Source organism: Ascaphus truei, chromosome 5, assembly GCF_040206685.1.
Source record: "Ascaphus truei isolate aAscTru1 chromosome 5, aAscTru1.hap1, whole genome shotgun sequence".
Taxonomy (NCBI): domain Eukaryota; kingdom Metazoa; phylum Chordata; class Amphibia; order Anura; family Ascaphidae; genus Ascaphus; species Ascaphus truei.
This window is the reverse complement of record NC_134487.1, coordinates 154,699,897-154,771,985: the sequence shown is the minus strand read 5'-3', so window position 1 is coordinate 154,771,985 and position 72,089 is coordinate 154,699,897. Positions and strand designations below refer to the sequence as shown.

Sequence of the window (72,089 nt, the reverse complement as noted above, 5' to 3'; positions counted from 1 at the left end):
AGAACAGGTCGAGACGAAATAACATCAGGATAAGGAATGTCCCAGAGTCGGTAAGACCAGGCAATATCAGACCCGACCTACAAAGACTGTTCCAGAGTATAATTCCCGAAGCGACAACAGAAAGGCTAGAGATGGACAGAGTGCACAGAGCACTGACACATACTGCACAGACACACTTTATTCGAGCAAATACCTGGTATGTACCTGGCAGATACCTGGAATGCGCCACACCTCACCTCTGACAAGCCCCGTTGCGTTTGCCTTTCCAGCCTAGGTTCATGCCTGGCTGATGGGCGGCTGATCTGTTAAATGATAATGATTAGGATTTAATAGGCTGCAATGCTTCGCGTGTCTACCAGATGGCATAAATTCATGAATTGTAATGCAGTATATATATATATACTGTGCAGTATTGCAGCCAGCGGGAATAAAATGCTTCAATGCCTGCCTGGAAAATACCTCAATGCACTCGGGCAGAAAACAGTCACAAACCTCAATACACCCGGGTATACCCGAATTCGTGGGACTAGCCAAGCTCGAATAAAGTGTGTCGCCAGTGTAGAGACTACGAGGGAAGAGGCCCAAGGGAAATCATAACCAGACTCCACTATTTCTCAATGAAGGAAGAAATCCTCCACAAAACCCGGAATCTGAATACTATCTGCTTCGAAGCAGCAGACATCCAGATCTTCATGGACATCGCGCCAATAACTCTGGCAAAAAGGAGAGGACTGAGAGAAATTACAAGTCTACTCAGTCATGTATTTAGATACCGATGAGAATTCCCCTTCTACCTCCAAGCCACACACAATGGCAAACAGGCTACAATGCGTAGACCAGCTGAGGGCCCGGAATTAATCAAATCCCTGGGGATAGAAGTTACAGATGCAGCGGTTATTATTTTAAGGCATCACGGCGCCGTTTTCGTGTGCGCTGCTGTACTCCACGCTGCATGAACACGGCCAATCGCACCAGGCACACGTGTTTATCGCGGTTGCTTTGTTTGAATTTTATGGATTGTGTGCAATTAAATGTAATGAAATGAATGCATTGCAATGTGTACAGTACTGTGCTACTGTGTCAATTTCAGGTGTTTAAAAGACAGATCGCTAAAATGCCATTTTATGCACTCGCCTGCACTTGCGTCTTAAGGCGGTACGGTTGGAAGTAATCCTGCGCCATGACATGGGTTTTCCGATGTATACACTGCGTGATTTGTTAAAATAACGGCCGCTACACCCCAAGGCTCAGAAGGGATCAGAGACCCAACTAATCAATCCCCGACTCCCTCCCCCCCCCTCTTCTTCCCCGTGTCGTTCCCACCTATCCACCCGCCCCTTGTCTCTCCCCATCTTTTTGTGACAAAAAAAAAGGGAAAAAAAATGTTTATTGTGTATCTCAATCCGTACCGCAGTCATGTGCCTATGACTCTCTTTCATCTGCCCTGCTATGACTGTTGTTATCATGTGTATGTACCTTGCAAGATACCAATAAAGAAAAAAAGATTTAAAAAAATAAAAAAAATAACGGTTGCTGCATCTGTACCCCGGAAATGGCAAGGGTTCAAAACTTCAACAGCCACAGCCCCTCACAAGAAGGGAGGCTTGGAACAGAAAGGGGACAAAGCCAAGGAAGACAGCAGAAGAAGACCTGGACCCGAGAGCAACTGAGGAGGAGACTGCTACAGCGCGATGAGGAAGAGTCTCCAGCGAAAGAAAGGAAAGGAGCAGAAAAGACATTCTGCACAGGCAGGGAGAACCAAAAAGGTCGCCGCAAAGCTTGAAATGAGGAGCGCCATTCCCCTTTCTCAGGACTATCTTAGAGACACAGACCAAAATTGACTTGAGACAAGATAAGTAGATTAGTCCATTGTTTAAAGAGTATAGAAATGTTAGTAATAATGTTATAAAAGATTCAAATGTTTTCTTAGAAATTGTTTAAAATACGGCCTTCAGATTGGGAACCGAAGGGGCAAAAAAATAATTGTCCGCGACAAGAGGGAAAGCTGAAGGTTGTATAGGAGAAAAGGGTCAGCATAGAACCAATGAGGGGTACGGAAGCTCTTTCTGCACAAGGCCTCTCCTAAGCTAGGATCTAAAAGATCATAAGCTATGATATTTAGGCCAGTTCTCACATAGCAATTTTTCTTGAACTACGAGGTGAATCAAAGTTGGAGTTAACAATATGTGTGTTTTGTTCATTAAATACTTAAAAATAAAATGAAAAAGTGTTTTTCTAATTAGTAGTTTGGATTTAAAAAAAGACCCTTATTAGGGACCGCTCAGGTTGGGGCAGAATTGGCGATAAGGTGCATAAAACGAACGACGAATCTCAGGTGCCAAAGTCAACCCCACCCACATTTCCCGACCCTACACACCACAACTATCACCCAAAAGGTAGGGTCAAAAGACCACAATGTATATGGGCTCCATACAACCATGTTAAAAACCCTATGTTTTTCCCCCCAGTTTTCACCTAACCCTTCCTCCAACTTTTCCACCCACAACCAAACATTTCCACTACCACCACACCAGACCATATGAGGCTAATGCTATGCTCAAGTTATAGACCCACATCGCTGATCAACACAGATATAAAACTTTTTGCTAAAATACTAGCAACACGTCTAAATAAAGCACTGAACATACTGATCCACCCAGATCAGGTGGGGTCCACCAGGCCTCGGTCAATATTCGTATAATTATAAATATAATCCACAACAGTAACAGGAGCCAGAACCCGACCCTGATTCTGGGGCTAGACGCGGAGAAGGCCTTTGATAGGGTAACGTGGCCCTTCATGTTCCAGGTAATGAATAAAATGGGAATACACGAAAGCTTTATCAAGGGAGTACAAGCATTATACCTAAATCCAACAGCTACGTTGCGAACCTCAGGCTATACCCCAGCTCCATTCCAAATTCCAAATGGCACCCGACAAGGATGTCCCCTGTTCACACTGCTGTTTGCCCTGTGCATAGAGGCTCTGGCAGCCAAAATTAGGGGGAACCACACAATAGAGGGAGTAACAATAGGCGATAGAGAATACAAGGTTTCCCTGTTCGCAGACGATATTCTGTTATCACTCACAAACCGAAAAAGTCACTACGAAAATTATTCGACAAAGTGGAAGAATTTGGCATATACTCAAAGTTCAAAATAAACCACACCAAGTCAGAGGCCCTAAGCCTACATATCCTGGCTGAGGACAAGCTAACGATGAAAAAACAATTCCCCATAAAATGGAAGTCGGATAAGATCAAATATTTGGGAGTTTATATAACAGGGACATTCGATAGACCCTATGGGGCAAACTACTCTGAACTTTTTAAAGAGGTGAAAAAGGATTTAAGGACCTGGGACAGACATCAAATATCTTGGAGAGGCAGAATAGCATCGGTAAAAATGAACACACTACCCAGGATCCTGTATCTATTTCAGGTACTACTCGTTACAGTTCCACAAATAGATATTAAAGAGCTAGAAAAGGAAATAAAGTTTATATGGCAAGAACAAAGAAAAAAGTAATGGGGCTACAACAGTACTAGGGGGCATGTTTCAACCAGACTTAACGAAATATTATGAAGCAGTCAGGTTAAGTCCCCTGGAGTACTGGTCAATGGAGTAGGTAGCGAGACCATGGGTAGACATAGAAAGAGCAGAAGCCCAGAGGAAAGACATGGCGACACTACTATGGTTAAGGCGGGAGACGAGGCCAGAGTGCATCAAAACACAACCAGGGATCTCACACTCTCTAAAATTATGGGATAAACTCTGTAGAGCTAAATCTGTCTCATCTATTACCTCACCCCTAACCCCCATTCTATCCAACTGAGAATTCGTCCCGGCCCTACAATCAAAAGCATACAAAATATGGAGAGAAAAAGGCATGGGAAGACTCTGGGATGTGGTAAAATCAGACAGGATAAAAACGTTCCAAAGGAGGAGTTTGACCTACCAGTCATGCATGCGTTCAAATATTTTCAGATAAGACACTATGTCACTTCAATACAACCTGCACAGGATTTTTTAGGCCACTAACTATTTTCGAGAAACTATACTCAGCTAGTGTATATCATAAAGGAACTATAGCACAATTAGAGCAGATTCTGATCACACAGAGAAAGTCAAGCTACCAATTAAAAACAATCTAAACTGGGAAAATGATATTGGGCGAGCGCTGAGAGATGAGTGGACGGAAATGTATGAGAGATCAGCTAGATCCGAGGTGGGCAACACTGTCACTAATCACCACAAGTGGCGAATCGGCCATGAAAGTGTGGCAAATTTGAGTTTGCCAGCTCCCACAGTAAAATAAACTTTTTCCTGACGGCTGGTTTATGCTTTCTGAATGAGTCAACGAAGTGAATCAGTAAAAGGTGATAGTGCTGAGGTGAGTGAAGCAGACGAACAGTGTGTGGTGTTTTAAATGTTCGATTGAGCAACCTAATTTCTCAAATTTTAAATGGTGTGGCGATTTTCCCATCTCATTCACCAGACCTATGACTACATTGAAAAATAGGTTGCCCACCTCTGAGCTAGATCATCTAGGTGCTCGTCAGTCGAGTTATTAATCTTAAAATACTACATAGGTGGTATTACACCCCAGCTAAACTCCACTCGTTCTTCCCAGCTTCATCCCTCCTACGTTGGCGCAACTGTGGCCAATTAAGTTCATTCAAGCATATCTGGTGGACCTGCCTGAAGATAGCACTATTCTGGAGAAAAATTAAAAGACCTAATAAAGAGAATTACGGGACTGGACTACCCATGGAATTTTGAGAAAGTACTAATCCTAAAACCAATAGAGGACATAGAGAGGAACGTAGACAAACTAATGATACGTATTCTGTCCTCAGCTACGGCAGTTATAGCTAAAAACTGGAAGCAGAATGACCCACCGACAATAGCAGAGGTCAAAAACAAACTAAATTATATTATGATTGTAGCCAGGTCCCCTTACCTCCCGGTCTGGGGAGTGTGGGGGGAGGCTGCAGGGAGACACCTGGTGCCGCCGAAGTGCCAGGCGGACCCGGCACAGATGCAGGGAACACCTGAGTGGAGACTTTGGAGGGCAGTTGGTGCGCCGGAGCTCCGGTGATCCGTGTTGGCCCGAATATGCAGGGTGCCGCCATTTTGAGTAACTGCGCATGCCCACTAGACGTCTTGCGCGTGCGCAGAGGCTACAGAGTTGCATTGGCCATTAGATAGGCTCCGCAGAGGAGAACTAGGGACTACAAGTCACAGCAGCCTAAGGGGCTGCAGCAGCACATGGTCAGGCTTAGCCAATAGGGCCTCCTGATCCACGGAGCACCAGAAAGGATACTTTTGGCGCACTGAGGAGCACGCCAGTCGGGAGCCCGACAGAGAGGAGGAAGGTAATGGCCAGGGATCCGTGCTCCACTGGACTAGGCCAGAGTTCCCCCCAGGTTCAAGCTAGGCCCGATTCACTATAGGTTGTGGTTGCTGTAGGGAAGGCCCATAGGTAGGGACGCTTCCCCAGTAACTATATAGTATCATTGCACCGGTGACAGATGCCACGTGGTGAACTACGGCCTACGGTCTGGGACCAGACCGGGCCTATATTATCAGAGACACTTGAAAAGGGACACACTCTAATGGGAGCTCCCTCAGAGGTGGACCGGACGCCTGAGGATCCGCACGGCGTGGGACACGTTGCGGCCCAGCAAACCCTCAGCCAAGGCGGCCTAGTCTGGACTAAGACCAGTAAGGTATCGCGTCTACGTGCACCAACGGCCACACACACATCGTGGGTAGCGCTACTCAACACACTCTTTGGGTGGAGGGGGTAAGATGGTCCGTGGTTCACAGCAACTTCAGCAGCCAACGCATGGATGTCTAAAAAAACTTTATTGATCGCTAGCAGCAAACATCAGGCAACCACTCTAACATGTTTCGTCCAGGCTATGGACTTTTTCAAAGTCTTTGAAAAAGTCCATAGCCTGGACGAAACATGTTAGAGTGGTTGCCTGATGTTTGCTGCTAGCGATCAATAAAGTTTTTTTAGACATCCATGCGTTGGCTGCTGAAGTTGCTGTGAACCACGGACCATCTTACCCCCTTCTTCCTGTGTCATCATTTCCGGCGGAGCACGCTGACGCCAGCTACACCAGAGGAGGAAGCCGCTGCAGAATTCCCTGCACCAACAGGGACGGCTTTTTCGTGAGTACTCCTAACCTCCACGCGGTATTTCAGGGAGATTATTGAGGCGGTTAGTGCCGGGCTGTGATTTACTTGGGGGCGCCCCTTAGGGAGGTGTCCCCCTGTACCTCTATCCGGCTTACTATTACCCAACTCCCTGTTTTCAATACCGGAGGCTTATTGTTTCATTAATCATTGCTGGGTCTCTCTTCAATCAAGTTGCCATAAAGTGTGTGCACTACCTGTTAGCAGCCTCGGTATACTGGGTAATTCCATATTCTTTAGCACTCTTTGGGTGGGCCTGGTCTGTGGACACTAGTTGGTTAAGTGCCCAGGCACCTCAGTACTTTGGGGGTTCCACCGGGATGGTGTTATTGCAGGGACTGTATATTATATTACCGTGTTCGTATTCAGTAAAACCATTGTTATTGTCACGACGCGCGCGTACTCCGCGAACCCGCACATACCTCCTCTATGGCCCGACACCTGCTGGCAACCTTCCACGCTGTCATCCTCCGTCACGCGCCTCTCCCCGCAAGTGCAGTACGCTCCCCTCGGGAGCATCAGTCCCCGCTGACGCGCTGCACAGGCGCAGACACCGCACTGCGGGATTGGAGGGCAGAAACAAGACGCGTCACCGGCGTGTGACGCGCGGGCGACGCCCCCGAGCGACAAGTCAAGAGGAACTCATTAGTTCCAGTGCTGCCAGCTGTCTCTTCCCTTCCGACCTATCCCTCCTCTTCGCGAGAGTTACGTCCCCGCTCCACACCCTGGGGGGTATTGGTCCTTGCCTGCTACTTATGCTCAGCTGTGCCACTGGCACTTCGGCTAAGCATAGACTCTGTTACCTGGTGTTTACCTCTGCCTCCCTTGTCATCTTGTCCTAGTTCTGCTTACCCGTGTACCGACTCTGCCTGCCTTTGGAACCCTCGCTCTTTGGAACCCCGACCTTGGCTTGAACTTTGACCATCCGTATCTCTCGTGCCCTGACCCTTGGCTCTGGACTCCGACCATCCGCTCTTCTCCAGTTCTGACCTTGGCAATAGTACCTCGCTCGCTCTGGACCTCTCCCGCATCGGACTTGGCAAGTATACATTTACACTCACTTCTCCTGCACTAGACTCGGCCAGCAAGACTACTCTACATTCCGGACGGGGTCCCCGTGTCTGTGGCTGGTGGCTACTATCCCATCTCAGCACAGTGGTCTCATCTAGTTTGTGGCGAGCACAGCGTAACATTATGCTCAGCCCCACAAATATAGACCCCGCTGGGGTGAGTGATATGGTGGCATCTCATGCCGCTATGTTCTCCAAGCTGGAGAAGTATTTGGAACAATCCGACCTACGCATGGACGCCTTACAGAAGGACCTCCAGACCCTTTCTGTCCAAGTACAGCAGGCTAACCCTCCCACCTTTCCTCCACCTCTGCTGGCTCCCCTGGTTAACCCTTGCTCTTCTAACCCACGACTTCCTGCTCCCCATCAGTATTCCGGAGATCCCTTAGAATGTCGTGGGTTCCTCAATCAGTGTTTCATACAATTTGAGCTGACTCCCTCCAGGCTTCCTTCTTCCAGAACCAAGGTAGCCTACATTGTCTCGCTGCTTACAGGTGACACGTTGGCCTGGGCCTCTCCCATCTGGGAGCAGAGAACCGATCTTACACAGGACATTGGGCGGTTCACAAAGGAGTTCCGGCGCATCTTCGATACCCCGGGCCGGAGGATCACCGCAGCTTTATCTATTCTCCACATTTCCCAATGGGATCTTCCAGTGGCTAGGTATGCCCTGGAATTTCGGACAGTTGCTGCTGAGACGGCGCGGAACTACGAGGCCCTCTCTTCTGTTTTCTGGCAGGGCCTTTCTGAACAGCTGAAGGATGAACTCGCCGCACATGAACGCCCGAGTGACCTAGAGGGACTCATTGTGATCTGCATTCGAGTGGACCAACGACAACAAGAGAGGAAGTCCGAGCGTTCCCATCACCGTCAGGTAAAGCCCAGGACTTCTCTCATCCATTCCTCCTTTCCAGAGGTTCCCGCGACTGATGCTCTGGAGCCCATGCAACTTGGGGGAAACAAGCTGTCCACTTGCGAGAAACAGCGTCACCGTTCTGCTGGCCTCTGCTTATACTGCGGTAATTCTGGTCATTTCGTTCCTCAATGTCCCCTCAACCCGGCACCCAAGTCGGGAAACGCCAGCTCCCATTGAGATCCAGAGGAGTCTCCATGGGAACGCTCGCCATATTCTCTACCATCAAGGAACAACTACCTAGCAGAATTTTGATTCCTATCTCTCTTTCTGTCCCTGGCCTCTCGGTCGCTGCATCCGCCTTAATCAATTCCGGTTCCGGAGGGAACTTTATTGATCATGAGTTCGCTAGGAAGAATAATATTCCGCTTGAGAGAAAGAGGATTCCGGTAGTACTTGAGGCCATTGACGGTCGCCCCCTGCAGCCGGCATTTATCGTCCTACAGACCATCGAACTGTCCCTCCTGGTCGAGCAAAACCACAGAGAGGATTTCTTTGGATGTCATCCATTTGCCGTCGGCCGAAATCATTTTTGGGCCTACCATGGCTCCAGTGCCATAATCCACACATCGACTGGATTAAACCCAGACCCATATCCTGGAATCAACAGTGATCCACGACCTGCGGCACCTCCCGGCAGACCATCTGCAGTGTGACGAATTCAGAGGAAGAACAGTGTTCCCTACCCGACTGTCAAATACATCTCTGAAGGAAGAATAACAAAGTCAAATCCGAGGTCCTTCCCCTGCACTGACCCTTTGACTGTCCTATTGACCTCTTGCCTGGGTCTGTTCTTCCTAGAGGGCGATCATATCCCCTCTCTCTCCCAGAGACTAAAGCCATGTCGGACTACATCCGAGAGAATCTCAAGAAGGGGTTCATCAGAAAGTCTTCCTCCCCCGCGGAAGCGGGCTTCTTCTTCGTCAAAAAGAAAGATGGCACCCTTCGTCCTTGTATCGATTACCGTGGCTTAAACAAAATTACCATCAAAAACCAGTATCCCCTGCCTTTGATTTCTGAATTGTTCGATCGTCTTCAGGGGGCAACCATCTTTTCCAAATTGGATCTACACGGCGCATACAACCTGTTAAGGATTCGACAAGGCGACGAATGGAAAACAGCCTTTAATACCAGAGACGGTCATTACGAGTACCTTGTTATGCCATTTGGATTATGCAATGCCCCAGCGGTCTTCCAAGATTTCGTAAATGAAATTTTCAGGGATCTTCTCAATGTTTTTCTCATAGTATATCGCGACTATATTCTGTTTTTTCTAAGAGTCTCCCAGAACACATTGTACAGGTCAAACAGGTACTACTACGCCTTCATCAGAACCATCTCTATGCCAAGCTGGAGAAGTGTCACTTTCACCAATCCTCTACCACTTTCCTGGGGTACATCATCTCGAATTCCGGGTTCGCTATGGATCCTTCCAAGCTGCGATTAGTCTTGGACTGGCCACTTCCCACCTCCCTCAAGGGCATTCAAAGGTTTCTCTGTTTTGCGAACTATTACAGAAGATTTATTCGTAATTTCTCTTCCATTGTCGCACCCATCTCCGCCCTCACTAGGAAACGAGCCGATGTCTCCCCTTGGCCTTCCGCAGCTGTTCAAGCCTTTGACTTTCTGAAAAAATCTTTTGTCTCAGCACCAGTCTTGATCCATCCCGATCCCAAACTCCCATTCACACTGGAAGTAGACGCATCGGACGTTGGAGCCGGCGTCATCCTTTCTCAAAGAAAGTTACCTTATTCCGATTTACATCCCTGTGCATTTTTTTCAAAAAAAAATTCTCCAGCACAACAGAATTACGACGTGGGCAACAGGGAGTTATTAGCCATTAAACTCGCATTAGAAGAGTGGAGACATCTCTTGGAGGGCACGGAGAGTCCAATAACCATTCTAACGGACCACAAAAACCTCATGTATTTGGAGAGCGCTCGCCGGTTGGGAGCTCGTCAGGCCCATTGGTCTCTCTTCTTCTCCCATTTTAATGATATCATTTCGTTCATTCCTGGGTCCAAAAATCTAAAGGCACACGCACTCTCTCGTCAATTCCTAAGCGAGGACAAAACCGAGGCCAGAGCCGAGACCATACTTCCGTCCAAGTACATTATATCTGCCAACTCCTTTGATGTTTTGGATAAAATTCTTGTGGATCAGTCCAAGGTTCCGGAGGATCTGGAGGTTCTGGACGTTTGTCTCTTCGCTTCTTCCCAATACCGAAGGAAGATTCTGGAATGGGGTCACTTGTCGAAGACGGCGGGCCATCCTGGCACCAAGAGAACTACGGACCACATAGAACGGACCTTTGGTGGCCCAACACGTGCAGGGACATCAGCGACTTCGTCAAGGCTTGCACCATTTGCGCCCGGAACAAGGTTCCCCGCTGTAGACCTCAAGGATTTTTACACCCATTACCCATCCCTGACTGCCCCTGGAACCATTTAGCGATGGACTTTATTGTAGAGCTCCCTGGTTCCAAGGGCATGAATACCATATTGGTCATTATTGACCGCTTCTCCAAACAGGCACATTTCGTTCCGCTCTGTGGTCTTCCCGCCTCTCCTACCCTTGCGGACATCTTCACAAGAGAGGTCTTCCGTCTTCACGGACTCCCATTGACTATCATCTCTGACAGAGGCTCCCATTTCATCTCCATGTTCTGGCGGGCCTTCTCAAAGAGACTGGGCATATCCTTGCATTTCTCTTCTGGATACCACCCCCAGAAGAATAGGCAAACGGAGAGGACCAATCTGTCCCTAGAGCAGTACCTGTGCTGCTTTGTTTCTGAAACACAAGATGATTGGGTGGATCTGCTTCCATGGGCTGAATTCGCCCACAATTCCCTGCGGAATGAATCTACTCAACTCTCTCCTTTCTTCGCAAACTACGGGTTCCATCCAGCACGTCTGCCCATCACGCGCTCTTCTTCAGGGGTTCCGGCAGCAGATAACCGGGTCCAGACATTGCAGTCTTCCTGGACCAAGATTCAGGACAATTTAAAGAGAGCAGCATCCAGGCAGAAGGCCCAAGCAGATCGCCAAAGCCGGGAGATTCCGGAGTTCAAACTAGGAGACATGGTGTGGCTCTCTTCCAAAAACATACGTTTGAAGACTCCCACTCTCAAGCTTGCACCAAGGTTTTTGGGTCCTTTCCAAGTCCTGGAGAGAATAAACCCGGTGGCATATCGTCTAAAACTTCCAGCATCGATGAGAATACCGTCTGTTTTTCACGTTTCCTTGTTAAAACCTGCCTATCACAGCTCCCGGTTTCCAGATCGTGTTCCCACTCCACCTCCTCCTCGTCTTGTAAAGGGACAACAGGAGTACGAGATCCAGGCCATCATCGACTCCCGAATTTCCAGAAGGACTACTCAGTACCTCATCCATTGGAAGGGATATGGCCCAGAGGAGCGTTCATGGGTGTCGCACCACTAGATCCTTGCTCCTGAACTCATCAGGAAATTCCACCAGAGATACCCTCTGAAACCCTACTGGAATCGCGCGGAGGTCTCTCTTGAAGAGAGGGGTACTGTCACGACTCGCGCCCCCCCGCGCGTACTCCGCGCACCCGCACATACTTCCGCTCCGGTCCGACACCTGCTGGCAACCTTCCACGCTGTCCTCCTCCGTCACGCGCCTCTCCCCGCAAGCGCAGTGTGCTCCCCTCGGGAGCATCAGTCCCCGCTGATGCGCTGCGCAGGCGCAGACCCCGCACCGCGGGATTGGAGGGCAGAAGCGAGACGCGTCACCGGCGTGTGACGCGTCCGCCGCAACGCCCCCGAGCGACGAGTCAAGAGGAACTCATTAGTTCCAGTGCTGCCAGCTGTCTCTTTCCTTCCGACCTATCCCTCCTCCTCGCGAGGGTTACGCCCCCGCTCCACCCCCTGGGGTTATTGGTCCATGCCTGCTACTTATGCTCAGCTGTGCCACTGGCACTTCGGCTAAGCATAGACTCTGTTACCTGGTGTTTGCCTCTGCCTCCCTTGTCTTGTTATCTTGTCCTAGTTCTGCTTACCCGTGTACTGACTCTGCCTGCCTTTGGAACCCTCGCTCTCTGGAACCCCGACCTTCGCTTGAACTGTGACCATCCGTATCTCTCCTGCCCTGACCCTTGGCTCTGGACTCCGACCATCCGCTCTTCTCCAGTTCTGACCTTGGCAATAGTACCTCGCTCGCTCTGGACTTCTCCCGCATCGGACTCGGCAAGTATACATTTACTCACACTTCTCCTGCCCTAGACTCGGCCAGCAAGACTACTCTACATTCCGGACGGGGTCCCCGTGTCTGTGGCTGGTGGCTACTATCCCATCTCAGCACAGGGGTCTCGTCTAGTTTGTGGCTAAAACAGCGTAACAGTTATATACTGGTATGTGTATTGTGTATCTTGAGAGAGGTTATCCTACTGCATTAGGATCTTTTCCAGGTGGAGGCGCTGCATCAACGAGAACAACAGATCACCCCAGGCTCCCAGGGGCGGAGGCTCCGGCCTTCTGTGAGCCACAGGTAACGGCAGCACATGTAGTTCCCTTAGACACGGGGAAAGAGGGCTACATGATAATGGGAAAATGTACCAGTTTAATCCAGGATAGATATGAAGGATATCTGAAGATATGGGTACCATGGATGATCTACTGGGACGCTAATGTTTAAAAACTTTCATTTTCTATCTAGCCAGTAAATATGTGACTGTAATATGAACCAAGCCAAAATGCAAATGTATGTGTAATAAAGTATAAAGGAATGAATGTACTGGAAACAAAGTCAAGATGGAATGAATATGTAAATAGAAAGCACCATCGGCACTTGCCGGCTGCTTGTGCGCATGAGCGACCGGCAAATGCCATTTGAGTATGCGCAACCGACAAGTGCCAATCGCACATGCTCGGTCAGCAAGCGCTCTTCGTTACCAATCGATTATTACAGTATCACTGCTGTCATGTTTTACATTTTTATTTTTAAATCACTGCTGTCATGTTAACCCATTGGCTGCAGCACTGATTGATGCCTTCTTAAAAATGTAAAGTTTTCTACTTATGTTCTACACAGCAAGGACTCTAAAAACAGAGGGTGATGGGCGCCCCACATCATCAGTTATAATGTAATCAGATTAAAGGACTGACGTGGAAATAGGACAGAATGAGGGATCATAAAAGAAGAATTGGTAAGAGCAGAAATGTGTTTTTGAGGCTCTAATCGCCTTGTTTTAAACTAATAAACATACCACTGCCATGAATTCAGTTTGGTCCTAGATGGGACTGCAGCTTTAGCTGAATGTCAGACTCTGCTGATTCAGCTCCCTCCCCTATCCTCCATGTCACATGACCTGCAGTCACATGAATTACTGAGCTGAGATCCTGTGCAACTGCAAAACAAGAGCAACTTCCTACAGGACCTGGTGACTGCTGCATGCAGAGGGAACCTGAGTGTATAGTAAGTACAATGCATATAGGGGCGTCATAGTCTGCTGATTTAGATATAGTAGTACTGTATTTATCTATATTAGATAATAGCTGTGTATCATTGAATTGTGCAATAGAAGCATGCATTCATGGGCTGTGTGTCTTAATATGGGTAAATGGTGTATGTGTGTATGTGTATATATATATATATATATATATATATATATATATATATATATATATATATATATATATATATATAAAAAATTGTATATGTTACACAATCCCTGCAAGCTCTAACCCCAACACCATCATACAGTATATATTTGTGTTAAGGAGTGCTATTAGGTGTGACCAAATGTATACAACAAAAGACAAATATTCCCCATGCTACATCCAATATGACAAACAAATATATAGTTATCTGTTTGTCTTGTAAGTACAGTATGGGTTCTTTAGTTAAACTGTTTGGCCAAAGCATTATAAGGCTGCAGGTAACAGTTGTTTAGAGCAGCGCTGCGCAAACTTTTCAGCTGCGGCCCCCTTCCTGGGAGCCGCAGCGTTCGTGCTCCCCCTCCCCCGAAGGCATGGCTTCAAATGATGTTGCGGGTCACATCATGTGACCCCACCGCGTCATTTGATGCGCATTTCCACGGTGGTGCGTGACGTCGCATGACCCCGTGGCGTCATTTGACGCTGCTTTGCCATGGCGACGCGTCACAGAAGACCCGGCTGCCAGTAGGTAAGTGAGGTTACAGAGGCCTCAAGCCTCCCCCGGCATTAAATTAAATGCCTGGGGGAAGAGCGCAGGGCCTCTGTAACATCCTGCGCCCCCCCCCCTCCAAATTCTCCCTCCCCCCCTCCAAATTCTCCCTCCCCCCCCTACAAATTCTCCCTCCCCCCCTCCAAATTCTCCCTCCCCCCCCTCCAAATTCTCCCTCCCCCCCTCCAAATTCTCCCTCCCCCCCTCCAAATTCTCCCTCCCCCCCTCCAAATTCTCCCCCCCCTCCAAATTCTCTCCCCCTCCAAATTCTCCCTCCCCCCCCTCCAAATTCTCCCTCCCCCCCCTCCAAATTCTCCCTCCCCCCCCTCCAAATTCTCCCTCCCCCCCCTCCAAATTCTCCCTCCCCCCCCTCCAAATTCTCCCTCCCCCCCCTCCAAATTCTCCCTCCCCCCCCTCCAAATTCTCCCTCCCCCCCCTCCAAATTCTCCCTCCCCCCCAAATTCTCCCTCCCCCCCTCCAAATTCTCCCTCCCCCCCTCCAAATTCTCCCTCCCCCCCCTCCAAATTCTCCCTCCCCCCCCTCCAAATTCTCCCTCCCCCCCCTCCAAATTCTCCCTCCCCCCCCTCCAAATTCTCCCTCCCCCCCCTCCAAATTCTCCCTCCCCCCCCTCCAAATTCTCCCTCCCCCCCCTCCAAATTCTCCCTCCCCCCCCTCCAAATTCTCCCTCCCCCCCCTCCAAATTCTCCCTCCCCCCTCCAAATTCTCCCTCCCCCCTCCAAATTCTCCCTCCCCCCCTCCAAATTCTCCCTCCCCCCTCCAAATTCTCTCTCCCCCCCCTCCAAATTCTCTCTCCCCCCCCTCCAAATTCTCTCTCCCCCCCTCCAAATTCTCTCTCCCCCCCTCCAAATTCTCTCTCCCCCCCTCCAAATTCTCTCTCCCCCCCTCCAAATTCTCTCTCCCCCCCTCCAAATTCTCTCTCCCACCCTCCAAATTCTCCCTCCCCACCCTCCAAATTCTCCCTCCCCACCCTCCAAATTCTCCCTCCCCACCCTCCAAATTCTCCCTCCCCACCCTCCAAATTCTCCCTCCCCACCCTCTAAATTCTCCCTCCCCACCCTCCAAATTCTCCCTCCCCACCCTCCAAATTCTCCCTCCCCACCCTCCAAATTCTCCCTCCCCACCCTCCAAATTCTCCCTCCCCACCCTCCAAATTGTCCCTCCCCACCCTCCAAATTCTCCCTCCCCTCCCCTGGGGGCGTGCCCCCCAGTTTGCGCACCCCTGGTTTAGAAGTTAGTGACCCTCCTCCCTGAGTTGAAGCTCACTCTTCCCCACTTTTTAAGTAGCAGGTTTTTTCATGTACCTGTGCATGACTGGTCTATTGAGACATTTTCTCCCTCTATTTACAGAGGTAAATCATAGAGTTTAACTAAAGTGTGTTAATGTGTTCCTACTGTATATGAAGTGACTTTTATATTCGTTTATCATTAGAGTAGTAAGTATGTTGCCAACTATACTAGTGCTGCGATGATAAATGGAGCAAGAAAAAGAAAGAAATTCTCAGCTCTCAACATTGTGCCTTAACCCTAAATCACTCGGCGACTCTGTGCATCCTCTGACGTTATTAAAGCCTATGAATTGTACATAATGTGTATTCGTAAAAAAAAATATCTGTGATCGAATGTGTAATTGTTATGGATCCACATTGCCAAAATCATAACATTGTTTTGAGATATATACATGTCTGTGTATGATGGTGCTTAAAAAAAGTAGTCTGTTTAATGTCATGTTGCACATCCTTTAACCACTTCCTCTGGATGAGCTCAGTTTTATTGCCTTCCTGTAAATGATATATTATGTTCTTTATTGAGAATAAATGTATATCCTTCTGAATACTGTAATGCAGACATCCAATGTATGTTAGAGAGTGCATGTTAATATCATATCATGCCGGGAGATGTGTTGTCCTCTCCAAAAACCATTTTGAGAACCACAAGATTTTACAATATTCAGCACCCCAATTGCATTATGATATTTTAATTTTTTCGTATGTGTTAAATAATTTTGGAAGCATATCTTTGGACTGCTACATCAAGAAAGAAAGCGAAGTCTCTATAGATGGTTATTGTGTTGCATGCCTTTCTGGCAGTGCAGGGGTTAACATATGTGTCTATGTATCAGTCTCCCGAGTCCTAAACTGAGCCCAAAATAGCACCAGCATTATCAAATAATAAGTATCCTATTGAAATAAATGGACTTTTTTTTTTTTTTTTTTTAAAGAAATCATAGGATCTCAAAAGGCCCCTATTGCAGTGCTCTCTCAAAAATCTCACTCCGTTATCTGGGAAACCTTATGATTATTATATAAGCCAGTTTAACCAACCTCGCACTGATGGGACACCCAAGGTCGAAACAGTCTGTCTGTGAGTGGGTTTATTGGCTTTGCATCTCATCCCAAGCTGTGTTTTTAAAGCAGCATGCATTGGCTTAAGGGTTTTCCATGTAATGTGGGCTTGAGACAAGGTGGCACTGTGTGCTCATTTGCAAGTCATTTCCTAGAACCCCATGCTGCAGCGGAAGCACTGTATGCTAGGTGAAAAGCAGGGTTGCAGACGTGTGTTTGTGTGTATCTATATCTATCACTTTGAGGATTCTTTGTTTATTAATGTGTAGCGCTTTTTTTTTTTTTTCCCCCACTGCATTTACTCTGGGAAATCCCCACATTTCCATAATATTCAGTCTTTCCTCCCTTTTCTTCTCTCTGAGGAGGAGTTTAGGTCTGTTCGTGCTTTTTCCCCTTCCCTCTTTCATTTTGGTACAATCTCCATTTTGTGTATGTAGCCCTTTTTCTGACACTCCCAAAGAGACTACGGGTACTGCACAACATGTGGCTCCAGGAGATCTGAGCCTCCGCTAGCTGGGAGCCTGGGGTAACACTTATAGCGCAGCGCCTCCACTTACCCAGGATCCCCGTGATGTGAGATTCCCCTGGGCAAGAAACATATACACACACATATGCTTGTAACTGATTTTACTGTAATGCAATATAACCTTAGCACTCTATACTGGCATCAACACATAACATATACCTTATACTATAACGCTCATAACACTAGTGGCTCGGCCACTCTTATCAGAAGTAACGTCTCCGTCCCCTCACCGCGTGCCCCACCCACCGTGTCCATGTATGGTACTATATTTGTAAAGGCTCAGTCCTTTGGCCACTTCACTAGTGTCCCCAAAGAGTTATGCCTAAGGCGGGATCAGCGCCTGTTGACCGGTGTTGGTGCACTTGATGTAAATACCTTCCAGTCACGGCGGTGACCGGTAACAGCTTCGAAAAGGATCAGACGCATCCGACTCGAGGCCTCCAGATATCACGGTGTCCAGCCGTCTGGTCCCAGATGACTGCAACCACCGCAACCCTGTGCTTTGTCCCTAACCGGTACTCAGTAAGGGTGATGTTCCTATCACTATAGGGCTTCCCTGCAGCACTGCAACCTATGGTGACTTCAGGGATTCTCCTAGGGGCCTGCGGGAAAGAACTGTCCTATGGAGGCGGGTCATGGACCCCCTGCACTCACACTACCTCTTCCTTCACCCTCCGTACCCTTTCTCACTAGCTCCTCTCATTAACTGCTGCAGCTGCACTGCACTGCACTTAACCCTGTGTCTTCTTGTCAGCGCACACAGCACTGACAGCTGTGTCACTGACAAGACTCCACACCCACCCACACACCTAAGGGCAGGGTCCCTACCTTAGGGGCCTTCCCTCAGAACCTATCCACTAACCTAGTGGGGAGTGGGGCCTACCTGGGACCTGGGGATTACCTGACCTGGTGTACTTGCTCCCTACACCCTTCCTCCCCCTTCCTGCTCCCAGCTCCAACTGCCATTCCTAAGCCCGCGAAAAGTATCCCTTTCCCTGCTCTCGGGGATCCTGGCCTCTCATTGGCCACTCTGGAGCACCTGGGGTACTTGGCCCTAAGCCTCATGGGAACTGTAGTCCCGCGGAGGCTGCTGTAGCATTGGGGCCGTGTGCGCGCTTGTCCTGCGCATGCGCGACTCCCTAATGGCCGCCGCAACTCCTGCGTACCTTCTGCGCATGCGCGACCACTGTGCATGCGCGAGCCGACACAATGGCAGCCCCCGCTAGCCGGGTGCGCCGCAGAGCCTCGGAGCGCTCCCTGCTCCGGCCCCCAAATTCTCGGCTTGCCGGCGGGTCCGTCGCTGCCTCCGGCGGCACCCGCGACCGCTCGGCGCGCCGACCTGGGGGTCTCTGAGGCTGAAAATAGACCGGGGCTACATGTAGATTGGCATGTGATTCCCTAACATTTTGTGTGGAGGGTTTGTGAGCACTGCAATAGAGGCTTTTTGAGATCCCACTAGGCCTCTCTGTTTTTATCATATACATTTCACTTGGGTGCATCCAACCCCATCATTAACTATTCTTGTGCTCCTATAGGGTGGGGCAAGAAGCTATTTTGGGTTTAATTATTACCTTTTTTTTGTTTTGACAAATCTGCAGCTATTTTAGGCTCATGGTTTTTGGGGTTGTTATATGGGTGCTTGCTGCATTTCTATACTTTGTTGCCTTTTTTTGTAAGATAATAACTTCAATTTGATATTTCTAGTTAATTTGTGTACATTTAAAACGACAGTCATTTGTTGCTCATCTCTCCATCAGGACAGTTACCAGAGAGGATTCAACTTGAAGGGGCTTGTTCCCTAAACAGCAGCGTTTTTATTACCTGCCAAGTGCTGCTGTTGGAGTCGCATTGCTACAGTTTAGTGGGCAGCTCATTAACATCTCGTGGTAACCTTTTTTTTCTTTTTTCGTCAGATAAAATGAAACTCATCATTCTGGATGACTATGACCAGACCAGTGAGTGGGCCGCAAAATACATAAGAAATCGCATCATCCAGTTTAATCCTGATTCCGGCAAATACTTTACTTTGGGCCTTCCAACAGGTAAGTGCTGTGCAGCCCGTTGGTCAAAGCTCTAGTTGATGCACTGTACCCAGAATATACCCAGCAACCCTGAGGGGGTTTAGATCAGATCTAAAAGTGACCGGTGAGCATAAAATGAAATACGAAGGCTACTTGCTCTCTCTTGCCTTGTTCATTGAAAGGCAGATAATTCATGGTGCGTGAGGTCGACGTACCCAACATTAATCTACTCCCCGTTTTGTATGGCTTTTGTGTTAAATCCCCAATTCCAGTCCTCCTTTTAGTTTTTGGTATTGTACTGGCAATTATTACATTTGAAAATCTAAATTAGTGAATGAATATTGCAGTTGCCACATTGCAAAAGCCCAACAATATTATTGTAGATATTGATCACTTTTAGGGATGCTAAGGAAGCGCGCAGTGAGGTGAAGGGAACATGGGAAGGGGTTAAACTCGCCACAGAAAGGGCTCTCTGGGGTGTGCTAAGAGCGGCACTTGAATAGTTAAAACTGAAAAGAACTCACTGAATCCTTCAAGTCCATTGCAAAAATATCTTGCTTAATTCAAATGTTGCTTGAGGTTTACACCTGAAGAAGGGATTTCTTGTTGCATATACTCATCGTAGAAAATTGCATAATGAAGCAACGTTTCAGGGCCTCAGGCCCTTTCTTTAGGTTTAACTAATGTGTACACTAAGATACCCAGGAGATATCTCTGGGGTGCAGGGCCTCAGGTAGAATGATAGTCTCCACATTGCACCTGGAAATAACAGAATCCTTTGCAGGTTGAGCCAATGGTATTGCTGTATCTTGACATAAGCTGCATAGATCCCTTCTGCAGATGGCATCCTAATAGTTGGTTTCTCTGTTTAATCCTTAAGGAAGCACACCCTTGGGATGCTACAAAAAGCTGATCGAGTATCATAAAAATGGAGACCTCTCCTTCAAATATGTCAAAACCTTCAATATGGATGAGTATGTGGGTGAGTTTACATTGACAGGTGGCAGCTTTGGTCCAGGAGTTGCTTTTAATCCAATCAAGAAATCTTTTTACTGATGTGTTTACACCCTTTGGATGTAGCACAGAGTTTTAGCAGACATGGGTCCTAGAAATGTGTTAATCTATTGCAGTCTGATACCTACAGTATTTCTGTATCAGCACTAACGTTGTTCACGGATGTAGCATAGGATCAGAATTTAAAACCTTAGGGCTGTTCTATACAGCATGCGGCAGTGCGCCAGTGCGGCCGTGCGTTCCTATGCGAACGCGCGTGCACGTGCCGCATGCTTTTCATGTCTATAGAGCCGGGAGCTGCAGGTTAGTGTGTATGTGTGAGTATATGTGTGTGCATGGGTTGTGTGAGTGAAAGTAAGTCCTAGATGGATTATTTTTTAAAAATTTTTTAAAGAAAAAAAAAAAAAAGTTTCATATTTTTTTTGTTTGTTTTACAATCCTTGACCCCCCCCACACATCCACGCATACACACATCCACGCATACACACATCCACGCATACACACATCCACGCATACACACATCCACGCATACACACATCCACGCATACACACATCCACGCATACACACATCCACGCATACACACATCCACGCATACACACATCCACGCATACACACATCCACGCATACACACATCCACGCATACACTCATCCACGCATACACACATCCACGCATACACACATCCACGCATACACACATCCACGCATACACACATCCACGCATACACTCATCCACGCATACACACATCCACGCATACACACATCCACGCATACACACATCCACGCATACACTCATCCACGCATACACACATCCACGCATACACACATCCACGCATACACACATCCACGCATACACACATCCACGCATACACACATCCACGCATACACACATCCACGCATACACACATCCACGCATACACTCATCCACGCATACACACATCCACGCATACACACATCCACGCATACACACATCCACGCATACACACATCCACGCATACACACATCCACGCATACACACATCCACGCATACACACATCCACGCATACACTCATCCACGCATACACACATCCACGCATACACACATCCACGCATACACACATCCACGCATACACACATCCACGCATACACACATCCACGCATACACACATCCACGCATACACACATCCACGCATACACACATCCACGCATACACTCATCCACGCATACACACATCCACGCATACACACATCCACGCATACACACATCCACGCATACACACATCCACGCATACACTCATCCACGCATACACACATCCACGCATACACACATCCACGCATACACTCATCCACGCATACACACATCCACGCATACACACATCCACGCATACACACATCCACGCATACACTCATCCACGCATACACACATCCACGCATACACACATCCACGCATACACTCATCCACGCATACACACATCCACGCATACACACATCCACGCATACACACATCCACGCATACACACATCCACGCATACACACATCCACGCATACACACATCCACGCATACACACATCCACGCATACACACATCCACGCATACACACATCCACGCATACACACATCCACGCATACACACATCCACGCATACACACATCCACGCATACACACATCCACGCATACACACATCCACGCATACACACATCCACGCATACACACATCCACGCATACACTCATCCACGCATACACTCATCCACGCATACACACATCCACGCATACACACATCCACGCATACACACATCCACGCATACACACATCCACGCATACACACATCCACGCATACACACATCCACGCATACACACATCCACGCATACACACATCCACGCATACACACATCCACGCATACACACATCCACGCATACACACATCCACGCATACACTCATCCACGCATACACACATCCACGCATACACACATCCACGCATACACACATCCACGCATACACTCATCCACGCATACACACATCCACGCATACACACATCCACGCATACACACATCCACGCATACACTCATCCACGCATACACACATCCACGCATACACACATCCACGCATACACACATCCACGCATACACTCATCCACGCATACACACATCCACGCATACACACATCCACGCATACACACATCCACGCATACACACATCCACGCATACACACATCCACGCATACACACATCCACGCATACACACATCCACGCATACACACATCCACGCATACACACATCCACGCATACACACATCCACGCATACACACATCCACGCATACACTCATCCACGCATACACACATCCACGCATACACACATCCACGCATACACACATCCACGCATACACTCATCCACGCATACACTCATCCACGCATACACACATCCACGCATACACACATCCACGCATACACTCATCCACGCATACACTCATCCACGCATACACACATCCACGCATACACACATCCACGCATACACACATCCACGCATACACACATCCACGCATACACACATCCACGCATACACACATCCACGCATACACTCATCCACGCATACACTCATCCACGCATACACACATCCACGCATACACACATCCACGCATACACACATCCACGCATACACACATCCACGCATACACTCATCCACGCATACACTCATCCACGCATACACACATCCACGCATACACACATCCACGCATACACACATCCACGCATACACACATCCACGCATACACACATCCACGCATACACACATCCACGCATACACACATCCACGCATACACTCATCCACGCATACACACATCCACGCATACACACATCCACGCATACACACATCCACGCATACACACATCCACGCATACACACATCCACGCATACACACATCCACGCATACACACATCCACGCATACACACATCCACGCATACACACATATACACATACATATATACATACATTTGAGCGCAGGTAGCGGCGCGGAAAGATGAATTTCTTCATCTTCGCCGCTGCCTGTCGGCTCCCCTCTCCCTGCCGTGCGCGCGCGGCCCTTGTATAGCCTTGTATATATATATAACCTTCTGTTGAACGTGCCTTAGCCTACTGCACATCTCAGGTTGTTGGGGTCCAAATAGTTTCATGTATCCACTTGAAGTGTGTATATATAATGCATTGTAGGCACTTTTTTTTATTTTTTTATTTAAATGTTCCTTAAGGGTTAGCTAGTTCTGTGGTTTCCAGACCCTTTTTTTTTTGTTTTAGGAACCCTAAGTGAAATTCTGAGGAACCCCCAACCATCTCGAATAGCAACTCTGTGATCAGATGCATTGTAAATTCTTGTGCATTTGATACAATTTTCAAATGACTAAACAAAAGGGGACAGGGGAGAAAGGAATGATTAAATATCCTTTTTGTAGGGTGCACACCTAATTAACCCCAAACATACCGGTATCAAATGAAATACTTGTACTGATAGTAGCAATTGGTATTTCTCATACGGCAACAAAACCTTTTGCCAGAGATAACAAGATGATAGTGGGTTGAATGCTAAAGAACAAACACCTTGAGTGTTTGGTGGATCGCCCAAATATGTTTAAAATAAACTTTAATACATAATGTTGTAAATAAATACACTCATTGATAAAAACAATTAAAAAGAGAGAGTGCTTGATTTGAATGGATTATTGTATGTCTTTATATAGTGCCATTAATATACATAGCGCTTCACAGTAGTAATACATGTGGTAATCATATAAATAACAGATAATATAAATAACAGATCATGGGAATAAGTGCTTCAGACATAAAAGTAACATTAAGGAAGAGGAGACCCTGCCCCGAGGAGCTTACAGTCTATGTGGCTAGCTCACACACTCCTAATAGTGTATGTAAAGTATCTTGTGTTCCAAATTACACTGGTTAGACAGCAATGGGACTAAAATCCTTAGCTATATTGGCTTCAATGTACATCTAGATAAATATATTGCTATAGGCAGTAAATGGGTCATAGAGCTAAGTGCTCAATCAAAGAACCTTATCACCAGCTACAGATGCCAAAACAAATATGTACTGTATGGCCAATAGTTGATCTCTTTACATGTAAGTGGAAAACACATGGAGGCACATGTATTCTAATAGGGTGATCTGAGGGGATTATTACTATTATAGGCTAAATGTAGGCTTTTAAAAATTTTTTTGAAATTTTTCATCAAAAAGATACACTTGTCGTAATTGATTTTTATCAGCATAATCATCTACTTTTTTTTACTGCACGAGTTTATTAAAAGGAAATTGTACATACTCGCTGTGTATGTATGTATGTGTGTGTATATGTGTATATGTGTATATGTGTATATATATATATATATATATATATATATATATATATATATATATATATATATATATATATATATATATATATATATATATATATATATATATAGTTATACGTTACCGTTCCAAGGATTGGTAAACAAGAGACAGCACTCAGTGTTGAAAATCAAAGTGTATTAGTGAAAGCAAAAATACATCCAGAAATGTTTGCTTTCACTAATACACTTTGATTTTCAACACTGAGTGCTGTCTCTTGTTTACCAATCCTTGGAACGGTAACGTATAACTACATTCTCTATATGGGACGTGCACCTGTGGCTTACCAGCACCTATTGGAGTGCCAACTGCCTTATCTGACTATATATATATATATATATATATATATATATATATATATATATATATATATATATATATATATATATATATATATATATATATATCACTTATTCCCTCACCTGCTGTCTCTGTAAGTTTCCACACAAACCTCTTAGATTGTAAGCTCTTCGGGGCAGGGATTTCCTTTCCCATTGTCTGATTTTTGCTGCACTTATTGTATTTTTAAAATTCCCAGTACTGTATTCTTTGAAGCGCTGAGTACACTTTTGACGCTATATAAATAAAGACATACAATACTCACACACCAACAAAACACTCTGCACCCCTCCTCCACCCACAAAACACACACTGCAACCGCCCCTCTACACCAACAAAACACACACACACACACACCAATAAAACACTCTGCTGGCCCCCTTTACACCCACAAAACACACACAAACATTTCACCTCGCCCTCCTGTGCGGAGCTCTATGCAGGCAGGGTGGGGGAGGAGTCAGTGCCTTGCTGCCTCCTGTCCAATCACATTCCCTGTCTGAGAGCTGATCTCACTCTTTGTGAATGAGAACTGAAAGCTGATTGGCTGAAAACTTGGCAGGGTGCCAAAAATTCCGGCCCATTACTGATTGGTTAAAATTCCGGCCACTATCCAATCAGAGAGCAGGGACTTCAATAATACCCTGAATTTAACAGCTTTAGCCTATAATAAAAAGTAAAGCCATCCCTCCTGCTGCTTGGAATTCTGTTGGCTTTACCTGATGGACGCAGTGTGTGGTGGCTCATAGTGCAAGATTTGTTATCTTGGATTGACTGTTAGTCCTGGAACTAGGGTACGCTGCCAAATTACTCCATTTTACAACATTAAAACAAACATCGCCGCAGAATGAAGCCAAAGTTCATCGCAATTAAGTACATTAATTGGTACTGAAGGTCAGTTTGTAGAGATCAGTGTTTTCGTTTGTATCCTGTAAGTTCTTGGTACTGCCTACACTTTCCAATTAGTCAGTTTTAGTACTGTTACCTTTTGTTAACTGCATGTTCTATTCTTATTACATTTCCTTTTTAAATGCGCAGGACCACATACACGGGAATTAAGCTGATGACCGTCATATATAGTTTTTAATAGGTGAAAAACAAATTGTTTAATACTCCGTTACTTTGTAAATGTACTAACCTGGTGTATAGTGTGTTATCTGTCTATTGACCTATCTACTTTGCTAGTTGGATTTATCGTAGTGAGAGGGCGTGCTTGAATCTGCCTACGTTAGCCTCAGGGTACAGCAAATAACATTGCCAATAAACCTTCCATAAAGAGTCCCTATTGTTAACGTACATACAATTGATTACATTTTTTTTTTTTTTTACTTTTTATTGAAGTTTTCAACATTGGAATGTGAAAGGGTGTGGTACAAAGAAAAAAGGAGGGGGGAGGAGACAACCATCATAATTTTTTACACATATCAACAATCACATTCCATATCATACAACATTTTATACTTGGGTAGAAAAAAAATAAAAAGATATTCACTCTTAGGCCTCGGCCATGTTACGTGCTTGCTGGCGGAAGCGCGCTGAGGCGCGCTCCCGCTCAGCACTGAGCCCCTACAGCCGCAATTAGAGCGGCTTTAGTAGGGGCTCACCTGCGCTTCCGCGCGCTTGCGGAAGCGCAGGTCTTGGGGGAATTTAAAATTCCCCCGCTTGCCGGCGAGACAGGCCGGTCACGTGAGCGGTTCGCCAATGAGGGCAAACCAGCTCCGTGACATCACTGGCCCGCCCCCGGCCAGTGACGCGCCCGCCCCCGGACCGCCCCCTGACGGCTGCTGAGAGCGCTTGCGGTAAGCAACCGCAAGGCCAGGGAAAGCACCCGTTTTCCCTGCGCCTCAGCGCGCCTCAGCACGCCAGCAGGGACCGTGGACTCGGCCTTAGGCACACATCGCTCATCCTGGGGCCTTTCCCTTACATCCTACTTCTTGCACACCTATGGATGACTTCCCATTTCTCAACACTTTTTCACTCAGTCCAACCTCCCAAGGTTCCCATATCCTATAGAACTTCCTCGTAGTATGGCTCAGAAATGAGGGAAGTATCTCCATTAATAGAATTTCAGTTATTCTTCTAATAACCTCTCTTCTGGAGGCGGGCAGGGGGGGGGGGGGAAGTGTCTTTTTCCACGCCGCTAATATATGCAAAATTAATTTGAGTGTGCAGTGGTTCACATTTTCCATAGGCATGGCTAGGATTATTATGATTGGATCTAGCGGAATCGTAATACCCACAACATCCTTTGCCAATTTCAATATTTTCACCCAATAGATCTGCTTTGACGGCCAATACCACCAAATGTGGTAGATCTCCTGTCTGTCCACTACCCCTTCTGCAACTAGCTGAAGCCCCTGGAAACATCTGCTTTAATCTCTTGGGGATGTAACACCATTTTAGCATAATTTTATATACTGTATGTTTTCTTTTGATACTGTACAAATGGGAGTTTTACCCGCTTTCTCCCATATATCCTCCCAGTCTTATCTCATTGTTTCTGTCTGAAAGTCCAAAGCCCACAGTTCCATGTATTGACGAGCAGTGGTATCTTTTATTGGAATTAAACCTTGGTACAGGGATGATATTAACCCTTTTTGGTATTTTCTTGTTTTACATAGATCTTCGAATAGTGTGGGTCTGGGAAATTCTATACCTTGGAAGCCCTGCTTTACAAAGTGTCGGATCTGCATATATTTAAACAACTCTGATTGCGGTAGATTATACTTTTCCTTTAGTTCCTCAAAATAGAGGAATAACCAGCTGCATGAAAGTGATATATAGGTATTTCAAGAGATATATATATATATATATTATATACATATATATATATTATATACATATATATATATTATATACTTCATTCATTGTAACATCGCCGGAAGAAGAGATCCGTGTATCTCGGAAGCTCGCACAAATAAAAGCATTTCGTTAGCCACAGAACGGTATCATCTATTTATTTTTTGATTATTGAAGCTCGGCTAACACGGTACTGATACCTCTACATGTGTGTGTGTGTGTGTGTATATATATATATATATATATATATATATATATATATATATATATATATGTATATATATATATATATATGTATGTTCAGTGTTCGACAAACCTATACATTTGCTCGCCCCGGGCGAGTGGATTTAACCCCCGGGCGAGTAAATATTGGCCCAAGCAGCACACGTTTGGTACTAGGTGGCGAGTAGATTTTTTTGTGTGGCGAGTAGATTTTTTGGTGATTTGTAAACCACTGTATATGTATATGTGTGTGTGTGTGTGTATATATAGGTATTTCACTGTGTATTTTTGTGACTTTGGATGTTGCTCTGGACTTTGTTTAATGTTGCCAATTTGCAAGTTCTGCTCCCTTTTCTCCAGGTCATTCATGCTGTCTCTCATGGCTCTTACCTCCTTGTTGAGCCGCAGGACCTCATTGTCTGTATTTACTTGATTTTGTAAGGTGGCGACCATTTTGTTTGGGTCCTTTTAGCAAGTGAAGAGATTTCTGACTTAAACTCCAGCACTGCTTTTTCTAAAGCTGACTGGAATGCATCCTGCATCTCTTTAAACATACCCTTGAGGTTGTTTCGTTATTGCTCGGTCTCTCTTCCTCCTGCTCCGAGTCCGATGATACGCGCTCCCTTCGCCACCATCTTCTTTCCTCTCCGACATGGCGGGCTATTTGTGGCCAAATCAGGAGAGATCGTAAGTTTGGATCTTCTTCTTGTCTTTCTTTGCAGGCATGCCGAGGGCTTTCCCCACCTGTTGCAGTGCTTTTTGAGCGGAAATAAGGAGCCGTTCGGAGGCTATAGCGAACTTAAAGCAGCGGGGTGCACTGAGCTGCTTCAGCAGACGTGCATGCACTGTGATGTCACACGCACACGCCCCCATACAATTATTTTAAGTAATTCTCCCCCCCCTGCAATTACCAAGATTTAATCCACAGATCGTCCTTATCATAGGTGACTCTCTCAGCATACATAGGATTTTCCATTTACAAATTGCACCAGAGATCCAATCCCATTGTATTCTTTTCCTAGACACTTGAGTAAGAAGAAATCCTAATCATGTCTGTCTGTTTTGCTACTGCACCCGTAATGTTTGAGACCTGAATCCGCTAACAAGATATATTAATAAAGATAACAGTTGCTGAGCATCTTGTCGCATGAAGCGCTCTGTATAATTTTCATTGTTCGTGCTGTCCCATGAAATAACAACTGATCCATTGACTGTGATTTATTTAATGGGTTAAACCTAGGTATTTGAAATGTTTAAAAAATACTTATAAAACAAGTTTGATCGTTTTGCTTCATCTCGGTGCATTTCCTTTGTTTTGGACACTTGTAGTTTTTACTTCTATTGTGACTAGATTATCAGTATCAGATACAAGAAACAAGATTAACAAATTTCACACATCTTATGCTGGCACAATTTAATGTGAGAGAACTTGTATTGCGTCTAGGAGTTATTTGCATCTTGATACGCATCCTCTTTGATGCTACGTTTTGAAAAGTTGTTGCTTGTCTCGTTCTATAGAATGTAAAATGGGATTAATGAGTGCTGTTCTGATTTACAGGTCTTCCCAGGGATCACCCAGAGAGCTATCACTCGTTCATGTGGAACAACTTCTTCAAACACATTGACATCAGTGCAGAGAATGTACACATCCTGGATGGGAACGCGACAGACCTTCAGGCTGAATGCCAGTCCTTTGAGGACAAAATCCAAGCAGCTGGAGGGATTGAACTCTTTGTTGGAGGTGAGGACTTTTACTCCATTAATGGCAACATATCTCTTTGCGATTTGGGAGGCCTGTCCTGACACAAAGATTAGAAGAGAGTAAAGAAATAAATAAAATTATTTATAAAATATTTTACCAGGAAGTAATACATTGAGAGTTACCTCTCGTTTTCAAGTACAGCTGAACCCCGTTATAACGCGGTGCTCGGGGTCCACATAATGAGACTGCATTATAACCGGGATCATGGGGAAAATGGCCGCCGCGATCAGGGGTTCCACGTCTGCCGGAGGGGGAGAGCTGGGATAACTGTCCCAGACCACCATGTTGCCCCCATTAGTCCCCGCTCTCTCCTGCCCTTATACCGCCCCCCCCCCCCCCCCTGGTCTCCCTGCTGAAGCCTGTGGCCCGAGATCTCACCTGTGCCGGGCTGTCCTGCGCGGAGGCTCCCGTGGGAGGGAGAGACAGGAAGTGCCGGATCCTATAGACAGGTCGGGGGGTGTGTATGTCCTGCTGCAGGAGGGGTTATATTGGCAGCAGGCAGTGCTCTGATGAGGCAGTTTGCAGTTTTGTCCCTCGCTGCTGCCTGTAGTATGTACCAACAGATGCTGTGTTAACGCTGTGCAACAGGATTTAGGAGGAGGAGCCCGGGAGCAGGTAGGATCGGGACCGGAGGTGGGTGGCTGCGACTGGTGGGGTGGCAGGTACGGACAGAGGCTCAGTCTCTGTAAGGGTCAGTCTCTCACTGTAAGGGTTAGTGTCTCGCTGTAAGAGACTTGATTTGTATAGACAGTATCTGTACATGACAATATACAGTGCATAGTACAGACATTTTATCTCCACACACAAAAAGCCATTAACATCTATGGTTTCATTGCCAATGGTTTTTTTCTCGATGCTGGCCCTTGCATTTACCCGCAACTGATCAGGAAGCACTTATTACACTTAATGTGATTGAGTTCTGCCTTTGTGTCGAGAAAGCTATTGTTCCACTGAAAAACATAACTCGGAATAGAAATGAAGTGGAAGCAGGAAGCTACATGGGACTGGAGACCCTTTATTTGGTCAAGATCACATACAGTACTACAAGAAATATTGACAAAATTACTTTTGCAGCTGATCTGTTTGAAGTTATAAAAAAATGATACAGGTTTAAGAATGGCATTGAATGATTTAATGTTTGTGCTTTTATTGTGGCTCCGATATAGGTCTTGTATGACTGTGATGTTCCTGAGAACAGGGAAATAGGTGTTATCTGCACCCACTGTTGTACAGCACAGGTTATACTATTGAATGCTGCAGATAAAACGGTTGTCATAACCTCAGGGCACGAGTTTGTGTGTGTGTGTGTGTTTGTCTCTCTCCCCGTGTGTCTGTTGGCAATAAAGCATTGAATATTTGTATTAAAAAAAAAAACCTGCAGCTTAGCTTTTTAAAAATGGGAGCCACGCGCACACCGCTTTATAAGCGGTTTGAGCTGTATGTCCTGGGCATAGAGTTATGGATACATGATAGATGTGTCTCTTGGATAGGTAAGATAGAAATAAAATGGTGAACATAAACATAAATAAGACTTGTGCATGTGACAGCTGGGGTAGGCATGGAACCAGGGGTTAAATGTTAGCTTTGTGCTGAGTGAGAGTGAGCAGCCATTCTAAAGTTGAGACACTGTAAGCATGAACTAGCTAACATGGTCACAGTGGATCGATGTATCTTTTATCTAACAACACAGTGCTTGGAGTGCCTGACTATTAGTACTACAAAAAAGCAACAGTGTAGCTGTTCCCTGGTTCTGGCTATATACTGACATGCTGCCTGTTTTCAAATCTGTGCTACCCTTCCTTATATGACATCACGTCATGACAGCCTACATGTTTCGTCACGGGCCGAGCCTCATCAGGTGCGGAGAAACAGAATGTGAGGAGATCTCCCTTTAAATAACATCCAGTTGCCATGGTAATGGTCATGGGATGCAGGGCAACCAATGAAATGTCTCTTATTGCATGCTATGGAGTACAAGCAATTTCTGCAAGCTACAACTGTTGAAAAAAACTTGCATAAACCAGACTTTCAGTTTGTGGCTGATTCCTGATTACTAGCACCATGTCTTCTTGGGATGATTCAAGGTTAGAGCGGTGGTGGGATTCAGAAACTTTTGCAACTGGTTCTCTTTCACCTTACCGCCCTTTCATAGTGAAAAATCCCCATCAGCTCTCCCCCTCCTCATCCTCACATCCTCCCTCAGTCCCCCATCTCATCCTCAGGTCTCCCCAGTCCCCCTCCTCATCCTCACATCTCCCTCACATCTCGCCCAGTCCCCCTCATCATCCTCACATCTCCCTCAGTATCCCTCCTCACATCTCCCTCAGTATCCCTCCTCACATCTCCCCCCTCCCCGTCTACCTTGGTGGACTCAGGCAAAGGGAGGTATGTAGCGGGCCCCTGGCTTAAAGAATTAGCCGGTAGAAAAATCACTTGAGGCGGAGCAGGAGCAGAACATCATGAGGTGAGCAGCGGACACCGGACATTCCGGGTCAGACTGCTAGATGGCGCTCCTCTCCTGCAGGCCTGCTCTGCCTCAAGTGATTTTTCTACCGGCTAATGTACTGATTCGGCAAACTTGGGGAATTCCAGTAACAGGTTCGTGCGAACCGGCTGAATCCCACCACTTGGTTAGAGTATATCTTAGTAACAAATACATTTTTGATTAATTATGTATAAAATATAGATATACTGTATATATGGCAGGCTATATTTTGATCTGACCAATATTGGGAAAAACCTCCAGCATGAGTGGGAAAAGATAACAGATCTGTGTACTGTATATGGTTTTGGTAATAATTTGGTAGACCTTGTACCTGTAACACAGATTGACTCCAAATTGTGTTACTTTACTGGTCCTTCTGCATAACCAAAAACCCTTCCATACTGATCCTGAGCAATAAGGAACAGATGGAGAATAAGACTAGAGATGGTTGAGTTAATTGTCATCTATGACCCTCATCTGAAATAATTATAGTCTGTAGTGTAACCACTCTTTGGGTCGAATTGTTAAATTTCTACTCGCATATCTCCCTTTTAGTATTGGTTAATACTTACTTTGCGCAGGTAGCACCCATATTTCACATTATAAAGTTATATGCCACCACTTTTTTCTGTAATATAAATATCACATGTAGTCTAGGACATTTGGTCGTGGCCGGACGCTAAGGTTAAGTAAGTAAACCCCCTAAACTAAAATCCGAAACCCTTATCCTAAAACACCACTAAAACCCTTTTAATTAACCCCCTAACCAGGAATGAAACGTACCTTCGAAGCGGCGGAGGTTCCAGCGGCGAATCGGCCGTGACCAAATGTCCTATTCTGCACGTAGAGGTACCTAATGTCCGGAAGAGAGCAGGGTTGTCCTGAATTTGCAAGGAAAGTCCTGTGTTCCCACAAAGGCTGTTTAGAACAGCAAAAAATATTCAACATTTTAATATTGTTTTCTAATGATTTTAATAAAGTTCAGTTAACGTGCATCATTGTAATCTCATAGTTCACCCTCAATTAGTGGCTCTCAAACCTCTCCTCGGGTTCTGAGCCCCTCCAAGAATTTTCTGGTAATTACCATTGGTCTATTTTGTTTGCAAATGATGTTCATTTACCTGTGTGATGCATTCACCTTCGTTATTCCGAACACCTGGTGGCACCAGTAGCTCCCTGAGGAAGTTTGAGAACCAAAACCCTAAGCAATAGGAAAGTGTTAATAGGTGTGATGATTTGTAGTGTTGGACGCACACCAGTACTGGGTTTTTTCTGTTCCATATATTGATCACATCCATTATTTGTCATTTGAATCCTGGGTGATCATGCTATATGTTTACGGCTCTCGGAGGAGCACTCAGTTTGAGAACTAAAAACGTATCTATGTAAAAAATATAAGATAAGCCAAGGATGTGCATCTTTATCAGACAATGGTAGGAAACTACAAAGAAGAAGGCAATGTGAAACAAAAAAAACACGATGGGGTGTTAACTATTTTAGAAGGGCCCGTTATAGTGTAAGAAAATATGTTTGTTGGGTAGATTTTTAGAATATGTTGAAAGCATTGGTCCCACACCCTGAAATGCTGAAATGTAATGTTATCCCTCTCTCTTCTTTTTTTTGTTTTTGTTTTGTTTAAAAAAAATGCAGCTTTAAAACCTTTACCATTTCTCTTTAAAAGAAAGCTATATTTTCATTATAAATTTTTTATTGCTATTAGTTTACTTTATGCTAAGGATATATATATCCCTGGTATAATAATATATATATATAATATATATATTTTTTTTTTTTACATGAAAAATAAAATCATTGAACTACCACAATAAAAATGGAGTATATTTGTGTGTTTGGATTATTAAAGTTGTCGCTCAATGAGAGAGAGCAGCTCACTTATTTTCCTCCCTAGCCCTGCTGCACAATGAGATAGTGATATATTAGATTATAGGGTCTTTTATAGCAAAACTCAGATCTGATGCAAAAACCAGTAGCCGTTTTATCCTGGAAACAAATCGTGTTTTTCAAGCATCCCACTAACAGAAGTCCTACACCGTGGGGAATCGCTGTGTAACTAACATTTTTGTACTAGAAAAGTAAGTATGGTTAAATAGGCAAATGATTTGCGGGCTTTGTGTAGCATTTTGAAAATGATTCACAAATAATAAGTGTTAAATAACATTGATTTTTGTGCCATTGGAGGTTAAAAGCATGATGTTAGCATTGTGTTTCCTCTGCTGTTTATAAATAAGGCCATTCTGCCCGCACTCTTGTAGATATGTGAAGCTTTAAAGTATTATGTGTATTGCTTGAGTTTACCATCAATATACTGTAATGTATTCCAAAGAGAGGTTCATTACCTGTTCTTGTTTCTTAATGATTGCAGGCATTGGTCCTGATGGTCATATAGCTTTCAATGAACCCGGGTCAAGCTTGGTATCCAGAACCAGAGTGAAGACACTGGCTATGGACACGATACTGGCCAATGCACGCTTCTTTGATGGGGACCTCTCCAAAGTGCCCACCATGGCCCTGACTGTTGGTGTGGGAACGGTCATGGACTCCAAAGAGGTGGGATTATTAAACATCCTGTTACATTGGATATCTGGGTAGCTTTATTATCCCTGGTTCTGATTCCAGAATCCCTGTAATAGAGCGAGAACAACCAAGCGTAGGTGATGTACAATATAATAAACACACTACAGTCTGGTGGTAACGCTATTTTCTTAATACTAGTAAATCCAGTGTTATTTTCAGTGTTTGCTACCTGTGATCTTGGTCATGCCACTGGTGCATATGCATCAATACAAAAGTGGTGCAATTTATCCACCCTATATCTCTATATCTGTTTGAAAAAAATACCATTAAAATACATTTAATTTATTTTTTTTAAACATCTGGTGATGTTAATTTTACCTCTGAATTGCATTACTTTTTCCTTCATACATAACCGCCACTGTATTTGCTCAGGCAACAAAATCAGATGTAAGATATACAGCACAGGTACTTAGAATATTTACATTATGTCTGGAAACCCCTTTTTGAGATGGTTGGCTGCCTCCTGTGTCTTACCTCCCAGGTTATGATTCTCATCACTGGAGCCCATAAAGCTTTTGCCCTGTACAAGGCCATTGAGGAAGGTGTAAACCACATGTGGACCGTCTCTGCCTTCCAGCAGCACCCAAGTACTGTGTTTATCTGCGACGAGGACGCAACTCTGGAGCTTCGAGTGAAGACTGTCAAATATTTTATAGGTATGACAGAAGCACAGTATCGCAGGGCATCTTTGTTAACCTTGTTAGGGGCTCATGCATAAGCATAGAACACTGCGGTGATCACACAGTTGCTGTTCTTGGGGCTAAGTTACAACACATTCCGTCTAATAAATGTGTGTGTGTGTGTGTGTGTGTGTGTGTGTGTGTGTGTGTGTGTGTGTGTACATATGTCTGCCATTGTGATGCTTCTAAAAACTGTTACTCTGCACTGATCTTTAGAATCGCTGCTTCATTATTTCCCTAGTTTGTAAGTGAAACTGCACCTTTTAATCCTGTGTGTTGGAGTGTCACATCCGCTCTGACACATTGTGATCACTCCTCAGTCCTTCTCTTCCATTTCTCTCTGGTCGGATCGCGTGCCAGAGATGATATGGAAGCTAAGTCATCATGGGGCATCCGAAGGGTTAAATACGGCTTCGCTTGGTGGGAAAAAAAGTTTTTGTTTATAAACTGCTGTGGTGTCCGTGTGTTGTGCCCTTTATTAACATCCACCATTTTAATGTCTAGTTGTTTATACTCGAGAGAGCAGTTTATTAAAGTTCCATGCTTGGAATTTAAAGTGGCTACTGCCATTTCCCCATAGTAACCCTATCGGTGCTGTATGATGTAGCTCCTACGTTATGGTGTCTGGCGCTCCATGGGCTCCGTGACGCAGTAGCGATGTCCTATTCTTTTTGCCAGTTTTTTCCTAGAGGACATCGCGTTGAATGCGATCTGAAATGAATGGAAAAGGACGACTCCTTCCGTCATCCGTGACACTGCGGTCACCTGATTGCAAAGTGCGGGGGAGGAGCTGGGTGCGGCGCTGTGGCACTCCGGCCGCAGCACCTTCGGTGTTTAAAGGGTTAAACAGACAATCATGGTTACCCATAATTTCAACAAAACTACATTTCCAGAAATATAATAAAAGGCGAATAGAGTTGATTGTATTATACACTCGTAGAATTTGTTACTATTTCAATTTTATTTATTTTTTATGTAGAGGAAAATCAAGCAGTTATAATGACAACTCTTTGGGTTAAAAGGGAAGAGGGTTATGAGAGATGTGGTATTTTTTTATTCTGACATCCCCGATCCATTCACTGCACTTTAGTAATTAAGCTCCCTCTGAGTAACAAGCCTGTTATAACATTAACTCCGACACTTTTACCAAAGTTGTGGTGACAATACTTTGTCTATAGAAATTCAAAGCAAATTTCATTTTGAAACACTACTTTTAACAAAAATGAATAAAGATTGCTTTTTTACATTTAGCCTTAGAAAAAGAAAAGTAGAATATACCGGAAAATATCTTGGGGAGAGGAAAACTTACCAGGTATTCTAAAGGTGGTTTGTTTGTGGGATGGTGCTCTGAAAGTGCTGGGACCGTATGTGATGGAAGGGAGCATAAACTGGGTATAAAAAATAAAAGTAGCAGTACTAAGCCTTAAGAGGGCATAAGGTACCCTGAAGGTTGGGGTGGGTTGTCCAAAGACACCCCCCCCCTTCCTCATTGGGTTAGCCCCAGGTAGTGTACTCACGATATTGCTTCTTCCCAGAGTCTCCCTTCCAAAGCGTGCTGCTGAAGTGGGGTAAAGGTTCCAAAAGCCAGGGTGTGCAGCGCACAGCAAAGATGAAAAGAGCAGGTCTTGCAATAACAGTCCTTTATTATTGGATCATATGGATGTGGGACAGCAGCAAACTTCAACGCGTTTCGTTCAGAGAACAGACACCATGATATTTTCAAATGTCAACAGCAGTGTAAAATAACTACACCAGATTTATTAAAGGAAAACCCTGTAATTGCATTCAGGGGGAGGGTATACTAAAACACAGATACAGCGTATGCTGGCAATTACTTCATTTCCAGACTCCTAATATCTTATAATTACTCCAATTGATGCTTCATTATGGAGGCCACAAAACAAAATGACTGACAAAACACTAGTAAAGTCCAACACTGATCTCTCCTCCTTTCATGTTACAAGTGAAAGTAATATGGCGAAGGAATGTTTTATAGAGGAAAAAAAAAAGTGGAGTAGAAATATATTGTGGGTGTGTATGAATGAAAAAGTTTAATAAACTCACTTTAAACTACATTATTTTCTTGCAGTAGCTTTAATTACAGTGAAGAAAATATTTAGTATGTGTTTTCAAATGCATCATCATGTTTTTTGTTTTATTTAGGGAATGTTATTTTCTCAGCATTTTGCTGTCCTTTTAGGAATCCCTTTTAATCCTGAATCACGGCTATACCCTTCTATTCACAGGTTTGATGCACGTTCACAACAAACTGGTGGATCCCCTGTACAGCATGAAGGAGAAAGGGAATAATACCGGGCAGACGCTGAAGAAGCCATACAGTGACTGAATTACTCATTAACAATGAGGTGACTCCAGTACTGTCAGAATGTAACACAGGGGCCTATTTCATGACTCCACTGTTGGCAATTCAGGACCAAAGTTACACTGCATGGCAGCTTTTCAGCCCAAGGAGGGTTTGCAGGGTAACCAAGCTCAATTATTACAAAGCGGCAAAGTATGGTTTTCCTGATACCTTAACTCCTACTAGAAGCAAGTTTTTGTTTTTCAAATGCAAAAAGGATTTGTTATTGCAACCATTGTTTAGTTATTTCTGTTTTCATAAAAAAACAACGCGTACTTTTTGTTGTAGTTTGAGTTTTTTTGCTTGGGAGGTGATTGGCTGCTAAGGACTGCAGGTAACGCTGCTTGTTTGGTGCTGTGTGGGTTTATTGGCCCAAAGTAACTAAATGGGGCTAAGCCTAAGTACGTATTGGGACTCCTTCACGTAAGACCTCAGCAACAAGTTCACAGCTCTTTAGAGCTTTGCCTTTCCAATGAGAACGATCACATGTGGGGGAAGAAGACGAAGGCCCAGATTCACCTAGCTGCGTTTGCGTATTTAACCTGAGTTAATGTTACGTTAATCATAACCCAGTATTCAGTAAAGGAGACAACCAGCATTTACTCCTGTTAAAAGCATGGCGTTATTTTTAGAGCCCATTATTATTAGTGATATGCAAATTAGCCTAAATCCTATTTATCCCATAGTCGCTAAGCTCCGTTAAGGGTAACGCTATGATTTAATGTTGCGTTAACATTTCCTAACTCTGGCCTTTCGCTTGCTCCCATCCAGTCAGTGAAATAGGGCTTTGGCTGAAGAAGAGAGCGGGATAAACGGGAGTTAAACTGGAGTTCAAGCAGCAATTGCGTCTAAATACAGGTTTAGTACAGCATTAGAACCGGGGGCTCCTCCTGCACTGAAACACACTTTTCAGCTCCAGGGACCCCTCTTTTCTTAATACACTAACCCAGGCGTGGCCAACTCCAGTCCAAAAGGACCACCAACAGGTCAGGTTTTAAAGATAGCCCTGCTTCAGCACAGGTGGCTCAATCAGTGGCAATCATTGTCTGAGCTACCTGTGCTGAAGCAGAGAGATCCATAAAACCTGACCTGTTGATAGCCCTTGAGGACTGGAGTTGGCCACTCCTGCACTAACCGGTATTTCCTGAGGGGATTTAAATAGCCGTCCAATAGAAAGCTGCACTGCAAGCTTCTTCACATGGATGAGAAGCAGGGGGTCTCTGGAGATGAACCGCGTTAATATCAGCTGCTGGGACCCCCTGACTGCCGAGATACCCAATGGGAGAAAGTGTTGCCCGTAGTGTCCCCTCTAGGGGGACAATAGGAAGCAGCGACTTCATCCGTCGTGGCTTCCTATTGGCCCCCGTGAAGCAGGAATTTAAGTATCATGAAGTGACCAGCGGTACATTTTCTGGTATGTATATTGTACCACTTACCACCTACAGCACATTCGTATATCCCACAAGACAGCCCATTTAACGGTCACACTGCCACTTTGCGGACTCCTCTGTGTCACTGCAGGCATCACGTTTGAATTGATACCACCTGCATTTTACTGCGCACAACCCTGAGATATTCATTAGAATTAGCCGTCATTATAAGGGCTCTCCCTACCGTTCATTACCCCTGTCAGCCCCTAGTACAGCGTATAACTCAGAAGGACTGGTAGTGAGTCTAGAGGCCATTTAGACCACGTTTATTCCAGGTTTCTTACTTTCAAAGTACTACTACAAGGGACTCGTTCATTGCTCTGCTAATCTCTCCTGTGGTCTCACACTGCATATTAGCAGCTCTATACAGACTATTATTCTCTGATGACCTTGTAGCATCGGCGTGCACACCTATTAACAGCACGGTATATACTGTAGTTCTCATGGTTTAGGTACCTTTTGTTTGTCCCTGATATTTATTTTAATTTGAGTTATTATTAAACATTTATTTTATTATTCATCAACATATTTACTTCCTCTTAATAGGGGACCGTTCATTCGGATACCATACAGCTCCACCTTTTATAAGGTATACTCTGACGGTTCTAGTGCACGTGTGCTTCTTACAATAGTTCCATTCTATTATACTCACACTTATGTGAACACCCAAAACACACCAACGGGTAACTGAGTGCATGTAACTGGGGGCTTTCCTGCCCATGTCTCCACCCTGTGGATAAGCTCTTTGGCTAGGGTTCTTTCCTTGCTTTGCATGTAGAGTGCATGCAGTGAGGGAGAGGTTAGTCTCCTCCTTGCAGTATATACATTGTGTATTTACAGCGAGGGAGGGGCAGTCTCCTTCTTGCAGTATACATACAGTCAGGGTTGCCGAGAGGGGAGGACAGAAGGCACAGGTGTCCCAGGCCCGTTGTTTCCGGGGGACCCGGTGGCCACTGCTGCACGTTGGGCCAGGCCCGCCTGCCGGTGCTCTTGTGGGGGGCCCCGGCTCTCCTTTAACTGCAGGCCTCTTCCATTCTGTCCCACACCAAGCTTGACCAACGCCGGCGTGCAACAGGCCTCTGTGACGTCAGCCAGAAGTAAGCTTGGCTCTGCTTTCCACGTGTGGCAGCAGAGGGAGGCCTGACACGCGCCAGTGGTGCAAGCACATGGGACAGAGTGGAAGAGGCCTGTAGCTAAAGGAGAGCCAGGGCCCACCGCGAGACCACCAGCAGCCGGGCCTGACCAGAGGTTGGGTTCAACGTGCAGAGCCGGCCACCGGGCCCCCTACAGCACCGGGCCCCCTACAGACCGTCCACAAGTTAAGTGTGTTTTTTAAGTGTTGGGGGGGTTTTCTATATGTATTGGGATATATTTTGTTATATGAATTGTTTTATTTATTTATTTTAAATATTGGGGATTTTTTTTTTGCATGTATGTATTGGGGAGATGTTTTTATTGTATGTATTTGGGGGGGTTGTATATATTTGGGGGGTGGGGATTTTCTTGTAAGTATTTGGTGGTGGGAAGTTGTTTTGCATTGGGCAGTTTTTGTTGGTGTATATTTTGTGGGGGGAGGGAATGAGTGTGAGGAGGGGGCTTGAGTGAGAGTGGGATAAATGAGAACTGTAGTCCTGGGCCCCGGGAAAACTGTCTGCGGCCCTGCATACAGTGACTGACCATACACTGCGATGGAGGGATTAGTCCTTCTTACAGCAAGTGTGTGTATCTATGCACAGTGAAAGAGGGGCCAGTCTTCTCCTTGCAGTATATACAATGTTCTCCATCTCCGAGGAAGGTTCGCCTGTTCCTCCAGCAATGTCGTGTACCTCATTATGTGCATGAAATGCTCAGGGGGCTGCTACTACATAGGTGAGATGGGAAAGGGGCTAAACAAGAGAATGAAACAGCATCACACGCGGAACAAGAGACAGTCCTGTCGACGAACATTTCTCTGACTCTGGCCATAAGATGAACGATCTGAAGGTGACCATACTCAAAGGTAATCTTAGAACACCGAAAGAGAGACGGTTGCATGAATACAAATTTATGCAACTGTTCGGCACTCTTAGCAGTGGCCTAAACCGAGACTGCAGCTTCATGAGTCACAACTCTGAAACAAGAAAACTCTTCCCATGAGTGCTAAAGACCATGTCTATACATACTGTGCTATATGAATGCACACACAGCTGTCTCTTACACATACATATGTACAATGTCATTCTATCCCTATATACCAATTGGGACAACATAGTATCTACACACATTAACAGTTATGCAACACCCTCTTGCATTTCTACACCTACCCACACCATTGGTATACACTCCCACACCTTTTGTAAAGCGCTGTATACACTGTGGGCTCTTTATATCTACTATATATTTTTGAAAGCACTGTATGTCTGCGTCCCAAGGGCCAATCGCATAGCACCTTTGGCCTGTCACTCCGGCTCAGGCCATGCCCGCCCCCGCACACCTCTCATTGGCCTGCGTCCAACACCAATGCCGCACTGTCCAACCCCTCACTGACTCTCATTGGCCTGCGTCCAACACACTGCCACACTGTCCCACCCCTCACTGAGCTACCACTTCCTCACTGAGCTTTGGGAACGCTTTGCATTTGCAGCACCTAATCCTCAACCCTCACTGCTCTGGGGCCACGCTTCACAGCTCTCAAAACCCTCACCGTCTGCTACCACACAACTGCCGAATCAGGTACAGAATCAGCTACACACAACACCGCACGATCACCTACACACAACGCACGATAACACCAAACACTGCACACACAGACATTCACACAACACCAAACACTGCCTCTTCAAAACACCACCCTCGACCTCCCCCGGTCCCGGTCCACGCCACAGATCTCCCTCCCACTACCACAGACCCTCTACAGGCCGCGCACATCTCCCTCCCGCAACCGCAGACCCTCACACGCCACACCGAATCCCGCCGAGTAACCGACGCTGACACACTGACCGACGTCTCTCACACGTTGCCAGGTACCGCGTCATCCCCCCTCTCCTCCTCCACTCCCCCCCCCCCCCCCGCGGCCGGCCCGGGAAGACGTAACCGACGCCACCGCCTCACACAAATTGACAGGTACCTCATCAAACCCCCCCCGCGGCCGGGAAGACGGGTAGCGCCAGCAGCTGTCACCACAACCACCACCCCCGGCGGCGCCAGCAGGTATCGACCCCCCCGGACGGACCAGCGGCCAGGCCGGGAAGCCGGAAGCGCGAGCAGGTATCAACAACCACCCCCCACCCCCCTTCGCGACAGGGCAGAGGAAAAACCAGAGGGGGGGGGAGAAGGGACACACACACCCACCACAACACATGAAGCTGTAAAGGAGGAGGGGGAACGGAGCTGGAAAGGGGTCGGGGGACTGGACTGGTAAATGGGGGGGGGGGGGGGACCGGACCTGTAAAGGGGGGGGGAGCTGGATTGATGGGAACGGGGGACAAAAATAGAGGGGGAGATAGGGGAAGAGAGAGGGGGTAGACAGGAGGAGAGAGAGAGGGGGGAAGAGTGAGAGAGAGGGGGAAGAGAGAGAGAGGGGGGAAGAGAGAGAGAGGGGGGAAGAGAGAGAGAGAGAGGGGGGGGAAGGGAGAGAGAGAGGGAGAGGAGAGGGAGGGGGAGAGAGAGGGAAAGAGAGAGAGAGAGGAGAGCAGGAACATTACATCCCGGGCAACGCCGGGTCTCTCAGCTACTGCACCGACACACTTTATTCGAGCAAATACCCAGTTTGTACCTGGCAGATACCTGGAATGCGCCGCTCCTCACCTCTGACAAGCCCCGTTGCGTTTGCCTTCCCAGCCTGGGTTCATGCCTGGCTGACGGGCGGCTGATCTGTTAAATGATAATGATTAGGATTTAATAGGCTGCAATGCTTCGCGTGTCTACCAGATGGCATAAATTCATGAATTGTAATGCAGTATATATATACTGTGCAGTATTGCAGCCAGCGGGAATAAAATGTTTCAATCCCTGCCTGGAAAATACCTCAATGCACTCGGGCAGAAAACAGTCACAAACCTCAATACACCCGGGTATACCCGAATTCGTGGGACTAGCCGAGCTCGAATAAAGTGTGTCGCCAGTGTAGTATTTAATATTTACACACATACACCCACACACATACTCTTACCTCACTAACATTCAGGGACCATTAAACAGCTTAAGTCAGGGGTGAGCAAACTTTTTAGGCCGAGCCTCCCTTTTCATCCATGAAATTTCTCGGGCTCCCCTGCCTAATCAAAATCACATGAAAAAAACCCTTTTATTAAACGGTATACAATGTAAATACAAATATATATAAATTTCAACAGCTTGCGCATGCAAAATTAGGCTACGTCCACGCTGCTGCTGAGAGCGCCAACTCTCCAAGCATGAGTGCAGCGTGTCTTGCATAATTTTGCAAGCATGAACGGGGATGGGAGTGGGGGGGGGGAGTGGATCGTGTGCGTGTGCGCGCATTTACTTTTTTTTATTATTATTATTTCTATACATTCATAGTATAATTGATATAGTGGCAGACTACCCTTTCACTTGCAGAGGATCGCAGCGAAGCAGGTTGACAGCGGAGGAAAGCAGGAACACAGCGCTATTGTAGGGCAGACACCAGAAAAAAGGGCGTTTGACGTCACAGCACTGAGGCGTGCACCTCCGAAGCCCGTGCGTGCGCACACACCATCACGTGGCCGCAACCTGCACTATCCTGTTCGGCCACCTGAGCACATCTTCGGCTGCCCGCCTGCGCACAGCTTCTTGTCCGCCCACGCACAGCTTTTTTGCCCTTCTGCGCACAGTGTCTGCCGGCCTGCGCACACCAGGTTTTGCCGCACGCCGCCTGTGCCCCCCCTAAATAATCTTGTACCCCCTCGAGGGGGCTTTCCCCCCAGTTTGCACACCGCTGCATTCAATCACAACACAGGCACACATACTCAATCACAACACAGACAACACACACAGACACACAACACACTCAATTACAACCAACACAGACAACACACACAATCACAACACACTACACACAGACACCACACACTCAATCACAACCAACACAGACACAACACACACACTTTCACCTGTGGCTTTCAGAGGCTACCACATACAGTAGTCCCAAAGTGATCGATCAGCATTGGGAGACAGAACACAGCCTAAGGATCAATATGATATAGAGCAGGGCTCGGGTATAACAAGCTCACAAATTGTCAGGAACACTGATTGTCAGGAGCACTGGAGAACTGCTGTCTGCTGGGGGGGAGGGGGGTTGGAGGGCGGAAAGTACAAGCCTGCATCTGCTCAGATCCCCGTAGCTACTGCACACAGACATGAGGAGTTGTCTTGTCTGTGTGCAGGGAAGGCCCCGCCCCCGCAGCAAGCACAGAGAAGCAGGCAGCAGAGAAACAGCAGCACAGAGCTTGGAGCTGCCTGGACTCCTGTGCACAGCGCTGCCCGCCCCCAGGTTTTGCCGCACGCAGCCTGCGCTCCCCCTAAATAATCTTGCGCCCCCCAGTTTGCGCACCACTGACTTAAGAGATCTGCTTATTCAGGCAGACAGAAAAGATCACTATACTACGCCACACTCAAAACGGGATGTTTTAGAAGTCACAACTTGTATGTGTGTAACAGTCTAAACACTGGCACAGAATTCTCTCACCCAAGAAGCGGGATAAGATATACTATCAAAAACAGAATTATCTGTGTTACTACTGTAGCCTGGAGCTCCCGTGGCTCCTGGAGACCCCTCTCCCTTGGTACAGCGCGATCGCGGGTGCCGACGGACCCGACGGCTGTTTCCAAGGGTGGGGGCTGGAGCAGGGAGCAGCGCGGCTTCCCCCACATGCGGCCGGTTGCCGGGGACGTGATCGGGCCATTGCTAAGGCCGCGATCGCGTCTCTAAGGTCCCGGCGGCCGGCGAAGCAGGGCGCCGCCATGGCTATGCGTGTTGCGCATGCGCAGGGACCTGATGTTACGGAAGGCCCCCAGATAGCTCGCGCATGCGCGGAAGGTAGCGCAGGAGAGGTAGGGAAAAGCCCGCGAAGCCCTAGCCTACCAGGGAAGGCTCTGAGCTGGGACTACATATCCCAAGAGCCTTTGCGCGCCCCACGTGACACCAGGGAGCCAATAGGGCTTAGGGAGCCCCTGCAGAAGAGATACATTTGGCGGGCTTGGAGCACGTTAGGTGTTAGTCAGAGACCGGAGCAGCCCAGGGAAGGAGGTAGGGTACAGGAGTCCAGGACTCACTGTACTAGGCCAGCACCCCCAGGGTCTGAGGTAGCTGAGTATCCTCTCAGAGAGAGTGTTGCCAGGGACTGCTCTAGAGAGAGGGACCCTGTCACTCAGGTTAGTCCGTTGGAGCAGGGGAGCTGTGAGGGAAGGAAGGGCTCTGGGAGCGAGTGCAGCTCCTGCGGCCCTATAGGTACCCACACCCCAGGTAGGCCCCAACCCCCCACTAGGGTAGTGGGTAATTGCTGAGGGAGGCCCAAGATAGGGACGCTGCCCTTAGTGTAGAGTGCTGTCTTGTCAGAGTCACGGCGGTCAGTGCTGTGAGGTCTGACAGGCAGGCACCTTGTTGCACAGCACGTTGGCTGTCAGCATTTAGTGAGGCTGAAGGGACTTGGGTAGTTAGGGGAGTGGGACAGGTCATTAACCCCTGTAGGCCCATAGGAGTTCCCCAAGCCACTACAGGTTGCTGTACTACAGGGACAGGCCCTAGGTTAGGGTTCCTGTCACGTTAGTGCCAAGTGTTAGTTAGGGACTCAGCGGATGCTGCTGTTCCTGTGAAGCGGTTGGACCCACGTTGGGGTCCGCAGATACTACTCCAGAGTGGGACCGCCCTGGCGGTCCACGTGCCCGGAGTTCGGTTGGAGGATCAGAAGGAGGCATCGCCCGACTGATCCTTTGCGAAGTATTGCTGATAGGTATTATACAATCATACGTGCACCACCGGGCCCTTAGCTTAAATAGTGACTGCGCAGTCACCCATTGACTCTCTGCAAGAGTGCGGGACATTGGGTGGAGTTCTTTGGACACTGGGTGGGATCACCTGGTGTTGGGGAATCGTCCTGCGAGACGTCAAGGTTAGTGTCTCCTCTAGAGAGGGACACAGGTCATATTATGCATGTGATGTGTTATTCTTGCATGTAGTAAAGTCACTAGTTATTATAACTCACTGTCTATGTGATTATTGTGTTTGTCCTGCGAGGAACCACTCCCCCTTTGGTGGGAGCCATCGCAGGTGGAGGCGCTGCACCGATTGTAAGTGGTTGTCCATAGTATAATTACCCCAGGTTCCCCGTGGCGGAAGCTCAGCCCTCCTGTGAGCCAACAGGTAACGCACCACACACTGAGTAACAATATATGTTCCTGCACCCACACAGTATAAATCTGCGATTGGGGGGGGGGAAAACCCGTTACATTTGGAGGCGCTGCTGAGAGAGACCTGGGGTGCCCTGTGTTTTTTTTTTTAAACTGTCCAAGCCCTATTTTACCATGTTTGTCAAGTCCGAACGCGAGGTCCTTGCCTGGGCTTTGAGGCAAGAGTTTAGCTCCCGCCGTGTGGTGGCTGTAGGAGGCCTTCCCGCACGTCTATCAGATACAAAAATCTGTAAGCATATGTGTGAAATCCCCGGGTGGTCGTATGCCTGTATGGTAGATGAAGAGCAAGACCCCACCTCCCGGTGGAGAACCCTACTTTTTTTGGCCATACCCTTTGAGGATATATGCCTGGCAGAGGCACCATCCACGTTGTTTATGCCTGGGTGCCCACCAAAGGGTTACCCTTTAGTCTACGCTGACCCCGCGCCATGGCAACTTTCCCCAAGTTGGCAGAAGGCACGTGGTGCTGTGCTCAAGGCGCAGAATGATTTTGCAGAGAACCATCCGGGACTGGCGAGAAACCCTAAGCCCCGCCCCTGCAATGTGAGTGAGTCAGTGCCGAGCCAGACCCACTCCGTTGTAGAAAGTGTCCCTCCTTCAGATTCCACCAGGGGGAGCAGGCACTGTGATCTTCAACCCTACGTTGATGCAGAAACAGACTGTAAGGACATACACCCTAATGCGTATGTGTCCTTGCGCGTGCCCGGAGTAGATGGCCTTGTCTTCCTGTGCTCCTGCCTGCACGCAGCCCATGTCCAGGGGACCGACGTGGCTTGGGGACCCCTCGACTACAGGACCATTGAGGTGGAAGGAGAAACGGGTACACAGTGTTTTATCCCCACGTGTGGTTGTTCTAGAGAAACATTGACATGGTGGTCCCACTGTAAATGCTGCGGTGCGCGGCTATTGAAGCCTATTGTACCCCAGCTTGCCGAGCCAGCAGAGGACGAGGAGTCGGTCAGTACAGCTAACCCCTCTACCCCTCTCATAGACATTTCGGAGGGCCAGTGCGCCCAAGTGAACATTCCAGATCCGGTTCCTGACCAGAACCCAGATCAGCCCGTTGCGGAGGGTCCCATCGTAATATCCCGAGCGGACGAGGTTGAAGTTCCACCGGTGGTGATGCGCCTGCCGGCGGACCACTCTAGTGAAATCACCAAACACACTATCTCGGTGGATACAGAGCCTGCTGTGGGCCCGTGTGCCCTAGAGGAAGTGTATCCCGATGTTGCGGACCCTGCTGTGGGCCCGTGTGCCCTACAATGGCCTGTCCGGCTTATTCCAATGGTACCGTCGGTCCTAGAATGGGGACCAGTACCTACCGACGACAAGGGTGAGTTGACTGCCCCAGGGGTGTTGGGGGTGAGCCTCCAGGTGACCGCGGAGCACGATGGCTCCTTAAGTCTGGTCGCCCGGGCGAAGGGCTCCCCTCTGCATCGCGTCCTGGCAGAGGTGTCCTCCTTAGAAGGTAGCTGTCCAGTGGGGCGAACGGATCAGTATCTACCGCCTATCGTTCCAGAAGAAGAGAAGCCCATCACCAGCCAGCAGAGTGGTAAGGAACCCCCTTGCTCCCCACAGGCTCCGATGGAGGTGGCCGTGAAAAAGGCCCGGGTTACGGCTTCTGAACGGAGTATGAGCCTGTACGCTCCGACCCAAATGGTCCCAGGACTGGGATCCAACGCTCCCGAGTTCCAAGTCAGTGAGTGGACTGTCCCAGAAGTGTTGTGGACAGGTCCCCAGACAGCCGAGGTGGGAACTGACAGCGTCCCCGAGGACCTGTTGGCCACCGGGACTCACCGCAGTGGTAAGGTATCAACCCTTTACCCCCTGCCGGGTGAACCAGAGACTTTGAGGAAAGCGACATTGTCCAATTTTCGCTTCCCAGTGGAAGCCTCACAAGTCCGTAGGGACAAGGACTGTGTAGAGGAAGATTCAGGGAGACTGGCCTCTTCTAAGCACAACATGGAGCGCTCTGTCCGCTACGTAGTGGACCGCGGGAAAGGTCCTGGCCTCATGGTCTACCGCATCCAGGCCGCGGATGACCGGGTAAAGGCCTGCTTAAGAGACATGGTGCCATTCCATCCACCAGGGGGAGGAAGTAGCGAGGAATCAGTGACTGTTGCCCTCAGGTGTGCTCTCCAAGAAATTTTTCTGGGGGAGGCTCACGGACGCAAAAGTGAGGTACCCCACATGATCAGTTAGGGGCACCCCACAAAAGTTCTCAGCAAACAGCCATTACTCAGCTGGCCTCAGTTATCATATGTGATCTGTCTTGTACCCTGTGGTGTAAAGTTAACTTGCTAAGTGTACCGTTTATGCGATGCAAATTGTTATTGTGTATACTTATGCCGTATGATGTCGTTCCCCAAGCGGGGACGTTGGGTTTTTCACCAGGGGGAGAGTGTAGCCTGGAGCTCCCGTGGCTCCTGGAGACCCCTCTCCCTTGGTACAGCGCGATCGCGGGTGCCGACGGACCCGAGGACTGTTTCCAAGGGTGGGGGCTGGAGCAGGGAGCAGCGCGGCTTCCCCCACATGCGGCCGGTTGCCGGGGACGCGATCGGGCCGTTGCTAAGGCCGCGATCGCGTCTCTAAGGTCCCGGCGGCTGGCGAAGCAGGGCACCGCCATGGCTATGCGTGTTGCGCATGCGCAGGGACCCGATGTTACGGAAGGCCCCCAGATAGCTCACGCATGCGCGGAAGGTAGCGCAGGAGAGGTAGGGAAAAGCCTGCGAAGCCCTAGCCTACCAGGGAAGGCTCTGAGCTGGGACTACATATCCCAAGAGCCTTTGCGCGCCCCACGTGACACCAGGGAGCCAATAGGGCTTAGGGAGCCCCTGCAGAAGAGATACATTTGGCGGGCTTGGAGCACGTTAGGTGTTAGTCAGAGACCGGAGCAGCCCAGGGAAGGAGGTAGGGTACAGGAGTCCAAGACTCACTGTACAAGGCCAGCACCCCCAGGGTCTGAGGTAGCTGAGTATCCTCTCAGAGAGAGTGTTGCCAGGGACTGCTCTAGAGAGAGGGACCCTGTCACTCAGGTTAGTCCGTTGGAGCAGGGGAGCTGTGAGGGAAGGAAGGGCGCGGGGAGCGAGTGCAGCTCCTGCGGCCCTATAGGTACCCACACTCCAGGTAGGCCCCAACCCCCCACTAGGGTAGTGGGTAATTGCTGAGGGAGGCCCAAGATAGGGACGCTGCCCTTAGTGTAGAGTGCTGTCTTGTCAGAGTCACGGCGGTCAGTGCTGTGAGGTCTGACAGGCAGGCACCTTGTTGCGCAGCACGTTGGCTGTCAGCATTTAGTGAGGCTGAAGGGACTTGGGTAGTTAGGGGAGTGGGACAGGTCATTAACCCCTGTAGGCCCATAGGAGTTCCCCAAGCCACTACAGGTTGCTGTACTACAGGGACAGGCCCTAGGTTAGGGTTCGTGTCACGTTAGTGCCAAGTGTTAGTTAGGGACTCAGCGGATGCTGCTGTTCCTGTGAAGCGGTTGGACCCACGTTGGGGTCCGCAGAGACTACTCCAGAGTGGGACCGCCCTGGCGGTCCACGTGCCCGGAGTTCGGTTGTAAGGATCAGAAGGAGGCATCGCCCGACTGATCCTTTGCGAAGTATTGCTGACCCGAGCACCGGAGTGCTCGGCAGGTATTATACAATCATACGTGCACCACCGGGCCCTTAGCTTAAATAGTGACTGCGCAGTCACCCATTGACTCTCTGCAAGAGTGCGGGACATTGAGTGGAGTTCTTTGGACACTGGGTGGGATCACCTGGTGTTGGGGAATCATCCTGCGAGACGTCACGGTTAGTGTCTCCTCTAGAGAGGGACACAGGTCATATTATGCATGTGATGTGTTATTCTTGCATGTAGTAAAGTCACTAGTTATTATAACTCACTGTCTATGTGATTATTGTGTTTGTCCTGCGAGGAACCACTCCCCCTTTGGTGGGAGCCATCGCAGGTGGAGGCGCTGCACCGATTGTAAGTGGTTGTCCATAGTATAATTACCCCAGGTTCCCCGTGGCGGAAGCTCAGCCCTCCTGTAAGCCAACAGGTAAAGCACCACACACTGAGTAACAATATATGTTCCTGCACCCACACAGTATAAATCTGCGATTGGGGGGGGGGAAAACCCATTACACTACTTTTGTGGTCTACAGACAATGTGGAGAATTGGCGAACCTGTTGCATATGCTGTGATCTTGCCCAGAGATCACCCCTATCTGGGAGGAAGTCAGAAATTGGACTCAATTTTTGACCTCACAATTCCCCCGGATGCTTTTCTGTTTTTATTAAACAGACCAATGCCGGGTTTATCCAAAGCAGGTAATAAACTGATTGCACACTTTTGTAACTGCAACGAGATGCAAGATTGCAGCATTATGGAAACAACCCGAAATTCCATCTATCCCAAAAGATTCGGAACAGAATTTGGTTTGTGTGCCAGATGGAAAAATTAATGAGTCTGGTAAATGACACTGGCAATAATTTTCTAAAAGTCTGGTCGCCGTGGCTGGCCCAGACAGATATCCCTGTGGTTGAGATCAACACAATTTGGCAATGATAGTTCCAGATGCGTTCTCTTTTGAATCAGTGAATCGGGCTAAAACACAGATACTATATAGAGAGGATCGATTGAGAAATGATCTTGGCACAGTAGGGCCGCAGTGGATCTGTCTCCCGCGACGAGGGGTCTGCGGGAATTTGCATCTCAGCTGGGGGCACTCCCGGCGGAGAAGCAGACCAAGACACATACTTCTTGGTCCCCCTTCTTCTTTCTCCTCCTTTATTTTATTTGTTCCTTTATTTATTTTATTTAAATTTTATTTTTCTATACAGTTTATATGGTATATGTATTTGGTACATACAGTATGTTAACCTAGATACCTTTTTGACATCGTCAATATACAATGAATGAATGTACGTTCTGTCAATGTCACTGTTAAACCCTGAAAAACAAATAAAATTGAAGTTAAAAAAAAAAAAGGCCATTGATGCCGTCTCTCACGGTTCTCACAAGAAGACTGGTAAAATTAAAATAGAACTTCACTTCGTCCATAATTGTTCTCCTTAAATTTGCAGGAAGAAACCCCTTCTTATATTTTGTGCCTTCATAATTGACATTTTGGGTCTACTCAGTGTTCATCTTAAAACTGACGTGGTGTTTAAAGATGAACTGGGCATATTTCTGAGGTAGACCACCACATCTGATCATGAATTTCTCCCGGACGCTCTGGGGCAGGTCGTTCAGCATGATGTCTGGGAGCTGTACAATCCTGGAACCGGGTGTGCTTCCAGTGGGTGAGGGTAGATGGTCTGGGAAGATGCTTTCCTCCTGCCATGACCTAGCTCTTGCCGGTGTTGTCATGATCTCCAACAGAAGGGTATACGTGTATCCTGGAGACGGAGGGGGTGAGCGTGCGATGTCCCGTGGTGTGCTTGGTTTTGGCACCTTGAGGGATTGAGAGGGTGCACTGGGAGTGTGGGGGGTATACAGTTCCTACATGGGAGAATAAGGCGCCTCCAGGTCACCCTCCTGCTCCTGCGTCAGACGTTCAGAGGCAGGGACTCCAAGCATAGAATAAAGCCCTGCGATGTTCCTCTCAATCTTCTCCAGACGAACACCCATGCACCTATCCATCCTCTCCATTGTCTTAAACAGACAATCTATCTTGGCCTCCATTCTGTCCCTGTATTGCTCGGTTGAGTTGTCGGTTATTTCGATACCACTAAAAACATCCAGCATGCAGATGACCGAGCTGGATCTGGTGCGAGGAGTTTGTTGATGTCATCCAGATGATCTGGTTGATGTCATCCAGATGAACATCGGCGTGGCTGGGTGCTGGAGGAGGTGACTTGGGGGTTTCTGGATGAACATCGGCGTGGCTGGGTGCTGAAGGAGGTGACCTGGGGGTTTCTAGATGAGCATCGGTGGACAAAGGGTCAGAGCGGGTGGATGTTTGGGAATCGGTGGCGGTGGGTGATGGCAGTGAAAAGTCTGGGACGTCCGATTTGACTTTGGTGAGTGCAGGGGCACTGGAGGGACCCGTCCAAACAACTTCATCATCGCTTTGGCTATTTTCTTCTTCACATACAAAGGGCCAGGAATCTTTGCCTTGGGAGCCTTCGGAACCTTTTCTTTAGGCACCTTTGGCTTTGGCTTTGGCTTTGGCTTGGAAACAGCTTCCAACTTTCGGTTTCTTGTGTTTGGCACAGCAGGAGAAAGCAGGTTCCTGCGTCCGTAGAATCGGGGTTTATCCATGGAAGCCGATGTAAAAATGCACAATACAGTATTTGGACAAGAGCTCATTCAGATAGAGATCAGTGTGTGGGAGTGTCACGGGAGACCAGGCCATTTACATCTTTTTATCCGGATCATGCATTGAGAAAACAAGATAATGAAATAAACTGTGAATTTATTCACGGGAAAAGGCAGACACACAATGTTACACAAAATACAGGCAAAAACACACACTTACTACAAAAAAACTATACACAAAGGGAGCCCAGAACTACATCCAATATGACAAAAATACACAGTGAAATACCTATATATATATATATATTTCTTGAAAAAAGGGTCATTTAGTTTAACCTTATAAGCCTTCGAGCCACTTCAAGGCATTATCAGATATCGCAGGTCCTAACACTAACTGATTAAAATTCACACAACTGAGTAAGTATTTTTTATTTCTTTTTGCAAAAGCTTCTTGCATTTCAAAATGCATTTTTTTGTTTACTTGTTTTTTTTGTAAGTCTTTTAGAGCCCCAAAATTACTGTACTAGATTTACAAAAAAATGTAAAAAGTTTTTTTTTTCTCTGGCTGCTTTTATTACTCCAAAAGCTTCTTGCATATCAAAATTAATTGTTTTGTTTACTTGTTTTCTTAGCAATTATTTTATAGACAAAAAATTACTATACTAATTATAGAAGTATATGGATCTACGTGATGGCCCTCAATGGGTTTAAATATTCTTTTGAAAGTGTCTGATGAATTGATGTTACAGCCTGATCATCTGTTAATCCTAATGGCTGACAGCCTCCACTTTGATAGCTAATAGTCTCTCGGGCAGTCCAATTAGGGATCATACATGGCTTCGTAGAATCGATTGCAACATTGTAAAAAACACCAAGATTAAAAACTAGTGAGATAAAACATAATTGTATCCTCTTGCTTATCTGGTGTTAATCTGAGAGCTCTTACACACAAACTCAATTTATTCCACTATCAAAAATACATATGAAATGGTTTTCTCTTGTATACTAGCTGTATTCACCTATTACTAATAAATCATGACAAAATGGTGCCATCTACTGGAACCTGCACAATGTGTGACATATAGAGGTTAACGTAGCACTGAAACGTGCTTGTAAAAAACTAATGTCAAACTTTTTTGTGGTGTGAACACCTAATCATGCACTAGCACTATTCATGGTTAGAAAATGCTCTGCAAAGGCTATTAAACGCCAGGTGAATATATAATGTGAAACAACATAAAATAGGTAGTCAACAGGACAAAACAGATCTAACCCCTCAGCGATGGTGGTGGTGATGATCTGAGGAGGCGGGCAAAAATAAAACATATTATTGTCAACGGTCAATTGCATGATGAATTTATTGGCATCGATAAATAAACTGAAACCACTCTGTCCTACCGTGGGGACAAAACTTAAACCCTTTGCTATGAGCTGATTTTCGTTGGTTGTTAAGACCTTTCTGCTGATATTAAAAATGCTTTTTACTGCATTTGTCTTATTGGCCGAAGATTTTCTTCCTCCTCTCTGTCCTCCTAGTATTCTTTTTCTTCCTTTCTCCTCTGATTTTTCTTGAATCCCCGGATCCCTTAGACCCTGAAACCTGTTCTGCGTCTTCACTTAACGTTCTAAAAAAGGCGCTGTTGTTGTTCCCCTTCTTACATTTTCCCAAGTGGGATTTCTATGATGAACTGGACTATTTAGTTCCCTTGATCTAACTCTCTCAGTTTGTGTCTGTCTCTCTGTTCTCTCCTAGGTGATTTAACATCTCACTCGCGCCTATCGTATTTCGCATGAGTACCCTGATCTCTATGTCTATTGTGACTGCCATGTTCTTTGTCATGAAAAAAACTATCATTTGTATGATTAAAATAAGGAGTATGATAAGAAAGAAGGAGAAAGGATCCTTGGTTAAAGAGTTCTTAGATTAAGAAGAGACATTGTAGGCTCTGTTTAAACGCACATTCCTGTATCACTGTATAACATTAGTTGTAAGGATAACCTTTCAAAAATTTCATTCTAACGCCAAATTGTAAAACCTGTGAAAATCAATAAAAAAAGTTTGAAACAAAAAATAAGGAGTATGTTTGTAGTCCCTAAAATTCACGTGCTCATGGTCTTGAAACCTAACTGTCTCACTCCCAGAGTAATTAAAATTCTCCCTCTGTTCCTTCCCTAAGTTTTGGTCGAGCAAATTCCCTTTATCTTTTTGCATAGCGAGAAATTAGGGCTGAGATGTAGGGAGGGGCAGAAGAGTGTAAAGCAGGCCTGCCCAACTCGTAAAGTGAAAAGGGCCGAACTGCTCCAAGGAAAAAAAATTTGGGCCGCACGGGTAAAATCATCATCATCATCATCATCATCATCATCATCATCATCATCATCATCATCATCATCATCATCATCATCATCATCATCATCATCATCATCATCATCATCATCATCATCATCATCATCATCATCATCATCATCATCATCATCATCATCATCATCATCATCATCATCATCATCATCATCATCATCATCATCATCATCTCTCCTCCAGCACCTCTCAGCATCATCATCCTCATATCTCCCCCAGAACCCCTCACCATCAACCTTTACGATACTCCCCATCTATCTCTCATACCCCCATCTCTCCCCCTCACCCACACAATACCCCCTCCAAATCCCCCCATCCCATTCCATGTCAGCAGCCCCCCCCCCATGTCAGCATCCCCCCCCCCAAGTCAGCATCCCATGTCAGCATCCCCCCCCCACAAGTCAGCATCCCCCCCATGTCTCTCTTCCCTCAATATGACACTCTCTCCCCCTCCTCTCAATATGACTCTCCCCCCCCCCAATATGACACACTCTCCCCCTCCCCTCAATATGACACTCTCCCCCTCCCCTGAATATGACACTCTCTCTCCCTCCCCTCAATATGACACTCTCTCTCCCTCCCTTCAATGAAACTCTCTCTCCCTCCCCTCAATATGACACACTCTCCCCCTCCCCTCAATATGACACACTCTCCCCCTCCCCTCAATATGACACTCTCTCTCTGTCACGCTGCGCTCACCACAAACAGGACGAAAGACCGCGGGGCTGAGGTGGGGTTGTATAGGCACCGACCCACAACCACGCAGTCCTGTCCGGAATGCGTAGTCCTAGTCGTACCGCGTCGTAGGGTTGGAGAGGTCAGGGTAGTCAGGGTACTTGCCGTGTTCCAGGGTTGGAGAGTCCGGGTAGGTAGAGTTTCGTAGCCAAGGTCCTGGGTAATAGAAGGTAGAGTAGTCGAGGAACGAAGCCGGGGTCAAAGTGCTGGAGAGTGTAGAAATCCAAGTAACAGGCAGGGTCAAACAGGTCAGACAAAGTTCAAGACAAAACTAGACAGCAGCGGTGAGCACAATGCATAAACAGGAGTTTATGCTCAGCAATGAAGGACAGGCAGAAGCAGGTATATAAGTGGGAAGGGTCCAATTACCTTGCAGGGGTGTGTTCTGGTCCACCAATGGTGTCAGAGAGACACTGATCAAAAACAGCTTGCAATTAGGCTTTCCTGATGCTAGGTCTGGTTGCCGGGCAACCCGCGCGCGTGCGCGATGCGCGTCGCGACGTGATGACGTCATGCGGTTTACTCAGCAAGTCTCCGCCTGTGGGAGGTTCCAGCAGCTCCCTCACGTTCTCCTGCTTCCTGGTTGCCGAGCAACCCGTGCGCATGCGCGATGCATCTCTCGGAGCTCCGCCATCCCGCCGCTGCGCCTGCACTGCCCTGGCAGTGCGTGGGCGCATGACTCTGCCCCGTGGTGCTTCCCTGAGTCGGTCTCCGCGCGGATCAGAGGCAAGTGTGACAGTATCCCCCCCTTGAGGGGAGACCTCCGGGCGAACCAGAGATGGTTTCTCAGGATGCCTACGGTGGAAGGCAGAGATGAGGCGGTTGGCATGTACCTGATGATGAGGAATCCACTCTCTCTCCTCTGGGCCATAGCCTCTCCAGTGTACAAGATATTGTAATCCTCCTCTGGATATTCTGGAGTTGAGAATGGTCTGAACCTCGTATTCTTGTTGGCCCTCTACCAGTATGGTTTGCGGAGGTTTAGATTGTCCTTTGGAGGATGAGTCTTGATGATAAGGTTTGAGAAGGGATGAGTGAAATACAGAAGGAATCCTCATATTTTTTGGCAGTTCAAGCCGATAGGCTACTGGGTTGATCCTTTTGGTGATGTGGAAAGGGCCGATAAAACGTGGTGCCAGTTTGGGTGAAGCTACCTTTAGCCGAATGTTTTTGGTAGATAACCAAACCCTTTGTCCTACAGAGTACCCTGGGACCTCTCTTCGGTGACGATCCGCTTGTCTCTTGTGTAATATACCAGCGTGCTGTAGATTCCGATGGATCTTCTGCCATAGGTCTTGTAAGTGGCAAATCCTGTCCTCTGTGGCCGGGACTCCAGACTTGGAGATGAGGGAAGGAAGTGCCGACGGATGGAAGCCATAGTTGACCATAAATGGTGACTGTTGGGATGATTCGTTCTGTAGATTATTGTGGGAGAATTCTGCCCATGGGAGAAGTTCTGCCCAGTCGTCCTGAGTGTCAGCGATAAAGCACCTCAAAAACTGTTCTAGAGACTGATTGGTGCGTTCCGTCTGTCCATTGGTCTGGGGGTGATATCCTGATGAAAAGTGTAGGGTAACGTCCAGATTTTTACAAAACGCCCTCCAGAACCGGGAGATGAACTGGGATCCTCTATCGGACACTATGACCTGAGGGGACCCATGTAACCTGAAGATCTCCCTGATGAAAACTTCGGATAACATTGGTGCAGTGGGTAAACCCTTCATAGGGATGAAGTGTGCCTGTTTGGAAAATCTGTCCACCACCACAAGTATTGTGTCCATGCCTCTAGATTTGGGCAACTCAACGATGAAGTCCATCGATATATGTGTCCATGGACGTACTGGGATGGGTAGTGGTTGAAGGAGACCTGCTGGTATGTTGTGTGGCGTCTTGCTTCGAGCACAAGTAGCGCACGTAGCTACGAAGGCTTGTATGTCTCTCCGCATGTAGGGCCACCAGAATGTGCGTTCGATGAACTCAGTAGTTCTTTTGGTGCCAGGATGGCCTGCAGTCTTGGATGAATGTCCCCACTCCATGACTCTCCTCTGGAATTTACGGGGAGTGAACAACCGGTCCTCCGGAACGTTGAGTCCTGCCGGGATGTTGTTCTGAGCCTTAGTAATGTCCGTTAAGGCACTAAAAGTATTTGCAGCCAAAATACAAGTGGAAGGGAGAATGGTCTCCTGTTGATCCACCTTGTTATCCTCTACCCGGAACTGTCGTGACAAGGCGTCGGCTTTAATGTTTTTTGAACCAGGGATGTAGGAAATGAGGAAGTTAAAGCGAGTAAAGAATAAGGACCATCTTGCCTGGCGAGATCCTAGTCGCCGTGCTCCCTCAATATACAGAAGATTCTTATGGTCCGTAAGTATCGTGACTGGCGACTCTGTGCCTTCCAGTAAGTGCCTCCACTCTTCCAAGGCCAGCTTGATAGCGAGGAGCTCCCGGTTACCTACATCGTAATTCCTTTGGGCGGAGGAAAATTTCTTTGAAAAATATGCACAAGGATGAAGTGGAGCTTGAGGATTCTTTCTCTGTGAAAGTATAGCACCTGCTCCTACATCGGAGGCGTCGACCTCCAAATAAAAAGGTAACGAAGGATCTGGATGGGTTAAGATGGGTGCTGAGGCGAATGCCGTCTTTATTCTCTCGAAAGCCTGGAGAGCCTTCTCAGTCCACCTTGTAGGATCAGCTCCCTTCTGTGTGAGTGCCGTGATGGGTGCTACTACCGATGAGAATCCCTGAATGAACCTCCGGTAGTAGTTAGCGAAACCGAGGAACCTTTGAATGGCCTTGAGGGAGAGGGGACAGGGCCATTCGAGTACCGCCTTGACCTTGGTAGGATCCATAGCAAGGCCGGTATCCGATATGATGTAGCCGAGAAAAGAGGTGGATGTTTGATGGAAATGGCATTTCTCGAGCTTGGCATACAAATGGTTCTCTCTTAAACGCTGCAGGACTTGTTTGACATGCATCATATGTTCCGGCATGGATCTGGAAAAAATTAATATATCGTCCAGGTATACTATAACATGGTGGTCCAGAAGGTCTCTGACAATGTCGTTGACAAAGTCTTGGAAGACCGCAGGAGCATTACACAATCCAAATGGCATGACCAGGTACTCGTAATGCCCGTCGCGAGTATTGAATGCTGTCTTCCATTCGTCTCCTTCTCTGATTCTAACCAGATTATAGGCTCCTCTGAGGTCCAGTTTGGTGAAGATCCTGGCTCCCTGGAGTTTGTCGAACAATTCGGCTATCAACGGAAGGGGGTAGCGTTTTTTTATGGTGAGTTTGTTGAGGCCCCGGTAATCAATGCAGGGTCTGAGGGTTCCGTCCTTTTTTTTGACGAAAAAAAATCCTGCCCCCGCAGGTGATGAAGATTTCTTAATGAACCCCCTCTGGAGATTCTCCTGAATATATGTTCTCAGGGCCTGGGTCTCAGGAATAGATAGTGGGTATGACCCTCCTCTGGGAGGTATGGCCCCGGGTAGAAGATCGATAGGGCAGTCGTACGTCCGATGTGGCGGAAGTACCTCTGCTTGACGTTTGTCAAAGACATCGCGGAAATCTTCGTATATCCCCGGCAGCTGTACCCTGTCAGGATCCGTGACCTACATTCCTGCCACTGCCTTTGGAGCAGACATGCAATGTTCCAAGCAAAAAGAACTCCAACGAAGTGGCGTGGCCTCTGTCCAGTCAATGACAGGATTGTGGATCCGGAGCCACGGAAGTCCCAGAATGATGTTCGAGGAGGGGGTGTGAATGACATCAAAGGTTATAGTCTCGGAGTGAAAGTCACTAGTCATGATGTTAAGGGGTATGGTTTGTAAGGAAATGATCGCGGGCTGCAATGGTCGTCCGTCAATGGCTTCAAGACCTACCGGTCGATCTTTGGGTACCAACGGTATTTTATTCTTGAAGGCGAACTTTTGGTCCACGAAGTTTCCTCCTGACCCCGAATCCAGAAAGGCCTGTGTCTGTACTGTGAAGGTCTCACCGGATATGGAGATAGGTAGATAAAACCTCGTAGAGGGTTGAGGAGGGGGAAGAGTTGCAGTACCCAGCGTGATCCTCCTTATACTCACTGGGCTTTGGCGTTTCCCGGCTTCAGTGGACAGTTGAATACCAGGTGGCCGTTATTGCCACAGTAGAGGCATAGTCCCGCTCGTCTTCTTCGTTGCCTCTCGATAGGCGAAAGGCTAGTCCCTCCCAGCTGCATGGGTTCATCTAGGACAGGAGTTGTGGAGAGTAGAGGCCCTATGGTAGACAGAGAAGACGATTGTATACCTCGGGGGTGTTTGTTTCTCTCCATCCTTCTTTCTTGGAGGCGCTGGTCCATCCGGATGCACAGGTCTATCAGGTTCTCAAGTCCAGCGGGACGATCCAGAGCTGCTAATTCATCCTTCAACCGTTCGGACAGGCCCTGCCAGAAGACTGCAGATAGAGCCACATCGTTCCAGCCGGTCTCGGCCGCCACCGTCCGGAAGTCCAGAGCATAACGAGCCACAGTACGGTCTCCCTGAGAAATATTAAGCAGAGTGGATGCAGCCGTAACCTTACGCCCTGGGGTGTCAAACACCCTTCTAAATTCGGTGATGAAGAGAGTAAGGTCAGAGGTCAAATCTGGGCGTTGCTCCCAGATAGGAGAAGCCCATGCCAGGGCGGCGTCAGTCAGCAGGGAGATTATGTATGCGACCTTAGTACGTGAAACCGGAAAGTGAGAGGGCATTAGTTCAAACTGTATGAAACACTGGTTCAGAAACCCCCGACAACCGCTGGGATCCCCTGCATAACGGCTGGGCGCAGGTAGTCGTGGTTCGGAGGTAGGTGTGATAAGTGCAGGAGTGGCTGCGAGTGGGACGGGGTTGGTGGTAGATACAGTTAAACGTCTAACTTGTTCAGTCAGGGTATCCACGTCTTGTTTAAGTTGGGAAACTAGTTGTTCTTTTAGTGTAAATGAGCCGGTAAGTTGCCGGAAGCATTCCTCATGGGTGTCTAAGCGTCGGGCCACCTCAGCGGCGTCCATGTTTGTTGGGCTGAGCATATTGTCACGCTGCTCTCACCACAAACAGGACGAAAGACCGCGGGGCTGAGGTGGGGTTGTATAGGCACCGACCCACAACCACGCAGTCCTGTCCGGAATGCGTAGTCCTAGTCGTACCGCGTCGTAGGGTTGGAGAGGTCAGGGTAGTCAGGGTACTTGCCGTGTTCCAGGGTTGGAGAGTCCGGGTAGGTAGAGTTTCGTAGCCAAGGTCCTGGGTAATAGAAGGTAGAGTAGTCGAGGAACGAAGCCGGGGTCAAAGTGCTGGAGAGTGTAGAAATCCAAGTAACAGGCAGGGTCAGACAAAGTTCAAGACAAAACTAGACAGCAGCGGTGAGCACAATGCATAAACAGGAGTTTATGCTCAGCAATGAAGGACAGGCAGAAGCAGGTATATAAGTGGGAAGGGTCCAATTACCTTGCAGGGGTGTGTTCTGGTCCACCAATGGTGTCAGAGAGACACTGATCAAAAACAGCTTGCAATTAGGATTTCCTGATGCTAGGTCTGGTTGCCGGGCAACCCGCGCGCGTGCGCGATGCGCGTCGCGACGTGATGACGTCATGCGGTTTACTCAGCAAGTCTCCGCCTGTGGGAGGTTCCAGCAGCTCCCTCACGTTCTCCTGCTTCCTGGTTGCCGAGCAACCCGTGCGCGTGCGCGATGCGTCTCGCGGAGCTCCGCCATCCCGCCGCTGCGCCTGCACTGCCCTGGCAGTGCGTGGGCGCATGACTCTGCCCCGTGGTGCTTCCCTGAGTCGGTCTCCGCGTGGATCAGAGGCAAGTGTGACACTCTCCTTCCCCTCAATATGACACTCTCTCTCTCCCTCCCTTCAATATGACACTCTCCTCCTCCCCTAAATGACACTCTCTCCCCCTCCCCTCAATTACACTCTCTCTCCCTTCCCTCAATATGACACTCTCCCCCTCCCCTAAATGACACGCTCTTCCCCTCCCCTCAATATGACACACTCCCCCTCCTCTCAATATGACACTCTTTCCCACTCCCCTCAATATGACACACTCTTCCCCTCCCCTCAATATGACACTCTCCCCCTCCTCTCAATATGACACTCTTTCCCCCTCCCCTCAATATGACACTCTCTCCCACCCTGCAACTCACATCAAACCCCCCTGCAACTCACATCACTCTCCCCCCCCTGCAACTCACATCACTCTCCCCCCTCTGCAACTCGCATCACTCTCCCCCCTCTGCAACTCACATCACTCTCCCCCCCTGCAACTCACATCACTCTCCCCCCCTCAGCAACTCACATCACTCTCCCCCCTGCAACTCACATCACTCTCCCCCTGTCAGGGTTCTGCTCGCCACAAACCAGGGTCGGACCGCGTGGCTGAGGTAGGGTTGTAAAAGCACCGACCTGAGACCGCGCAGGCTGATCCAGATTGCGCAGTTCGTTGTCATACGTAGCAGGATCAGGAAAGGAGAAGACAGCGTCGTCGTTGTACAAGCCAGGGTCAGGACAGGAGACATCAGGATAAACATTGTTCAGGCAAGAGTTCGGCAACAGGTAGTCAGGAGAGCCCCGCTTCAGCTTAGGAGCGCGGGGTTGGCCTCTGCGCGAGCGACGACCATGGCCCATGGTACTGGTCACAGGAGATGGTAGGCAGACCAGAGTAGCACACCGCTTTGCTGCACGGGTGCACCAGTGCTACAGCGCAAGAGTCCTGAGCGGCTGGGGAATCCTCTGTAACAGTGTAGGAACCAGGACACGGCCTCTCTAGATTAGGGAAAGAGTAGGCCCCAGGAACCAGGAAGCTGTAGATACACAGGGAAACCTCCGCTTCAGTGCAGGAAACCAGGAGGCTGAAGGACGCAGGGACGAAACCTCTGCTTCAGCACAGGAGAACAGGAAGCTGAAGGATGCAGGACGGAACCTCCGCTTCAGCACAGGAGAACAAGCGGGAGCTTGAAGGAAGCTGAAGGACACAGGGCGGAACCTCCGTATCAGCATAGGAGAACAAGCGGCTTGAAGGAAGCTGAAGGATGCAGGGCGGAACCTGGTATCAGCATAGGAGAACAAGCGGCTTGAAGGAAGCTGAAGGACGCAGGGCGGAACCTGGTATCAGCATAGGAGAACAAGCGAGAGCTTGTGGCAAAACAGTAGTGACATCCAGTTAGGACTACAGTACCGACACACTTTATCCGAGTGTGGTCGGTACCGCAAGCCGGGAAATCTCCCGGCTTGCTAGTGGCCGCCCCTCGGCGTGCCGCGCGTCATAGACGCGCGGTCACGCGTCATCGGGAGCGTGCGCCCCCTGCACGCGCGTCCAGGGGCTCCCCGAGGGAGCCCTGGTGTCCCGCGATCGCGGGACAGCGGCAGGGGGTTCCGGGGGACCCGGAGGACCCGGCAGCGGTAGGGAGAGCGCCCCGATCGGAGGGCGCTCTTCCGCTGCTTCGGCGCGCGCCCGTCACTCTCGGGCGCGCGCCAGGCTACTGCTGCGGCAGAGAACGGGCAAATGCTCGAATAAACTCTGCCGCAGCAGTATGCTCGGCAAGGAGCATTATGGGAAAGCAATACTTAAAGGCCAGCGGGCCAATCCCCGGCGGGGGTGTGAAGGTACTGCTCCAATGAGTGAATGCAAGTATAGGTTGCAGTGATATGCGGCACAGCTGCAGTAGATACCAGAGGGAGTGTGTATTGCTTTGGTGAGTGAATCCAGGCTGCAGCAAACATCAGGAGAACTGTTCCAGAACTGCACCGGTCTGCAAGGTAAGGCAACCAGTAAACCGCGGAGCGGATTCCTTACAGTACCCCCCCCTTCACGCGAGACCTCCGGGCGAACATGAGCACTCATAGAGTTGGAGGACCGGGAATTGTTGCTGAACCGTCTAGGATTGGGGTTAGAGTCGTGCTCCCGAGACTCGTGGTTAGTCCTTAGTGTACCCCCACCCCCCGGTGAGAACTGTGGCCAGACAGTACCATCCATGGGCCTTGGGGACATTGAGTTGTTCCTAAAATTCTTTAGGTAGAAAGGGCATCCGTAAACGAGCAGTTCTTTGGTGAGTACAGTTCTAGGATATGAGATTGAGGGAAGAAACATCCTTGGTACATGGCTCGCCTCGCAAAATGTCTTGGAAATCCAGGGCTGTGAAGAACCAGAGAGTTCCAGAGCAGAAACGGCAGAAGAACCCCCACTGAAAGCCCAGTCTTTAATAAAGGAGCCTGAATCTAGGATCAGCGGCCCTGATAGTTGATCGAATACACCAGGAGGAACTTTGTAACAGAAAAACTCTTGGCTGACCACTGCATGTTGGAATCTGCGAGGAATTTTTCCTCTAGAAGGCTCCCAGGTAATGGTTAGTAAGGGTATAGGCTGGTTGGAAGCATCTCCCGGTATTGGTATGGAAGGTGACAAGGCAAGCAGTAAACCAGGCATAGGGACCGAAATCTTGGGATACGTACAGAGTATTTCCAACTGAGAGGAAATAACAGGGGCAACCGAAAATTCCGAGGGACAAAACCATGGTTTAGCAGGAGCAGAGAAGCAAACAACAGTAGAGCTCTTCAATACTGGTAAATCTTCATTGGGAGATAGTATTGTCAGTGAATCAGGAATAGTCCTTGGGATTTTCAAATCAGTAGCTTGAGAAAAAGGCAGAGCCAGGGTAGTGGTGGGAGGGAAGCTAACATCAGAAGCTGAAGTCTGTACCTCAGTGACAGGGACCTGAGAATCAACCAGCAGCAAGTATGAACTATGAAAACTCTTAATGACAGGCACCTTAGGAGTACAAGAAGTCCTCTCTAAAACTGCAATGGCCCTAACCACAGGGGTACCTAACCTGAAAAAAACATGAATAGGTGTGTTTTCTAGTGCAAAATCTCTGATCACAGGACTCCTAACTGATAGTGAGGGTGTCAGGGTTTGATTAGAGAAAAAATCAGATGTATTGATAAGTGACTTAGAAACAATTACTGAGGTTCTAGATTTGCTGGACATGTGAGAAAAAATACCCTTTACGACAGGAGCTTTAATTTCTTCCCAGAGTAACCTCATGTTTGCTGGGGCATATTTAGACACAGTACTGAGGGACTGGGTTTCAGCAAAGGCAGGACAGCTAAAAAGCTCAGATTTAAACCCCAGGACTTGTAATATATGCATGGTGACCTCAGACAGTACTAAGGGAGTGACCACAGATATGCTGATCCCTGGAGGATTAGCCTGGACAGAGAAATCAGGGAGACCCCCAGACAGGATACTCATTGTAGGAAGAGCTTCAGAATCAGAAGGAGAATCATTACCTCTCAGAGTCTCAAAACTAGTAAGACACAATTCAGCGAAAAGGGAAACCGTGTGCAAGCTTTTTACTAATCTATATGAAAAAGCGTCACTTTTGGGAGAAAACCGTGCGTCAGCAAACATTCCTGGGAACACAATATGAACCCCAGGAGGGACATACAGACTACTGTATGCTTTTAACCCTAAGCTTAAAGAGGAGGAGAACTCAGACAGTACACGGGGGTTAATCATAACTGTACTGGTCTCTGAAGTAGGTATTTGGTAAGGAATGTCTGGGAAACCAGAAATTACTGCAGACTCCATAATGTGGGAACTATGCGCTGAAGCAGGGATCACCGCTATGTGGGCGACAGGCTGGTTCAGTGAAATACCCGGGAGAAGGAACTCTGCAACCAAGCTTAGGGAAAAACCTGACTCCTGAATACATTTATCAGGAACCAGAACTTTAGCCGAAGTCTCCGGAGACGAAACTGCGGAAACTTGAGCTGAAGCAGGGGATTTATAGCAAAGAATATCTAAGGACTCCGTACGGTTATGGGAATCCCTCAATGCAACCTCTGCTGTCTGACTTGTGGACTCATTCTCTGAGGCTAAAACGAAGGCATTAACTTGGAGGCAGCAAGAATTTACAGGGGTTAATGCAGACAATGCCTGAGAGTAAAACATAGGTAATCTTCTCTCTGTATTAGGAGAGACCAGGAATCTCTCCTCTGGAGTTAGGGGCGTGACCATGACTGACTGAGAACAGGGATTTACCAAAGGAAACTCAGAGAGCTGCCCCACAGGGGTTAATACAGAAATGACCCTGGGAACAGAACTTAGGGATTCTTTCTCTGAAGGGGAAAGCGCACAGGACTGCCTTGCAGAGGTTAAAGCTGGAAAACCCTCAAGACCTAAAGAGAGAGATTCAGAGCTAGAAATAGGGGAACTAAGGGACTTATTCTCTGAAACTAGAACCTTAGTGTTAGTTAGTGAAACATATGTGTTCTCCAAGGGGACCTCACAGGACTGATCGGCAGGGGTTAACGTAGACATATCATTGGTGTCAGGGAACCCGGGCATACAATCAGAGCTAGGGACTGTGGCAGTTACTACGTTAGGAGATATTGCTAATGGGTTCGTTTGGTCATCTCCCGGAGAGGGAGATACGTCTCCCGGTTTAGCGAGAGGACTGGCAGCCAAGGGAAACCGCCAAAGGATGGCGTTAGAGGCCAAAAGACGATCCTGTTTTAACAAGCGATCATCCAATACGCAGGAAAGTATATGCAGCGTCTCGTGAGCGAAAGCCACCATGACGGAAGGGTCCGGGAGTACTAAAGGAATGTCCAAAGATAAAGCCAGGGCATTGAGTGTATTACAGGCGTTGACCAGTTCCACAGGGCTCACCTCATCCCCAGCAAAAGGGGAATCAGGGGAGAAAGCACTGTTTGCAATGGCCAAAACACTGGCCAGATACTGTTTTAAGTCTCTGAGGCAGCAAGCCATACCAACCAGATCATTACGGCATTTCTTTTGCAAGGGAGTTAAGCCCTCCGACATAAACGGATCTTCCATCAGGGGTATTATATCGCACAAAAAATAATCATTCTCAAACTGGGACTGGTCTACAGACCGGGACAGGTTTTCAAGAAAAAACTTGCCAACCCACACCTCAGCGGGGTCCAAGTTTGTGAGGCCGAGCATACTGTCAGGGTTCTGCTCGCCACAAACCAGGGTCGGACCGCGTGGCTGAGGTAGGGTTGTAAAAGCACCGACCTGAGACCGCGCAGGCTGATCCAGATTGCGCAGTTCGTTGTCATACGTAGCAGGATCAGGAAAGGAGAAGACAGCGTCGTCGTTGTACAAGCCAGGGTCAGGACAGGAGACATCAGGATAAACATTGTTCAGGCAAGAGTTCGGCAACAGGTAGTCAGGAGAGCCCCGCTTCAGCTTAGGAGCGCGGGGTTGGCCTCTGCGCGAGCGACGACCATGGCCCATGGTACTGGTCACAGGAGATGGTAGGCAGACCAGAGTAGCACACCGCTTTGCTGCACGGGTGCACCAGTGCTACAGCGCAAGAGTCCTGAGCGGCTGGGGAATCCTCTGTAACAGTGTAGGAACCAGGACACGGCCTCTCTAGATTAGGGAAAGAGTAGGCCCCAGGAACCAGGAAGCTGTAGATACACAGGGAAACCTCCGCTTCAGTGCAGGAAACCAGGAGGCTGAAGGACGCAGGGACGAAACCTCTGCTTCAGCACAGGAGAACAGGAAGCTGAAGGATGCAGGACGGAACCTCCGCTTCAGCACAGGAGAACAAGCGGGAGCTTGAAGGAAGCTGAAGGACGCAGGGCGGAACCTCCGTATCAGCATAGGAGAACAAGCGGCTTGAAGGAAGCTGAAGGATGCAGGGCGGAACCTGGTATCAGCATAGGAGAACAAGCGGCTTGAAGGAAGCTGAAGGACGCAGGGCGGAACCTGGTATCAGCATAGGAGAACAAGCGAGAGCTTGTGGCAAAACAGTAGTGACATCCAGTTAGGACTATGCTCGGCAAGGAGCATTATGGGAAAGCAATACTTAAAGGCCAGCGGGCCAATCCCCGGCGGGGGTGTGAAGGTACTGCTCCAATGAGTGAATGCAAGTATAGGTTGCAGTGATATGCGGCACAGCTGCAGTAGATACCAGAGGGAGTGTGTATTGCTTTGGTGAGTGAATCCAGGCTGCAGCAAACATCAGGAGAACTGTTCCAGAACTGCACCGGTCTGCAAGGTAAGGCAACCAGTAAACCGCGGAGCGGATTCCTTACACCCCCCCTGCAACTCACATCACTCTCCCCCCTCTGCAACTCACATCACTCTCCCCCCTGCAACTCACATCACTCTCCCCCCCCTGCAACTCACATCACTCCCCCCCCTACACCTCACATGTCAGCAGCCCCCCCCTCACATGTCAGCGGCCCACCCCCCCCTCACATGTCAGCAGCCCCCCCCTCACATGTCAGCGGCCCACCCCCCCCTCACATGTCAGCAGCCCACCCCCACTCACATGTCAGCAGCCCACCCCCCCTCACATGTCAGCAGCCCACCCCCCCTCACATGTCAGCAGCCCACCCCCCCCACATGTCAGCAGCCCACCCCCCCCTCACATGTCAGCAGCCCACCCCCCCACCTCTGCACCAGCCCACCCCCCCACCTCTGCACCAGCCCGTTTTTCACACCCACCCCCTACCAGCCCGTTTAATATATACACACACACACACACACACACACACACACACACACACACACACACACACACACACACACACACACACACACACACACACACACACCTCTTTTAGATCAGCACATCCTCTCTCCCAGGTACTAAGCCCCGCCCCCCCGGCATCCTGCTATTGAAAAAAAAAATACTCACGGCTGCCTCATTCTGCTTCTGCCCCGCGCACTGCAAAACCCGAGGGTGGAGGAAGGGGGGGGGGGGGGTGCTGGAGAGGGGGGGGATGAATCGCCGCCATTTAAAAAAAAGAAAATTTTAAACTTTTTTTTTTTTTAAATTTATTTAATTAATTAAGTGGCGCCCGGCCGGAGTCATCGCGGGCCGTATGTTGTGCAGGCCTGGTGTAAAGCTTTAAAAGTGAGGAGGAGAATTGAGTGTGAGATGCGGGATTTGATAGGAAACCAGGAGAGGGATTTCAGCAGGGGAGACGCCGAGACAGATTTAAGAAAAAGTGATTCTGGCAGGAGCATTTAGGATAGATTGTAGGGGAGACAAGTTAGAGGTAGGAAGGCCGGACAGCAGGAGGTTACAGTAATCAAGACGGGAGAGAATGAGGGCCTGAGTCAGAGTTTTAGCAGTCGAGCAACAGAGGAAAGGGTGTATCTTTGTAATATTGCGGAGGACAAAATTATAGTTTTTAGATACGTTTTGAATGTGAGAGAGGAGTTGTGTGACCCCTAATCAGTGTGCTTGGGCTACTGGGTGAATGATAGTACTTCTTTAAGGGAGTGAAGAGGTTAACTCCCTTTACAGGTCAGGAGACTGAACTGTGTCGGGTTTCCTGCAGCTGACATGTAAAACTCCTGAGTGAACAGGTATAAAAAGCAGGAAGTAGCTGCTATGTTTTGGGCTAGGAACCAGGTTAGTTGGCCAGCGCTGTTAGAAAGGGCCACAACGAAGTGTAGTTAGTCTCCTGAAAGGAGTAGGTGTTTATTTTGTTATTTTGAGTTTTGCCTTAAAAGGGCAGCAGCCCTATTGTTTGGTTGCTGTTTTGTAGTTAAGAAACCAATTGAGTTAAGCGGAACCCTCTGTCTATGCATCTAACTGCCCTCGTCTACAGGCCGCTCCGTTACAACTTCCAACAGTAATGTGGAAGGAGGTAGTAGGGCCAGGTTTGGGAGGAAGTATGAGGAACTCTGTTTTTGCCATGTTAAGTTTAAGTCGGCAGAGGACATCTTTTTATTTATTTATAAAATATTTTACCAGGAAGTAATACATTGAGAGTTACCTCTCGTTTTCAAGTATGTCCTGGGCACAGAGTAAAACAAATAATACATGGTTACAAATACAGTTACATAAATGAACAGGGTATACATTATATACAAGACATTGCATGCACAGTTAAAGATATATATTATGGGCGTATGAAACAGTTACAGACCAGATTAAAATGTGTGACAGCCTTAGATTTGAAAGAACTTACTGTAAACTGGTGGTGGATGTGAGAGTCTCTGGTAGGTTGTTCCAGTTTTGGGGTGCACGGTAAGAGAAAGAGGAATGTCCGGATACTTTGTTGAGCCTTGGAACCATGAACAGTCTTTTGGAGTCTGATCCAGATGATAGGTGCTGCATGTGGTAGGGGTGAGGAGCTTGTTCAGGTAGCTGGGTAGCTTGCCCATAAAGAATTCGAAGGCAAGACAGGAAAGCACTGTAGTGATTGAGATCTTTGGTAGTGCCAGTTACGTTGTAGCTTTTCCACAAGGTATCCCTGAACTGGTAGAGTGCTATAAGGTCAGTTGTAACCCTGGAAGGTGGGCCCCCCGTACCCTTATTTTGCATAGTGGAGCATAGGTATCGCAGAATTTTAAGAACTCGGATTGGAAATAGTCGAGCGCAGAATCAGGGTCGGGAATTAAATCGATTCTGTGCCATGGGTAGTTGGTAAGGTCATCCAGAAACTGTTGTGGGTTAAAGTTTCTAAATGTTCTAGTGAGGAGAACTTTAGGGCTTGAATGGAGCGGTTTCATTTTCCTTACACAGTACACTATTGCATGGTCATTGAAAATATCAGGAAGGATGCCAGAGAATTGGATTCTGCTGGGGTTTGAGGAGAGAATCCAGTCTAGCAAGGAATGGTTGTGCGATTTCAGGTTTGTCCGTGTGGGTTGGGAAATGAGTTGCGATAGGTTAAGCGATTTGATTTGTATCTGGATTTTGTGGTTTTTAGAGTTAAGCCAATTGTAGTTGAAATCCCCAAGAACTAGCAGCTCACTCTTCTCATTCAGAGAGGAAACGGAGCCAAGAAACTGGGTGATATCAGTCAGGGATTTTAGAGGGGCTTTAGGGGGGCGGTAGATGCCAGCAAGCAAGATAGTCTTAGAAAAGGGGAGGCAGATTTTGCCAACTAGAATTTCAAAAGAGGTTGGGCTTGGGGGGCAATTTAACAGTGTAAATTGTAAGGTGTCTGCAATATAAAATAACACCCCTCCTCCTCTCTTTGACCTATCTCTCCTAGAAATGTAATATCCCTGAATGGTGATATTTTCATCGGGGCTTTTAGGGGTTAGCCATGTTTCTGTAAGAACGATGGCTTTGGGTTTATGCATAAGGCACCATGCCCTTAGTTCATCCAGTTTGGGCAGCAGGCTCCGGATATTTATATGGGCGACAGATAGCACTTTTTGGAATGTAAAGGTGGAATTTTCAGGGGTATGGACAGAGCTGAAATGGGAGGACCTGGGTTAGGTTTAATATCACCTGCTAAAGAGAGTAATAGTATGAGTAGAAATTTGGGTACTGTTGCGGCCGAGCTGAGTCTAAGACTCACCCGGCTTGTCCCGCGGCTGTTTTCGGGCTGGCGCCGAATTTGGCCGCGCGCCAGCCGGATCTTCTCCGGTCGTCCTCTCTTCTCCGGTCGTCTTCTCTGCCTTCTCCGGGTCCCCCGGGTCTCACTCTGCCTTCCTACATCCCCCCCTTACCCCGCTCTACCTTTGGAGAGCCCTGGGAATGCGCGCCACGTGCGCACGCACCCTGTGCCGCGTGACCGCGCATCAGTGACGCGCGGCATGCTGCGTTTAAAAAAAAAAAACAAGCCGCGTCTTCCCGCGCATTGCGGTGGCGGCCGAATGAGACTCAGCTCGGCCGCCACTGTAGTTGTTTGCAAGCTGTACATTTGTGATGTTTACCATTAGAGTGAGCGGTGGTTGGTGTGCTGGTTTTTAGAGTTCTCCACCAACATTCAGTAAATAGTGCAAGGCTTTTGAGTAGTCCATGGTGTATGGTGATGTTGGGTGTGGGCCAGGAGGGAGGAGTTTGTAGTGGATAGAGGGAGTAACATCTCCATGAGGCCAGGAAAAAGAAAAAAGTTAAGATACATAGCAGGTTCATTATGCCAGAGGTAGGCAGTGCTGCATGGAGCTGTTGTGAGCAAAGTGAGTGTGTGCAGACTAAACAGCAGGGGTGTGCCTGTCCCTTGTCAAATGTTTTGCTGCATTGCAATGCTAGAGTCAATTCAGGGTTTCAGTGGACTGAGTGGGTGTG

At 47.8% G+C, this 72,089-nt stretch overlaps 1 protein-coding gene and 1 long non-coding RNA gene across 2 annotated transcripts; one reads left to right on the top strand and one right to left on the bottom strand.

Annotated features, from left to right (window-relative positions):
* The first annotated feature begins 13,494 nt into the window (after positions 1–13,494).
* Positions 13,495–38,175, top strand: GNPDA1 (glucosamine-6-phosphate deaminase 1). The gene is made up of 7 exons (XM_075601080.1): positions 13,495–13,624; positions 19,159–19,287; positions 20,147–20,248; positions 29,572–29,754; positions 34,644–34,828; positions 35,337–35,511; positions 37,782–38,175. The coding sequence occupies exons 2-7, from the start codon at positions 19,164–19,166 to the stop codon at positions 37,880–37,882; spliced, it is 870 nt and encodes a 289-aa protein (XP_075457195.1). The 5' UTR covers positions 13,495–13,624; positions 19,159–19,163; the 3' UTR covers positions 37,883–38,175.
* On the bottom strand, positions 29,415–70,166 carry LOC142495509 (uncharacterized). Its single transcript, XR_012801751.1, has 3 exons — positions 70,033–70,166; positions 34,618–34,902; positions 29,415–29,807 (listed from the first exon to the last, which is right to left on the bottom strand). It is a non-coding gene; the product is annotated as an uncharacterized LOC142495509 (long non-coding RNA).
* Positions 70,167–72,089: the final 1,923 nt, after the last annotated feature.

Bases quoted from the DNA above. Each gene is read 5' to 3' on its own strand.
- GNPDA1 (XM_075601080.1), top strand. From the start codon at position 19,164: ATGAAACTCATCATTCTGGATGACTATGACCAGACCAGTGAGTGGGCC. The intron at 29,755-34,643 runs GTGAGGACTTTT...TAATGATTGCAG, and splicing joins GATTGAACTCTTTGTTGGAG to GCATTGGTCCTGATGGTCAT. The intron at 35,512-37,781 runs GTATGACAGAAG...TTCTATTCACAG, and splicing joins GACTGTCAAATATTTTATAG to GTTTGATGCACGTTCACAAC.